Source organism: Primulina eburnea, unplaced genomic scaffold, assembly GCF_022965805.1.
Source record: "Primulina eburnea isolate SZY01 unplaced genomic scaffold, ASM2296580v1 ctg809, whole genome shotgun sequence".
Lineage (NCBI taxonomy): Eukaryota > Viridiplantae > Streptophyta > Magnoliopsida > Lamiales > Gesneriaceae > Primulina > Primulina eburnea.
Window position 1 is genome coordinate 1 of NW_027331579.1, and position 62328 is coordinate 62328.

At 35.8% G+C, this 62328-nt stretch overlaps 8 protein-coding genes and 1 long non-coding RNA gene across 12 annotated transcripts; 6 read left to right on the forward strand and 3 right to left on the reverse strand.

Moving 5' to 3' along the window:
* Nucleotides 1-4169: 4169 nt before the first annotated feature.
* Nucleotides 4170-7145, reverse strand: LOC140822373 (uncharacterized). The gene has a single exon (XM_073183125.1). It carries the CDS (start codon nucleotides 7143-7145, stop codon nucleotides 4170-4172), a length of 2976 nt encoding a protein of 991 aa, XP_073039226.1.
* Nucleotides 7146-8651: 1506 nt separating this feature from the next.
* On the forward strand, nucleotides 8652-10046 carry LOC140822375 (mitochondrial uncoupling protein 5-like). The gene has a single exon (XM_073183131.1). The coding sequence runs from the start codon at nucleotides 8941-8943 to the stop codon at nucleotides 9904-9906; it is 966 nt and encodes a 321-aa protein (XP_073039232.1). The 5' UTR covers nucleotides 8652-8940; the 3' UTR covers nucleotides 9907-10046.
* A 3476-nt stretch (nucleotides 10047-13522) lies between these two features.
* On the forward strand, nucleotides 13523-18648 carry LOC140822374 (uncharacterized). Of its 4 annotated transcripts, none has more exons than XM_073183128.1 (9): nucleotides 13523-13778; nucleotides 14756-14952; nucleotides 15749-15801; nucleotides 16094-16181; nucleotides 16295-17052; nucleotides 17207-17647; nucleotides 17741-17797; nucleotides 18001-18247; nucleotides 18280-18648. In XM_073183128.1, the coding sequence occupies exons 2-8, from the start codon at nucleotides 14787-14789 to the stop codon at nucleotides 18199-18201; spliced, it is 1764 nt and encodes a 587-aa protein (XP_073039229.1). In that variant the 5' UTR covers nucleotides 13523-13778; nucleotides 14756-14786; the 3' UTR covers nucleotides 18202-18247; nucleotides 18280-18648. The 4 variants fall into 4 exon arrangements, with proteins under 4 accessions (XP_073039229.1, XP_073039230.1, XP_073039228.1 ...); XM_073183129.1 differs by having other exon boundaries at nucleotides 13523-13752; nucleotides 14784-14952; XM_073183127.1 differs by having other exon boundaries at nucleotides 13524-13778; nucleotides 14784-14952; nucleotides 18280-18647.
* A 1385-nt stretch (nucleotides 18649-20033) lies between these two features.
* LOC140822372 (auxin-induced protein 15A-like) lies at nucleotides 20034-22887 on the forward strand. Its single transcript, XM_073183124.1, has one exon. The coding sequence runs from the start codon at nucleotides 20627-20629 to the stop codon at nucleotides 20984-20986; it is 360 nt and encodes a 119-aa protein (XP_073039225.1). The 5' UTR covers nucleotides 20034-20626; the 3' UTR covers nucleotides 20987-22887.
* On the reverse strand, nucleotides 22671-24494 carry LOC140822370 (uncharacterized). Its single transcript, XM_073183123.1, has one exon. It carries the CDS (start codon nucleotides 24387-24389, stop codon nucleotides 23016-23018), a length of 1374 nt encoding a protein of 457 aa, XP_073039224.1. The 5' UTR covers nucleotides 24390-24494; the 3' UTR covers nucleotides 22671-23015.
* Nucleotides 24495-25996: 1502 nt separating this feature from the next.
* Nucleotides 25997-28476, forward strand: LOC140822376 (29 kDa ribonucleoprotein A, chloroplastic-like). The gene is made up of 5 exons (XM_073183132.1): nucleotides 25997-26437; nucleotides 26930-27031; nucleotides 27221-27523; nucleotides 27891-27996; nucleotides 28159-28476. The coding sequence occupies exons 1-4, from the start codon at nucleotides 26090-26092 to the stop codon at nucleotides 27951-27953; spliced, it is 816 nt and encodes a 271-aa protein (XP_073039233.1). The 5' UTR covers nucleotides 25997-26089; the 3' UTR covers nucleotides 27954-27996; nucleotides 28159-28476.
* Nucleotides 28477-31019: 2543 nt separating this feature from the next.
* Nucleotides 31020-31967, reverse strand: LOC140822380 (uncharacterized). Its single transcript, XR_012115957.1, has 2 exons — nucleotides 31874-31967; nucleotides 31020-31518 (listed from the first exon to the last, which is right to left on the reverse strand). It is a non-coding gene; the product is annotated as an uncharacterized lncRNA (long non-coding RNA).
* Nucleotides 31968-43855: 11888 nt separating this feature from the next.
* LOC140822378 (cytokinin riboside 5'-monophosphate phosphoribohydrolase LOG3-like) lies at nucleotides 43856-46765 on the forward strand. Its single transcript, XM_073183134.1, has 7 exons — nucleotides 43856-44210; nucleotides 44900-44997; nucleotides 45181-45211; nucleotides 45803-45902; nucleotides 46127-46197; nucleotides 46269-46412; nucleotides 46495-46765. The coding sequence occupies exons 1-7, from the start codon at nucleotides 44091-44093 to the stop codon at nucleotides 46570-46572; spliced, it is 642 nt and encodes a 213-aa protein (XP_073039235.1). The 5' UTR covers nucleotides 43856-44090; the 3' UTR covers nucleotides 46573-46765.
* A 4644-nt stretch (nucleotides 46766-51409) lies between these two features.
* Nucleotides 51410-53955, forward strand: LOC140822377 (histone-lysine N-methyltransferase, H3 lysine-9 specific SUVH5-like). Its single transcript, XM_073183133.1, has one exon. The coding sequence runs from the start codon at nucleotides 52068-52070 to the stop codon at nucleotides 53835-53837; it is 1770 nt and encodes a 589-aa protein (XP_073039234.1). The 5' UTR covers nucleotides 51410-52067; the 3' UTR covers nucleotides 53838-53955.
* The last annotated feature ends 8373 nt before the right edge of the window (nucleotides 53956-62328 follow it).

Genomic DNA, 62328 nt, shown 5'->3' on the forward strand with positions numbered 1-62328 from the left:
TTGGTAATAATTAAAACAGCGATGAGATCGGCTCGGCCTTGGGAGCTCGGCCAGCCACTTAACCGTAATAACTTGGTAATAATTAAAACAGCGATGAGATCGGCTCGGCCTTGGGAGCTCGGCCAGCCACTTAACCCTACTTTTGGAACGTAAAATTCATGCCGAGCCGAGGTGAGCTATGAGGCTCCTGAACTGACTGAGGGTGAAAACCCTTATCATACTTGGCGTGACCAAGATGAGGTGAGCTCTGGGCTCCTGATCTGACTGAGGGTGAAAACCCTTCTCATACTTGGCGTGACCAAGATGAGGTGAGCTCTGGGCTCCTGATCTGACTGAGGGTGAAAACCCTTCTCATACTTGGCGTGACCAAGATGAGGTGAGCTCTGGGCTCCTGACTGGCTGAGGGTGAAAACCCTTCTCATACTTGGCGTGACCAAGATGAGTGAGCTCTGGGCTCCTGATCTGACTGAGGGTGAAAACCCTTCTCATACTTGGCGTGACCAAGATGAAGTGAGCTCGGGCTCCTGATCTGACTGAGGGTGAAAACCCTTCTCATACTTGGCGTGACCAAGATGAGGTGAGCTCTGGGCTCCTGCACTGGCTGAGGGTGAAAACCCTTCTCATACTTGGCGTGACCAAGATGAGGTGAGCTCTGGGCTCCTGATCTGGCTGAGGGTGAAAACCCTTCTCATACTTGGCGTGACCAAGATGAGGTGAGCTCTGGGCTCCTGATCTGACTGAGGGTGAAAACCCTTCTCATACTTGGCGTGACCAAGATGAGGTGAGCTCTGGGCTCCTGATCTGACTGAGGGTGAAAACCCTTCTCATACTTGGCGTGACCAAGATGAGGTGAGCTCGGGGCTCCTGATCTGACTGAGGGTGAAAACCCTTCTCATACTTGGCGTGACCAAGATGAGGTGAGCTCTGGGCTCCTGCACTGGCTGAGGGTGAAACCCTTCTCATACTTGGCGTGACCAAGATGAGGTGAGCTCTGGGCTCCTGATCTTGACTGAGGATGAAAACCCTTCTCATACTTGGCGTGACCAAGATGAGGTGAGCTCGGGGCTCCTGATCTGACTGAGGGTGAAAACCCTTCTCATACTTGGCGTGACCAATGATGAGGTGAGCTCTGGGCTCCTGCACTGGCTGAGGGTGAAAACCCTTCTCATACTTGGCGTGACCAAGATGAGGTGAGCTCTGGGCTCCTGCACTGGCTGAGGGTGAAAACCCTTCTCATACTTGGCGGTGACCAAGATGAGGTGAGCTCGGGGCTCCTGATCTGGCTAAGGGTGAAAACCCTTCTCATACTTGGCGTGACCAAGATGAGGTGAGCTCGGGGCTCCTGATCTGACTGAGGGTGAAAACCCTTCTCATACTTGGCGTGACCAAGATGAGGTGAGCTCGGGGCTCCTGATCTGACTGAGGGTGAAAACCCTTCTCATACTTGGCGTGACCAAGATGAGGTGAGCTCTGGGCTCCTGATCTGACTGAGGGTGAAAAAACCCTTCTCATACTTGGCGTGACCAAGATGAGGTGAGCTCTGGGCTCCTGATCTGACTGAGGGTGAAAACCCTTCTCATACTTGGCGTGACCAGATGAGGTGAGCTCTGGGCTCCTGATCTGACTGAGGGTGAAAACCCTTCTCATACTTGGCGTGACCAAGATGAGGTGAGCTCGGGGCTCCTGATCTGACTGAGGGTGAAAACCCTTCTCTGCAATAATAATAATTTCTACAAAAATGCATAATTTTATTAATGTATCTGAATAAAGCATCAAAACTTGACGTCCTTGTATTTGAAAGTAAATGACATAAAAAGAACTAAAGCTTCTATCAATATCTAAGCATAATATTTGCGGAGGTGATAAGCATTCCATGGCCTCTTCAATTTCTTCCCTGTCCAGTCCTCTAAGTAGTAGGCACCTGAGCTGAGCTTTTCCACCACTTTGAACGGCCCTTCCCATTTTGGATCGAGCTTTCCGACCTTCTCTTCCTGAACCTTCTTAAAGACCAAGTCTCCCACCTGGAAGCTCCTCTGAATGACCTTTTTGTTGTAAGACTGGGCTATGCGTCTCTTGTAAGCTTCCATTCTTATGGCAGCGGCTTCTCTTTTTCTTCCACGAAATCCAAGTCTGCTGCTCGTCTCTCATTGTTTTGCTCATCATAGAATGTGACGCGAGGTGTCTCTTCTCCGATCTCCGCCGGAAGCACGGCTTCATTTCCATAAACTAGGCTGAAAGGCGTCTCCCCCGTGCCTATTTTTGGGGTGGTCCTGTATGACCAAAGCACGCTGGGGAGTTCCTCCACCCAATTAGCTTTCGCGCTCCCGAGTCTGGTCTTCAGGCTCTGCACTAAGGATCTGTTGGTGACCTCCACTTGGCCATTGCATTGAGGGTAGGCCACGGAGGTGAAGTGCTGCTGTATCTTCATCTCTTTACACCAGGCTTGGATCCGGCTTCCTTGAAATTGCCTTCCGTTGTCGGATATCAACTTCCTCGGGACCCCAAACCTGCAGACGATGTTCTTCCAGAGAAATTTGAGTACCTCATTTTCAGTTATCTTAGCCAAAGCCTCAGCCTCTACCCACTTTGAGAAGTAATCTATGGCCACGAGCAAGAATTTTTTCTGGGCTGGGGCCGGGGGAAAAGGTCCCACGATGTCGATCCCCCATTGGTCAAACGGGCAGGCTGCCACAATACTCTTCATTAGGGCAGCTGGTTGATGTTGGAGCTTACCATGACGTTGGCAGCTGTCGCATGAGATGACGATGGCTAGAGCATCTTTTAACATAGTGGGCCAGAAATATCCGGCCAAGAGTGCCTTTCGTGCTAGAAAGTAAGATCCCAAGTGATTCCCGCAACAGCCTCCATGAATCTCTCTTAGTACATAGTTAGATTGCTTGGGACCCAAACACTTCAGAAGAGGCCGAGAGGCTGACCTCTTGTAAAGAGTTCCGTTGATCATTACAAACCGAAGGCTTCTTCGCTTCATCCTGTAAGCCTTCTTTGGATCTTCGGGGAGCACCCCATCTTTCATGTAATCTAATAACTCGGCGCGCCAGTCATTGTCTTCATGCTCAGGAGAGGGGTAGTGCACAGAAGGGCTTAGCTCTACTTGGACCACCACCTCTCTTGATTTCCAGCTGTGGAGCGAGCTGGCCATTTTAGCAAGGGCGTCGGCTCCCTCATTCTCCTCTCGGGGGATCTGCTTAAAAACCAGTTCTGTAAAGAGTTCTTTAGCTGCTTCCACCGCTTTTACGTATTCTATCAATCTTTCATTCTTGATGTCGTATGATCCATTCATTTGGTGGGCCACCAGCTGAGAATCAGAGAAGATGTGGACTCGAGCTGCTCCGACCTGCCGTGCTGCTCTTAGACCCGCTAAGACCGCTTCGTATTCTGCCTCATTGTTGGATGCCCTAAAGTCTAGCCTCACGGCTAACTTTAGTTCATCCCCTTTTGGAGAGATTAATAACACACCAACTCCGCTGCCTTCATTGGTGGATGAACCATCCACATAGACCTTCCAAAGATCTTCCATCTCCACATGCAAAGTCTCGGCCAAAAAATCGGCCAAGGCCTGCGCTTTGATTGCGGTTCGAGGCCCATATTGAATGTCATATTCCCCTAGTTCAGTGGTCCACTTTACCAACCTTCCTGAGATATCAGCATGCGTCATTATTTTCCCGAGAGGGCTGTTGGTGAGGACCATAATGGGGTGAGATAGAAAGTAAGGCCTTAGTCTTCGAGCTGTTGTGACCAAGGCCAGAGCGAGCTTCTCCACAACTGTATATCTGAGCTCCGCTCCCTTGAGGGCGTGAGAGATGTAATATACGGGGCTTTGTTCCGTGCCTTTCTGCCTGACCAAGACTGAACTAACAGCCATCTCAGTGGCCGAGAGGTAGACATACAATGGTTCTCCTGGGGCTGGTTTGGCTAATATGGGGAGCTCCGCCAAATGCTTCTTCAGATCCTCGAATGCCCTCACGCATTCTTCATCCCATTCGAATTTTTTAGCTTTCCTGAGGACTCGGAAGAAGGGTAAACTACGATGTGCCGCTCTTGAAATGAATCGTGACAAAGCGGCGATTCTCCCGGCGAGCTTCTGGACCTCCTGGAGATTCCCAGGAGGTGTCATAGATTGAATAGCTTTTACTTTCTCAGGATTGGCCTCAATTCCCCTTTCCTGTTACCATGTACCCAAGGAATTTCCCACTTTTGACCCCAAAAGTGCATTTTTGGGGGTTCAGCTTTAGCCTGTAAGATCTCAAAGTGGCAAAGGTTTCACGGAGATCCTTTATGAGATCAGCCGAGTTCTTCGACTTTACAAGAATATCATCCACATACACTTCCACATTTCTTCCGGCCTGGGCTGAGAAAATCTTGTCCATGAGCCTTTGATAGGTGGCTCCCGCATTTTTTAATCCGAAAGGCATCACTACATAACAAAACGTCCCTTCGGAAGTGATGAAACTCACTTTGTCCTGGTCTTCTTCTGCTAAGGGGATCTGATGGTATCCTTGATAAGCATCCATCAAACATAAGTACTGATGACCTGCGGTGGAATCAACCAGTTGGTCTATCCTCGGCAAGGGGTAACAATCTTTTGGACAAGCCTTATTAAGATCTCTGAAGTCGACGCACATTCTCCATGTTCCCGAGCTCTTGGGGACCAGGACAACATTTGATAGCCATGTTGGGAAAAAGATCTCCCTAATGTGTCCTGCCTTAAGAAGCTCGTCTACCTGTTCTTTTATTACCTTGTCTTTCTCGGGACCAAAATGCCTCTTCTTCTGTTTGACTGGCCGGGCTTCAGGGAGAGTGTTGAGGTGGTGTTTCATTATCCCGGGGCTGATCCCCCGAAGCTCTTGTGGAGACCAAGCAAATACATCAATGTTAGTTTTTAAACAAGCCAGTAGATCATGCTTGGTTTCGGGATCAAGATCAGCCGCCACCCTGACACTCCGTTGGACCCCTATTTCCACCGTTTCTGGCTCCTCTTCTGAGGTGAGCTGAACCTCTCTTCTGGAGGTCATATTTGGTTGGGCCACAATCATCCCTACCTCGGTCCGGGATCTTTTGACTTCTTGCCTTACCTCATCCACATAACATCGTCGAGAGGATTTCTGATCCCCCCCGACTACTCCTACTTCATTCCCCACAGGATATTTCAGCTTTTGATGATAGGTAGAGCTTACAGCTCGGAAGTCGGCCAGGGCAGGTCGGCCAAGTATTCCGTTGTAGGAAGAGGGGGCATCCACCACAGTAAAACATGTCATTTTTGTGATGCGGTGAGGTCCCGCCCCTAGGGATAAGGGGAGCATGATTTGCCCTACAGTTTGGACCGCATGTCCTGTGAAGCCAAATAAAGGCGTAGAGATATGATCAAACTCGAAACCTTCCACTTTCAATTGGTCCAGGGTTCTTTTGAAAATAACGTTAACTGAGCTTCCGGTGTCAACAAAGATTCTTGCGACGTCATAGTTGGCGATAGTAAGAGTGACTAATAAGGCGTCGTTATGAGGTGCCACAACACCTTTCATATCATCCGGCCCGAAGCCAATGACGGGGTCATCTTTGGGGGCAAGGTCTAACCCCAAACTTTCCAATCTCCGACCATGAGCTTTACGAGCCCTGCCCGAATCTCCGTCGGTGGCGCCGCCCGTTATCATGTGGATTATACCTCTGGTCGGATCATTAGCAATCTGCTGGACCTGAGGGCCTTGATGTCGCGGGGGGTCATCTCGACCCCCGCGGTTGGGTCGGTTCTCCCGGGGTTGTGGCCTCTGATTAACCCCAGGAGGTCCCCGATCCCTTCGATCATCTCGATAACTTCCTTCTGATCGAGCTAGGAGGTTCTTCATGTGAGGGTCTCTTTGCATGATTCTTTGGACCTCTTCCCCCAATTTCTGGCAATCATTGGTGACGTGACCGTACTCTTGATGGAACTCACAAAACTTATCTGAGGGCGGTAAACGCGGCCCTTTCTCGGCTTGTTTCGGTCGCTCCAGCTTTCTTCTTTCTTCACAAATGGCCATGGCTCTTTCCAAGCTCATTGCCAACGGGGCATAAGGGAAAGGTCCAGGACCTCGGCTCCGTTCCTCTGTTCTTTCTGCAGGCCTCTTCCTACTTGGTTCCACTTTCTCTTTCCCCTTATTTTTATCATCGGGTCGGATATCCACTCGCCTTTGCCTTTGTGCATCCTCAAGATTCACGTATTTCTCAGCTCGGCTCAGGAGCTCATCATAACTTTGAGGGGGTTTCTTGACCAAGGAATTGAAAAATTGTCCCCCTCGGAGCCCTTGCGTGAAAGCATTTACCAAGGTTTCTGTTGCTGCAGCTGGGACCTCCAAGGCCGCACTGTTGAATCGTCTAATGAAGTCCCTCAGCGAATCTGTATCTCCTTGTTTCAAATTGAATAGGCCCAATGAGGTTTTCAAGTATTTCTTACTTGTAGCATACTGGTTTATGAATAGGGTGCTGAATTCTCGAAAGCTGGTAATGGAATGTGGCGGGAGCAAATCGAACCACCTCTGGGCGGGTCCCACTAGGGTGGTAAGGAAGACCCGGTATTTGACCCCATCTGAGTATCGGTGAAGCAAAGCAGAATTATTGAACCTTCCAAGGTGTTCTTCGGGGTCAGAACTTCCATCATAATCCTTGACGGTTGGTTGGCGGAAATTAACGGGGAGGTCTTCATTCAGTATCTCGAGGGAGAGTGGGCTTTCTCTGTCCAATACGGGAGGTCGGCCCCCCATTCGCCTGCCAAGCCTCCTGACTTCCTCCCAAATGGCTTCCATATGCTCAGGAAGAGGGGGAGGAGGAGGAGGAGGAGGAGGAGGAGGAGGTTGTTGTGGCGGTGGTGATGGAGTACGATTTCGACGGAGGGCCTCATTCACAGACCTATTAATCAACTGGGCCAATTGGTCTAGACTAAGATCAGCCACACCTCTGCCTTGGCCACCTCCGGGACCTCGGTTACCATCTGCATGGCCCTGATTGCCACCTCCGGGACCTCTGTTACCATTTGCATGGCCCTGATTGTCACCTCCGGGACCTCTGTTACCATTTGCATGGCCCTGATTGCCACCTCCGGGACCTCTGTTACCACGCGCAGGGCCTGTTCTTATACCTGTTCGTCCCCACATGTCTACGTCTTCTCAGTATATTCCCACAGACGGCGCCAATTGTTAACACTGAAATCGGTGATGCTAACTGGGAGTTCAGATCCCCGCTTGGAGAGCTCGGGTCAAACCTGGGGGCGCTGGCTGGGAGGTCGGATCTTCACCTTGGGAGCTCGGATCAGGCACCTCGAAATCCAGAAACACAAACAAGAGTGTTAGAAGGGGGCCGGAAGGTTGTTCCGGCGTAGCCCCTCCGACGCTCAAGTCAGAGAACGGAAAACTTGAGAGAATAATGTGTGTGCCGAGAGAATGTGAAAAAGTATGAATGAATAAAATAATGAACGGAACCTGGTATTTATAGGAGAACAATAGAGTCCTACTTTGGCAGATTAGGATCCTCAGAATCTTCGGAAGATTTGATTAGATCTTGCCCAGATTTGGTTTAGATATCGTGCCAGATTTGATTAGATCTTTGATGGGCTTTACCTTTCTGGGCTTTGATCTCTGTGGGCTACGCGCTTAATATCTGAGTAAGAGCTCTCGCAGGTATGGGCCCACGAGACGCTAGGACCTCCTGGGACCTCGGCTCGGGAGCTCGGCCGAGGGTTTTCGATCGTCCCGATAATAGCTTCTTGGAGGTCAGCTCGGGAGGTCGGCCAGGGAGGTCGTCCAGGGAGGTCGGCTGACCTCTCCAATGGCTGGAACTTCTGATATGGGAGGTCGGCCAGAGATGACCTCCCGGACAGCCTCAAGCTTTCTTCTGAATGCATGTTGGGCTTTGCTTGATATGGGCTATCGAGAGCGGGCCGAGCCCATCCTCCCACCGGGGGTATCACAGGGAATTCTTGTCGATTTGATGATTGTTGGGGAGAGAGCTTCTGCCTTGTTTTCCTTCCTTTTCGACTTGTATTTTTTTTTCGCGCTGGTTGTTCAACTACCTGCCCCCACTCTAACATATACACTATTAAAATTTACAGATGTAGATTAATAAACTTCGGTGATATAGCAATTTTAATTTTTTGAATACCCAAGATACCCTTTTTAGAATATTTATTTACTTGATTGATGATAATCCAGAAAATAACACACACTAAATATAAATAAAATAAAAAATAATTTAAATATCCTATATGCAACTGGTTCAAAACTGATCATAATCTACAGAATAATTATAGACTAAAGTAACCAAAAGAACCCATACTAAAAAGTATTCCTAACTAAAACTATAAAGAATCACCTTTAAAATTTCATAAATTTAACATAAAATCTCAATAATTTGTATATTAGTTGACATTACAAAAATTATATTATAAAAAAGATTATGTACCCTAAAAAAAATCGTATTCCATATATATTCTGTGTACGCTTGTAATTATTGCTAATACAAATAATATAATTATTAGTTAGAATACAAAAAGTGTGGAAAATTTCAAAGAGCGAGCGCGTATACTCTGTAGGATTCGGCGAATGCGTGTGAACTGTTAACCCTAATTTCGTTCCCTTTTCCTAGTTCCTCGTATAAATACCCCTCCACCCCCCTCTGTAATTCCATCTCCATTCCAACTCATATGTCTCAAAGGCCCAACGTCCCACACTTTTCTTCCATAGCCTTTGGTCTCCATTCCCATCTCCTGGTTTCCAGTGAGATGAACTCTACTTCCAACTGGTCTTCTTGATTTCTTTGTTTCCACCATTTTTTTCATTCTTTCTTGAGATTAAGGTATCGAATCTTTCTTTTGTTTTCCTCAGTTTTCTAATCGAAGAGATTCCATTCTGCCTGTTTACGTATTTTTCTTGAGGAAAGGAAAGATCTTTGACGATGGGTGTAAAGGGATTTGTTGAGGGAGGTATTGCCTCCATTGTTGCAGGCTGCACCACTCACCCACTTGATTTGATCAAGGTCCGTATGCAGCTTCAGGGGGAGTCCTCTGCGGCCGCAGCCGTTCAGAATCTCCGCCCAGCATTTGCCTTCCACGGCACCACCGCCGCGGCTCACCATATCCATCTACCCCCGCCTCCGCCGCCGCCAAGCGTCGGGCCGGTTGCCGTGGGACTCCGGATCGTACAGCAAGATGGAGCAGCAGCGCTTTTCTCTGGTGTGTCCGCCACTCTTCTACGGCAGACCCTCTACTCGACCACCAGAATGGGTCTCTACGACGTGCTCAAGAAGAAATGGACCGACCCCAACACCAACAACCTGCCTCTGGCTAGCAAAGTCGCCGCGGGGCTCATATCCGGCGCCGTAGGTGCCGCGGTAGGAAACCCCGCCGACGTTGCCATGGTCCGGATGCAGGCCGATGGCCGCCTCCCGGCGGCTCAGAGGCGGAACTACAAGAGCGTGGTGGACGCCATCTCGCAGATGAGTAAAAACGAAGGCGTGGTCAGCCTGTGGCGCGGCTCGTCCCTCACGGTGAACAGGGCCATGCTCGTGACAGCCTCGCAGCTGGCATCTTACGACCAATTCAAGGAAACGATCTTGGAGAAAGATCTGATGAAAGACGGCCTCGGAACACACGTGACGGCCAGCTTCGCTGCCGGGTTCGTCGCGTCTGTGGTGTCCAACCCGGTGGACGTGATCAAGACTCGCGTGATGAATATGAAAGTGGAAGCAGGAATGGCGCCTCCGTACACCGGAGCTTTTGACTGCGCGATGAAGACCGTAAGAACAGAGGGAGCCATGGCCCTTTACAAAGGCTTCATCCCCACGATTTCTCGGCAGGGACCCTTCACTATTGTTCTCTTTGTCACTCTTGAACAGGTCCGCAAGCTGCTCAAGGATTTCTGAAACCAACGATGATGACGACGAAAAAATAAACAAACAAAACAATAAATCTTTATATTTGATTTGGTTTTTTATGTATTATTCAAATCTACCAATACGGATTATTAATGAAGTTCAACTTAATTGATTTGTTCCAATGAATATGGAATGTTTGTGCTCTTGCGTGACGTTTTAGATTTTTGGTTGTTTTTGACAAATCCCTATCGTTAGAACTTCAAATATTGTTTTTTTTTAAAAAAAAGAACTCAACGTACGTGGATCTGCTCCGAAGAAAATTTTATGCACAGTAAATTAATAAAGATAAAATGACTGGTCCATCGGGTGATGTTATGTGAGAATAGGTGGAATTAAAGGAAAAGTACAGCCATCGACAAATAGTTTGGTATATTTTTCATTTCGGTTATTTAAATAATTATACTTTGGTTTTTAATGCCATGAGTTGGCTTAGATGAAATACATCATTATCAATTTTTAATATTATGACAGATTGATATTTGTGTCTAAGTCTTTATAACATAGAGATAAAATATGTTTGATTTTGAAAAAATAGAAAGTATTTAGATTAATAATATTTTTTTAGGGGTTTGTGATTTTTAATCTTTTCACAAAAGATCGATGCAATTAGCCCTATTCGAACTCAAATTTAAAAATTTTTAGTGTTTGTTTCTTGTGAGACGATCTCATTAATCTTTATCTCTGAGACGAGTCAATCCTATCGATATTCACAATAAAAAATAATATTCTTAGTATAAAAAGTAATACTTTTCGTTGATGACTCAAACAAAAGATCGGTCTCACAAAATACGACCCGTGAGATCGTCTCACACAAATTTTTTATTTTTTTAATAAGGGATGAAAGTCAACCTTTTTAAAAAAAAAAAAACAACAACCGATTGTAATTGTAATAACGTAAAATTGTAGCAAATTAAATAAGCGAGACAAAGTATGCCACCTATCTACATACTGCTTTGACTAATTATCCCGAATTATGATCGAGCCATGACTAAAGCCACGGATTTAAATACTCCCACGTATCATCAATGACTGTTTATTCCATATTCGCTGTTACTTGAAGGTGCTCGATATCAAATTGATGCTTCGTGGGCATCAATAACAAAACTTTTGTACTATTCTATCAAAAAATGCATCGTCTTAAACAAAACATACTAGTATTCTTCGACACATTATTACATATAAAATTATATTTTTGTAATTGGAAAATGGAATCAATTAATTTTTTTTTTGTATATTAAAAATTTTTATTTTTCCCTTTTGAGGACCCAAATTAAGAATTTTCAATAACATGCATTTAGCAATTCATTCGCAGTTTTGATTTAATAAATTTGAGAGTAGACATATGCAAAGTCAAAATATCTCATAATATATTATTTCACATAAAAGAAATTCATATATCAAATATTGTACAGCCAAAATTTTACATATAAAGATAGCTTTCAGTTGTCGGAGCCGTGGAATATGTAAAAGAGTGTCTTTTGTGAGACAGTCTCACGAATCTTTATTAGTGAGACAAGTCAACCTTACCGATACTCGTGAGACCGTCTTACACAAATTTTTACTTATATAAAATACACCACAACAAAATATATGGTAAAATAATATCTCGATAAATAGGTATTGGAGCATTGTCAGTTATCTTTAAGGGTTTAAAATATGCACGCGATTAGGATATACAAAAGTAATATTCCCGCAACCGCAAAATGAACGAAAGATTTGATTACGAAATTTGTTTGAGAATTGTAGAACAATTTGTTGATTACGTATATAGCTTATTATTAATGAAAAAGAATACGCACAATTTATTGTTTTTAAATATTAATAAATTCTTACAGTGGTTTCACAACTGGTATTCATAAAAAAATATGGTTTGTACTTTTCCTCTTGCTGATGATGAATGAGATCGGTCGAGCTAAAAAGGCGCGTGGTGCTCAGACGCACCTGAAATCAGGGACAGGGGCAAATGTAGTTCATGGGCGGAAGTGAATTCTCGCCCAATATGATTATGGGCCGAAATGTTTTTATACAAATAACCCAATGCCAAAATTTTATACAAATCATATCTCTTTTTACATTTATTTTGAATTGGACATTTTTTAGTGTTTTTTTTTTGTGTCGAAAGCGAATTATAATTATTTTTTGTAATTTTAATTTTTTTTCTTTTTAAGTTTTAAACCCTGGCGTCACTTTTTATTTGATTATTATTTCCACGTATGACCTCAAAAAAATGTTTTTTTAATGTCCAAATTGATTTAGGGAGAGAGAAAACAAATAACAAAAAGAGAGAAATCTTGGCAAATTCGAAGTTAGACACGTGGGAAGACTTAGTTTAAGTTACGTATGCCATCTATCTATATAGTGGTGACGTCTATGAGTTAAAATGCAATTTTAATGCAAGAAAGATGGGTTGGACTAGTGAATCCGTCTATTTTTTTAAAATATAAAATAAAATATTTAAAAAGTAATTAATTATTAAAATTATTTTTAATTTATATTAATAATAATCAAATTTTATCCGATTAATAATTAATAAAAAATATAAAATATATATTTACATAGAAAAAAATTATTTAAAAATTAAAATATTATAAAATAAAATTATGGATAAATATTTATTTTTCATATATATATGTAAAATATATATATACTTTTGGGGTGTATCTGGCTAAATTTGAGACCCACCCCAAATTCGTCTCTAAACTTGTTGTATTGAGTTGAGTTTAATTATAAATCCGACTTATTATCATCCATAACTCAAAATATAGTTTTAATTTCATTCAATTCGTCATCAAATACTTTATATAGGTATATTAGAAATGTATCCACACAATATTTACTTGATTTGCATTTCAGCAAGGATTTAGAGCTCTCATTTTATATTTTCTGAACTATGCGCATGTTATGAACCCGTGCAAATGATCGTTTTACATAGAATCTCTATTATACATCTTCCCCTCTAGTGTGAAATTATCATGGGATGTTCGTTTCTGAGAATCTCCAATATCGTCTACACAAAGATTTGTGAATAACTTTATTCTATTTTATTGATTCTGACGTCTCATTTATACAAGAGAATTCAAATAAATAACCGATAAAAAGATACCCCGCTACAATCATTGAAATTGTTTATCTTTTATTCAACAATAAAAAAAATAATGTCTGCGATGCACCGCATAAATGACCAATCCCCCCATTAACCAAATTTAAGTATGAGACCGTCTCACTGATCTATTTTTGTGAGACTAGTCATCTCGATTTATATTTAAAACGAAAAATAATAATTTTAACATAAAATGATCTGACATTAATTTTTGTGATTTAAATATTGACATAATAGATGAATAATCAACTATTATAACTTGAATTTTGTCGATTAAAACTAGACCAGATTAGTGGTTGAACCATTAAATCCGAGACATGGAGAGTAATTTGGTTATAATATTCTTCAATGATTGTATAATTCGAGTCAAACTCTAAAATCTAATTTTTTTGAACTAAACGGTGGCATAAAAAAGGAGTTGGAATTTTACGTTGACTAAGGGGGATTTAGATAATTAATTAGTTATATAAACATGATTAAAACATCATTAAAACCCTGACCTTGCCAAATACGAGGAGGACTAGGAGTGTGCTTGCAGTGTCAAAGATTCGCGAAATATAACTGCGCGACGCCACGGCGGACGTGAAAAGCACATTCAATTGCAACTTTGTGAAAACCCCTTTCGATTCCGCCCAATAAATGTAGACTCTGGAGGTACTGTCTCACTCTCCCATGAATCTCCTCCTTGTTCCTTTTTCTCTCACGCACTCAGATTCACACAGTGAACCGAAGAGGTAATCAGGGGAATTGAAGGCTCCAGGTTAGTTGTTTCTCATTATGATGCGATTATATTGGCTTTTCTTTTAATAGTGCGAGAATGTGGCTGTGTATTTGCTTCAACCTGTACTTTTTTTTTGTTTATCTCTGCTGAATTTGTCGATTAGGGTGGGATTTACTCTTCTTTTTTTTTTTTGTCATAGTGCGATTGTAGTTTCTTTTATTTTATCAGTGCGAGAATGCGGCTGTGTATTTGCTTCAATCTGTACTTTTTTTTAAATGTTTATCGTTTATCTCTGCTGAATTTGTCGATTAGGGCTGGGATTACTGTTTTATTTTTGTGGGTTTCTTTTTGAGTTTATGGGGGCGGAAGGGTGGGGAATTTGGTATCGATGTGCTGGGCATTTAGTGCAGGAGAATTAGTGTGTTCTTGATAGTCCTTTTGATGGTTGCATTTGAAAATTTAGTACTTTTTCTTCGTGATTGATTAACGATTTTGTGCATTTTTTATATAGTTTCTTTAAAGAAGAAATTTAATTCATTATTTCATTACCTGCAAAATTGTCGCAAGTGATGTTTAGGTTTGAAACATTGCCTGCTTAATTGTTCCATGGTGGGTATGGGCGGATCATTTGTTTTAGTTTGGGGAATATGGAATCCGGCTTATGTATTTTGAGTTGCAATGTATGCAATTTTTTGGACACAATTTAATAAAAAACGGATCTTGTTTTGAAAATTAAAATGATAGAGGCAATAACTATGGCTTAAGTGGCAACTTGCTTTTTGTTCTTGTGTAAATTCATGGAATGCCTTGGATGCAACGGATATCAGCGCCTTTGGTATATTTGCATATTTTTGGAATCATTACTTTGACTCAAATGCTCGTGAAACGTTGCTTGACAAGTTTAAGATACAAGATTTGAGGTATTTCATTCGTTTGATCTTTGGGTTGCTGTACATGCAACACATTATCATCACTGTCAAATTATCTTATGGTAGAATATTGTCTTATGTGAGTAGACTTGAATAGAAAGACTAATATTATCAGGACATGGAGAATGGACCTCTGACTCTTGGATCGGAAGATGGGACAATTGATGTTGAGCGTATGCTTGTAGAACCTGAAGATGGACATATATCAATGGATAGGGTCAATTGTTTTCGTGAGAAGATCCCGAAGAATGACATGGACATGGACGATTTTTCCTGCAGTTTTGGTATAGCCGAAATATAGCAGTGTTGACTACCTTTATCTCTCCTTAGATTGACTAATGAATTATTATCTGAATAATTTATCTCTGTTATTGACTTTATGGTGGTTTGAATCGGAAAGATGGTGATAAAGCATTTGTATAGTGTAGTCATGGGAACAAGAGCCATTAAAAAGACATTTCATCGGTGAATCAATACACTAAAATATTTTTGGTATGTGGAATGGGATGATAGAAGGATTTGGATGCGTAATATGAATGATAAAAAATTAATATAAAAGGTAATTTATATGGTGTGGTGATTATTGGGTAGTTGTTATGTAGGTCGAGTATAATTTGAGCAATCGGCAATCATCTTATCAACCACACCAAACAATATTTAAGGATTTTATCCAGGAATCAATACGCGACAGCTTTGCCTAATAATTTAAGCATTCTTGCGATACACTATGTTTATACTATGGGCAAATTGAAGCTCAATGATATCTGCTTTTCAGTAGATATTATTTTCAGGAAGAGATAGCAACTTGTTTAATTGATCTTAAGTTTCAATTTTCATTGACTAGGTTGTAAATTATTTTTATCTGTGGATAACAAAATCTTACTCTCATTTTTTGTCTTTCATCTAAAGACTAAAATTAAAGTCGCCATGTCATATTTATGTGTCACATTTAAATAAATCTTCGTTGTTCTCCTGATTGGATGTGTTTGACATGCATGGCATACATTTTCAGTGACGCTTCTGTGTCCTGTCTATTTTGAGTTTTTTATGTTAACTGCCATTATTTATCACTTGATGCAGGTGGTGCGGATTCTAGCCTCGTACGGGAAGAGAGACACGTTCCAAGGGTCGAAGTATGTCTGATTCGTTTTACAAACTGCTGAGCATTGCATTTGTAATGTCTGACTGATTATTTTTTAAATCTTGACATCTTGTTTATTTTTTCTATCTTTTGCTGTGCTTCTCATAATCAATATTTGTTAGAATTATGTTTATATGATACACTTGTTACGAAAATCCTGAAATATTATTGTCAAGCTTTGTGCTTTCCACGTAAATGTGAAATTGAAGTTTGGATGGATCTTGCATTTTTCAGTACAAAGACGAGGCAGTTAGACTAATCTCAATGATGTATATCTGCTGTAGGTTCTTGATGGAATTCCTAGTGAAGTTCAAGTGGGATATTTTCAATTGAAAAATGAGTTCAGCAGCATGGGAGAAGAGTACCTTCTAGGTTTGCGTTTTTTGCCTTAATTTTCAATAATTTTCTTATGAGTTTGTATGGATACAAAGTGGCTTACACTGCCCCACCCGATGACCTGAGTACTATTTTCTCTATGCCTGTAGGCATTGACTTTGTCGAAAGTATTACAAATTTGGATTATGGTTCAAGCGAATGCTTGCTTACTTCAGTTTCGGACTGTCCAATTTTGGCATCTAGCGTTGATACTGATGCTCCCTGGAAATCAGATCAATTTAGAATTATGGAAGTACATGAATGTCAGAATGACCAACTTAATATCTGTAGCTCTAAACTAAGTGACATTCCCAGATGCCATGAGCTCGAGACATTGGATGATAATAAATCCTTGAAATCACCTGCATTATGTTCTTTAGAAAATATTGGCAATTTTTGTGATTTTTCAAGCTGCTCTTTCCAAGAAGTTTTATCTGATGAGATGGATGGAAGCCTGTCACCTTCGGGGGAAATGTATAGCTGTTTGAAGGTTGAGAAAAATGATGAAATTTGGCCAGCAGGTCCAGATGTTGAGACCAATAAATTGGAAGGGGAAGATGCGTCAGCAGTAATAAAAACTCAAGCTAGATGCACGGAAACTCTTCCAATTCCGAAGAGATCGCGCAAGCCCACACAGAGGTATATTGATGAATTAGCAGATCCCATATTGAGATGTTCTAAAAGAAGACATGAAATTTCTTCTTCGACCGGTAAGGGGAAGTGTCTGGGAGTCCAGGATAATAAGAAATGTCATACAGGATCTAAAGCAATGAAATTTTCAGCTGAGGAAACTTCTGTGATAGCTATTCAAGTACCCTTTGGCTCGATAGTGCAAAAAGAATGTCCAAAGAGCCCCGAACACGTTACGGTAACTGTTGTCTTGTAACTTATGCGTTACTTGTCCTGCTTTCCTTTTTATCCATATGCGTTTGGACTAATGCTCATCGTTTAGCTGTTTCAAATATTTTTTGAAATGTTCCAGTACAAAGTCAAAATATTGAAGTGGTGCTTCGTGTGAGCAGGTGCGTGGTTCGGATTGTGGATATTCAATAGCCAAGTTTAAAGAATCCCATGTTACTCCCCAGAATAAAAAGAAACTGGACGAAGTTATCGCAACCATTCATTTAAAGAAGAGGAATGATTCTGTCATGGTAACAAGTCAGAAGAAAAGGAATGGCTTTGTCAAAGAAAGTCCTCCGAAGAAAAGGGTTGGCAGTGTCACATCAGGAAGTCAAAAGAGGGATGACTCTCTTACAGCTGTGCATCGAAAGAAAAAGGATGACTGCTTCACTTCAGAGATCAAGGAAGAGGCCAGTGGTCGGAGGAAGCATCACAGATTATGGACTATTTCAGAGGTTAGAAAATTAATCGATGGTGTCTCTCAATTTGGAGTTGGCAGCTGGAGTCGTATAAAAAAGCTCTTCTTTTCCACATCTTCCCATCGAACCTCTGTAGATCTCAAGGTCAATACTCTTCTTCTGAGTGCAGCTTTAGAACATTCTGTCTATTTTTAGTTTTCGTTATTGGATATTATGTATCGCTCGTGGATTACACAGGATAAATGGCGAAATCTTTTGAAAGCAAGCGGGATTCATGAACAAAGCGAGCGAGAGGTTAGTGATCCATATTTTTCTGGTTTTTCTTTTCAAATGTATTTTCCATATTTCCCAACAGTGTCATAATGTCTCGTTTTAGACTTTAACTGATTTATTTGCAAACTAGTGATGACTGGTAGAGTACTCTTTCCTATTTTTGCTCTACATTATTTGTTGTCTGATCATATTCAGTTTCATTTTCGATGTCCAAATTGATTTAGGGAGAGAAGAAACGAAACATGGCCTGGCGCCCTTTGCCAAAACCAATCCTGCACCGAGTTTGTGAACTGGCCGTGATGTATCCTTATCCAAAAGGTCAAAAATCCAAGATTTTACATATTCACAGTGATTCTCCAGCTAAAAGTACAGATATAACCCTGAGTAACTACAGAAGAATCCTGCGAAGTATTAATGGTAACTGAATCCTTCTCTTAGAATTAGTAGGCAAGTTGTATACATTTTTCATCTCCCACCACCCCCCCCCCCCCCCCCCCCCCCCCCCCCCCTACAATTCTGCCTGTCCATGCTGGACAGTTTGGCAGGAGTTAGTTCAGGGTTTTTCCAAATTTTGGACTGAATCTTGAACACGATGTCAGCATGGTTTTGGTAATGAATCTCTCATTTGATGCAACGGTTGGTGATATATCCTACCATAAGATCATGTGCACACAGGATCCAGCGACTTTCATAATTCAATGTTGAGTGATGCACTCGTTGTACATAAGCATGGATCAATTAGTTTTTAGATGATTGCGTTAGATACGCTAGGCGTCTTGATTGTTGTTAAATACTGTCTTCCTTGGCCTTCCATTATTATTTCACTATGATCAAATGTGTTGAAGCATTGCTGTCACGATGATCACCTCCTTCAAACCCGTACTTTATTAAAGTCCGATGTCGATGGAAAATGGATCGTTCTCAGAATTTTTACGTGGAGGTAGGAAGAATGACAGAAATTAAACGCTCGTGAATCTTTCATTTTTTTCATTCGAAGTATTGATGTGACGATGATTATTTTCGGGGTCTTTTTAATTTTTTTTTAAAGCTCGGTTAACCAATTTTTTTAAAACAATATTATATTTTATATAAGCCAAAATGATATTTTTTAGTTGTGGGACGGACGCTTTTTACCCTTCATATTCTTCTTGGTTTTTTATTTTATTTTATGGATATTCTTATTGGTTTTAGCGTTATTTTAACCGAATTAACGATTTTGAATCAGTTGGTTTTTGTCCGATTCGCACAAAAATCAATTCGATTTTGGTTTTATAAAAAAAAATCATCAGGATTCGAATTGACCAAACACTCAGGCCCGATTAAACGTTACAAACTCAAGTGTGATTAATTGATACGAAGTTTAAAATAATAAAAACGTATTTTTTACTACTAATATAATCTTTTTATGTCAAACTATAAAAACTCTAGTGTAATAATCGGAAGTTAGAAGTAATTTTTTTCTCTCACTCTAATCTTATTAATCAAACTAATAACCATGAAATTACATCAACTTACTAAATTTAAGATTAAAAATATAAAATTTCAAATTCGAAGCATAAAATTTCAAATTAGAAGTACAAGTGCATTTTCAAAATTAGATACCCCATGTAGGAGCAATATTCATCTAACTTGTCGTTTCACATTTGTATTGTCTGAAACAAACTCATTTATCGTATTTATTTGTGCAAAAATATTAAAGTATTGTGATATTAATCTTGGAAATAAAATTCTCATGCTTGACTTATATCATCTGACACCAATATTTCAAATTTGAGACAATTCAATCATACCGACTTGCACTCGACCATGGGTCTCACCGTATTTCCTACACTCTTGACCAAATCCTTGTATTTTAAACATATTTCACGCTTAATCCCACTCAATCTCCCGGTTTAAAACATTCAAAATAGTACCAAAACCAAACAGAAGAAGGAATTATATCGTTTTGACATATTTTTGTGTGGGGTTTTTGATTATGTGACGTGATTTTCTGAATCTTCGTCCCAATAATATATTTATCAAAAGGCAGTTAAACCATCCAACCCACAATCCTATCCCTTGAACGGGAAATGAATTCAAAATATTTGGTGGGCATTAAAGATTCGAACTGTTTAATTAAAAATTAACTATATAGCATAAATTAATCTCTTTCAAGTATGGGCCAGGCCGACACAAGATGCACGTAATAAAATTGTCACATATCTTGAATGTGGGATTAAATACATCCAACCACCGTACAGCCTGCTGTACACACAATATGTACTGATCAAGATTCAAGAATCAAGATGATAACTTGCCCGCTAATACAGGTAACAGTTTCAAAATCACAAGTTTTCAATATAAACAGGGCCAAGAAGAATGATCAATCCAAAATAAGCCCATAACATGCCCTAATATGCGCGAAATATTCGTCCTGGTAAAGTTGGTTGAAATACGAAAAGAGTAAATTGAACATTTAGATCACCATCCCCTTTCAAACACGAGGAAGATTTTGTTTACAATATCTCTACAAGTAATGTTGCCAAGATTTTCCAAGTTGGCAGTGCACTTTGCCCAAGAAGCCTATCTTTCCCATCCCTTTTTCATATCTTATCTACCCCTTTCTTAACTCCTTTGAGAACTTCAAAAGATTACAGTTAGAGATAGGATATTTGATGTCAATATTTATTTATAGGAGAAAATGTTATTATAAATCATGCAACGTGAGTTCTGCAAATTTTTTATCGACGTGAAGTTCTAATATTAGAAGATAAAAAGGTTGAGCACAGCAACCCTGCATTCATCTACAATTGCACTAACAAAACACCATCAGATAGAAAGTAAGGAAGGCACAAAGAGAGCATCAATATCATGAAAGGGAAATTTCTAAAATCGTGTACGAGAAAGTGGCGGGTAATGGGACAAAGAATCATACCTTGTGTGGCCTGCGATTCGTGCTGCAAATTGTCATGGTGGCCTTTACAGCCAGTGGAGAAGATCGTTCCTGATGATGTACCGAAGGGTCACTTGGTAGTGTATGTTGGAGAATATAAGAAGAGGTTTGTTATCAAGATTACCTTACTGAAGCATCCGCTCTTCCAGGCATTGCTAGATCAAGCTCGAGAAGTGTATGCATTTACTGCTGATTCAAGACTATGCATACCCTGTGATGAAAATCTATTTCTCAGTGTTGTTCAATGTGCCAAATCACCAATCGACGACTTCCGCTGATACGTAATCTACTGTCTACAAGTCCGGCAAAATTATATCATCCATTGTCATCTATTTATTGGTTAAAGAGGACAGTAAGTTCAAACATAACCTGTTGTACTCTGGTGGTACACATATCACCACCCTGCCATCCAAATAGACTCTTTCAGGAACCATAAAAGCTAAAAGATTGAACTCAACTAATTTGCATACCAGCACTCATCGATACGCAACACAATATGCATAAGACAAACATATCAGAACTATCATGCACTATAGATTTATATTTAAATTTTTGAACATGTGGAAATATTTGCTCATCTAACTTCTCATGAAAATTCATAAGCATTTCGAAGCTTGACAGATCAACTGAACCACAAACCGCAGTACCTCTGAACTTTCTGTATTCTTGCAAGGCACCATGAGTACATCGGCATATATTGAGACCTGCACTTGATCCCGTAATATCAGAGTGATAGGAAGCTGTCAAATTATAAACGTTTCACAATTTTCACAGAATCACAAATGCAGGTAAATATAATTCCAACAAGAATGCCATAAGAAGAGCATACTGCAACTAAGATTGTACTCAAACATCATTCAAGCTGACCAAGAATCCAATTTCTGGTATCAGATATTTTTTTTAAAAAGCTAAAAGAAGTCCGCATTTAGGTAACATAGCCAGTTTGTAATCTTGTTGCATCTTCCAGTTTTAGGCACATGTATTGCTAACACTCCAAAGAAACAGCGGAAATAATTTCATATCCAGTAATGAGGAATAAAAAGAGAAGAGGCCATGAAAATCCCAAAAAGAAACTATTGAGGGTCTGGTTTAAATATTGTCTGTTTGTGACTACTACAAAACAAATAAAAAAATTTAAAACATACTAGCATCAAGATTTTGAATTTTTAAAGATTTTGAAATTTTGCTGCTTTTTCACTTAAAAATTGAAATATCTCAGAAACTGTAGCTCAGGTATTTCTTGTCTCACTGTATTTGGTTGTGCAAATACTTAAGTTTCTGAATATTTTTTATCTATCGATTTTTCCAAACTTAACCAAGTAACCCACTGACTAAATATGATAAACCAATGAGATTTGGGATCTAATTAGCCGATAAATTAAGGGATACAAATGTGTACTGACGTCTGTGGCTGCCAAACACAGTGAACAAATTATGATAGCACATTCATATGCATCTAACATAGACAAAGAAAAACTTGGTAGCCCATAAAAATTTAAAAATATAAAACAACAGATGCCTATAAACATTCATATGCATCTAACATAGACAGAAAAACTTGGTAGCCCATAAAAATTTAAAAATATAAAGCAACATATGCCTATAAACTACGAACCAGTGTTCTATTACCATGAACACTATGGACAAAAGGAACTGAGTGTGCTTTTACTTCAGCTCTCCAAAATCAACCACTTGCAATCCAAAAAAATAAGCACCACAAATAATAACAAAAATTTCGTCAAAAAACTGGTTGAGTAAATAAGAGAAACATGTTATGGCCGAAAAGTTGTAAACCGTCAAATCACAGAAAAAACAACCCCCATCATATAATGAACAACTGATTCACGTGCCAAAAAAAAATTACTGGTAGCAACCGAAGTAGCAAGAAAACAATAAAACAATCTTGGTTCATATGCGGTGAAGTCCATTTGATGTGAAGGTAATGAAGCTGCTCACACCACCTTACTCAAGGAAACTCGAGTAGAACGACAATTATATCACCTTGCCAACAACTATCATTACATATCTTTAAGGGCATAAAATACTCATGTTACAAAGCTGTACAATCATCATCAAAATTACTTGAAACAATCTCTTGCCTCATTTCAGAGTATATAGAATTCATACAAATGGTGACATCAACAAACAATTGAAGGACTAGTTCACATTTCCAGCATATTTAACAACAAAAGCACCAAAAGGCCGACAGTACTAAAGCACCTCAACTGAGCCAGTTACCACCACTACCATTAGTATAACAACCCATGGCATGGAAAAGATTTTCGTATTTATGAATTTCCTTCGGGATCATCTAGCAACCTCAAGCAGACCATCCAATTCTCTTCGCCCAAATGTCCGTCCAGCTGAAGAATCATCTTTATGCCTTGCTGCAAAGTAAAAAACAAGCCAAGCCATCGTGAAATATACCTCCATCGATGATTGAAAAAACAACATGAAAACATCCCCACACATCCTTCTCAACAACCATCTCCCAATTGATCCACAAATTATTGCCTCTAACCATCTAATCACAAAAGCGGGATAAAACAATGCCATCAACATACTACACCCTTCTTTCACAATCTCTCTTCCACCCATCCTTGAATCAACTATGGCAACCCAAGTATCCACTGCAAAGATGAAGCCAAACATCAAGTCACTCAAGAACCAGGTTACAATAAACCCAGCACTCTCCCACTCGTGTCCTATTACCCATGGTGCAACGTTGGCAAATGGCATAAACTTCATTCTCAAGAAAACCTTAAAGAAGACGTATTGATCCTCTATCTCCCCAAAAAAATATATTCCCATCAACTGAGCCATTGCGTCCCTCACAGCCCATTTCATGAGAATAAACCCTGAAAGCCTCTTGAGCCCAATATTTGACCCATACCAAAACGTGCGAAAAATTGATCGGGAATTCCCCAGCAAATGATCCACTACTTTCAGGAAGATAATTCCATTCACCCAAGTATATGTAACTATAAATGCCAAAACGACATACACATAAGCAGCCGATAATACCCCAGCTAAAAAGAAAAGGGAAGTAGCATCACGGCGCCCCAGTTCAAAACCCTTAATCAAGAAATCCAGATCGACAACTGCATTACCATCATCTAGTCCGCTACCCTCAAATTTCCTCTCTTCTTCTTCCAAAAAAGTAACGTTCTTCCTGAATTCGGGCTTAAAACTGACACCTCCAGGCCTAACAATTTTGGGATAGGAGATTCCGTGATCAATGTTCGAGTTAGAGAATCCGTAATCGGGCTCGAAGTCAGAAAGAATCACAAGAGTCGCATTAGGCAGGAACTTGTTAGAGGAAGGATGGAAAAGGGAGCGGTCAAAATCAGAATCACCCGAGAAGAAATCATCGTCCAGAGTCCCAACGCGCGAGAGGTGGAGAAAGGCGCCGCGGCGACGGTGGTGGCGGTGATGGGTCCGGGCGGGTGCCGATAAATCGAGACGGGAAAGCAGCGATTTCAACGACGGGTCATTGTCGATAAGGGAGGACAGATAGCGAGAAGCGCTGTGAACGTTTGAGCGGAAGGTGAGGAGGAGGGAGGAGAGAAAGAGGAAAGCGATGAGATTGGAGTAGAACAACGACGTCGTTTGCTTCAGGATTTGGGTTGCGGTGGTGTGGCGGATGACGAGCTGCGGAGGCGGCGAATTGCGGTGGTTCATGGCCGGCGAATCGAGAACCTTCCCAATGATGAGGGATTAAGGGGATTGGGGGAAACTGTGTGGAGCTGTGGGATCTTGGAAATGGTAAATCAATTTTTTATTCACAGAAGTGGAAAAGTCACTCATACCATATGCTAATTTAATTCATTATATATTCTTTTTCATCAAATAAGAAAATAAAAAGTTATGGTAAATATATTTACATAAGAGTGACTCGAGTCCGAGTTTCTCCTATTCCAATTTTTTTTTTATTTGTTTTTTTGAAGATATGCTAAATGGAGAAATTGGGGCAGAAGTATTTTGTTCAGTTTCCATATTTTTCTCAAAAATCAGACAAGAATTTGGCCAAGTTGAATTGTGAGAGCACTCGGAAGTGAAGCAGTTGGATTTGCCAAGTTCAACAAGAATTTTGACTAGGATTTGATCATGTAATTACATGAGATATATTCTCGAAAATAAAAAAGACACAAAGATAATGTTAGATTAGTTTAGAAAATACCTTGAACAGATGTGCTAAAGAGATTATTCATGAAACTACCATCAAACCAGATCTTGAAATTTATGATCATAATATCTACCAGCAGCATATTGCCTTTTAATTTTTTTGATTGATAATGCCTTCTAAGTTAGCATTAGCAACATAAATTTCATGTTCGCGTAGATGTATTTTCTAGAGCTTTCAAACACTGCTGAAGTTGGAAAAACTCAATCCCACCCACCAACAACGACATGTTAAAGAGACAAACTCGCCATAAATTAAAAAAATTTACAAAAAACGTAGATTTTAAAAATCAAACATTAATTAATTATTGTAAAGTTTCAAATTCATCGACCTATGAAGATAGATAATATAAATATTTCAATAATCATCAGTCACCTATAAATCATTATATATATAGAATTTCATAAATTATAAAAAGTAATATATATTTCGAAAATAATCAATTATATATAAACAATTGAAATAATATAATTAAAAAAAATTTGATGGGCCGATCCACTCTGACACGGGATCCAAACGAGGTGGTCCGTTTAAGTCTCGTTTGATGGTATTAGCCCAAGTCTACAAAAACAGTGTGTTTATGCGCCTATAAGGAAGAAAGCATGAACAATTCCAAATGGATCCGAAGCATCGGCATGGCTGTTTGGTTATCCAACCAATGAAACCATATTTTTGTTAAGATTGGAACTTGGACTTAACTCAATCCCAAAAACTAGCTCAAAAGAGGAGGATTGTCCAAACCCATATATACAACTCCCAGATTATTGATCCAATTAACAGTTTTCTTGAAATAGATTAATCAGTTCAAGTATACAAAATTAAATCGAGTCGAACAATATGATATTGAACTCAAATCGACTTGTATACACGTCTAGACTCACATCTAAAAGTTTCTCTTCTATTTTTTCAGATTTTTTCCCTCAAAATGGTTAATTTGTTTGCTTATCGAGATTGTTGCTTTTTAAATTGGTTCGGTGTTTCGGTTTCAGAGAAACGATATTTGGTTTTTTTTTTTTTTTTTTTTTTTAATAAAATTGGCACTTATAAACAAACACGCCCTTAAAGACCTTATCTACACAATATTATTTAAGTTCAATATTTACTACACATCATCTTCGATCCGTGTCTCTGTCCAAAACCCAATATCTTGTTGAAGAGCAGAAAACCTCGAGAACTTCCCTTCAAACCGCACAGCTGAATGGCAATGGCTGCATCCCTCCACCTCCTCTCCGTCGCCCCACAGCCCCTTTCCCTCCACCGATCTTCGTCCGCCCCCGTCGCTCCTCTCTTCCCTCCCTCTTGTCTGAAACCTCTGCCGAAACTCATGTTTCCTCCTTCAGTCGAAGATTACACCCACCCCACTTCCAGCTTTATCCGAAAAGTTATGGTTTCATCTGACTTGGATGAAGGGTTGGAGACGGGAGACGAAGAGGACTCGAGTTTCTCGCCGGAACTGAAGCTTTATGTGGGGAATTTACCTTTCAATGTCGACAGTGCTGCTCTCGCTGAGTTGTTTGGAAGAGCCGGGAATGTGGAGATGGTCGAGGTAACTTTTATTTTACAGTATGGAATAGATTTCATGGTAGTTTAGCCACCACAAGCACTTTTAGTAGAGCTTTTGAATTTTTTTTTTTAAAACGCAGAAGCAGTTTTATGTTTTAAAATAATGAAAAAAGAATTTATTATCTTGCGAGAGCATGAAAACCCTGGAAGCCACAGTTTTTTAGCCTACTGAATATTTAAAAAAACTTTTACTTGAAAAAAAAAAGAAACCTTATGTAAAAGAGGTAACGAACAATTCTTCATCCAAATGCACTACAAGGTTTTAAGCTCTAGCTATCTCGTTCGAGTGTGTGTTGAGACGAATTTTGGTTCTCCTAAGTTGTTTTGTAGCGTCTTTATTTCATATACAGATGTTTTGGCTGAGTGGACAGATATGAGGAAGTATGATTGAAGCAAGTAGGCAATATTTGAAATGTTTTTCCAAGTGAATTAATCCATTTAATTTTTCTGTGTCTCCGTGTTATCAACTCTGTAGGTTATCTATGATAAGCTTTCAGGAAGAAGTAGGGGTTTTGGCTTTGTGACTATGTCTACTACCGATGAAGTTGAAATTGCAGCTCAACAATTCAATGGATACGTAAGCTTCCATATTCGTTCTCATAATTACATGGTTTTGGGTAGTCCAACGAGTACTATCCAAAGAAACCAGTTGCTTGAATCATTGTGTTACTTAATTTTGAGTTTGAGGTGTATTGCTACTTCTCAATGCTTCTGCCTCTTGAGTGTCTTTTTGGTTACCATTTCATAGTTTTTGGATTTCATGCAGGAATTTCAGGGGAGAGTGTTGAGGGTAAATTCAGGGCCAGCACCTTCGAAGAGGGATATTTCATCATTCGGAGGCAGATCCAGGGTAGGGTCGAGTTCCGATAGCACCAACCGTGTTTATGTGGGTAATCTTGCCTGGGGTGTGGACAATCTTGCACTCGAGACCTTGTTCAGCGAGCAAGGAAAAGTTCAGGAAGCAAGGGTGGTTTATGACCGAGAAAGTGGTAGGTCGAAGGGGTTCGGGTTTGTAACTTACAATTCACCTGATGAGGTCAACAATGCCATTGAATCATTGGATGGAATTGTAAGTACACACACACACACACACACACACACACATATATATATCACGTGGAATCATGGTTTGTTGCTGCTACTTTTGTTGGTTGATTTCGATTCCTGGAGGTTCGAGCATTCTGGAGTCCCTGATTACCTTGATTGATTTTTACAGTTATCATATGTTCATGGTACTTTTTAACACCATAAGTAATGAATCGATCCTCATGATTGATCAGCTTAAAGTATGAATCATGAAAACCATTACTGGATTCATGTCTTTCTCCAAAATTAGACAGATAAACTTGGGTATAAAATAAAATTAATCACATAGTTTTTCTGCACTTGTATTTCTGTAATTTGGAGTCTTATTTGTGCTTTCATTCTTAATGCAGGACCTTAATGGCAGGTCTATTCGAGTTAGCCCTGCCGAGTCCCGTCCAAGGGGTCAATATTAATAACTCAATATTTCAAGATCCTCCAGCAATGAAACATTTCCTGGTATATACCTATCTAACTCGAAAAACTTTCGAAGTTTACATCTACTTTTCATTCATGTGTGTTCTGCGAATGATATTTTGTAAAACGTGATCCTTGTTACGTTTTGTGTCTATGATCCTCCATTAAGTGTGATTTTCAAACTGTATTCTGTCTCTGCATCAGATCATATGTTGAGTTGCAGCTGCATTAGTTCTTGAACCACTGCTCGAAACGAAGCGAAACGAAACGAGAGCTCTCCCATTCTGCCTCAGTACAAGTTGCAGCTACGAATTCTCACTCCTGCATTTACTTTGATTGGGAGCTTTTGGTGTATCCTCTGAGAATGGGAACTTTCTTATAGGATTAACATTTTTGGATCGTAGAAACTTACGTTTAGTGGATGAAGAGTTACTTGCGTACATGTTTGAAATTATGTTCTGGGTCCCCCGAATCGTTGCAAAAAACGGGGACAATTTCTAATTATAAAATATATATTTGTCATCCCCTACATCTTTAAATTATTTATTTATTCTTGTCATCACGTGGTTGACTTAAAACAATTATCTTCAAATCATAAAATATATGACGATTCGATTCTTCCTAAAATCAATAGGCGTTTTAAACAAGCGATCCTCACGAGTCATGATAAGTTTTTTTTGAATGAAACACATTCGTCGGGAAGCGTGTATTTGATTACTACTTCGTTCAAACAAAGAGTATGTATTTTGTGAGACAGTCATACGAATTTTTATTTATGAAACGGGTCAATTCTATCGATATTCACAATAAAAGTAATACTCTTAGCACAAAAAGTAATATTTTTTCATAGATGATCCAAACAAGATATCCGTCTCACAAAATACGATTTATAAGACCGTCCCACACAAGTTTTTACCACAACCGAAATAGGTAAAAGTTGTCATTACATCATTTGAATGTCGATTCCAACTAAAGAGCTTTACGACTTAAAGAATGCACGACACTATTGGCAGATTTTCACGTATGTTGTAATTTAAATATTAACATATTAATATTTTTTTAACATAACATAATATATAATATATGCAATATGATGAATGTCAATATAACCTGTAATTTAAAAAAAATCTTAATCAATGATAATATGATTAATGTTAGATAAATAATACATACAGAAATTTGCTTCCAAACTATTGATGAGAATGTATTATTTAAATTAATCCAACAACATACATCAAAGCAAACACAAGGCGTAGTTTGGTACATGGGATAAGGGAAGGATTGATAAATAATCTTCTTTATCCCATGTTTGGTACATTTTTAAAAAGCTCATGACAATATCATGGGCCCTTGATAAATAATTTTTTAGAAGGATAAAATATCCCTTCTATTAGGTGTGATAAGTTTTATTTCAAGATAAAATACACTACAAATGACTTAATTACCCTTAAAATATAAATGTTTTTTTTTATAAATCTATACTGATAGAAATTAAAATCAAATAAATATTTTTATTTATTTTTACATATTATATAATATGATAATTATATAAATGAATTCGAGATAATTATATAAATAATTTTTATAAACCTTAATAAAATTATTAGTATCACCCGATTAACATTAAAAATTGATATTTGACTTGACTCACAAAATCAAGGGATCAATTATCATATTATATAATATATAAAATTAGGTAAAATAAATAAATCATGTAAGCAATATCGGCGTATGAACAAATAAAAAATATGAACTCAAGCAACAACTTTGAAATTATAAAATTTATTATGATAAGGTTAATTTTGTCATTATAATCTAATATATAAATTTAATCACTCTTATTAAAATCATACCAAACATTAAATATAATATCTTACATCTTATTTATCCTTAATTTATCCTTATATTATATATCACATGTACCAAACTATACCTTAAAGTTATCTGCAGAATCCAGCTCATTGTGAATCTTGATTTCAGTTGAGAATACATTCTCAATCATTTGAATACTCACTACATTGATGAAATCTTTTAAAACAATCTCATTTTTTAATGAAAAATACGAAACCTGAAAAATTCGCATGCAAACACATTAAGTAGCCCATGATTATTGGTATATAATTACATATGAACTCAATAAGTTCATGAAATTAACACCGTTGTTTTCACTACATAAAGTTCTTCTCATATTACGGAAAACCCAAAAATAGAATGAACAACAGAAGATAAAAAATCAAAAAATTGAACAATGTGACCAAAAATATTCTTTACAAAACCCTATACAAGGACATGTTTAACAAGATCAAGATGGGTGCCACGTCATGGATGAAGCTAGAACTTATTTGGAAGAGGGAATATATTTTTTTTCAAATATTCAATCCCTTAAAAAATAAAAATAGAAATATATTTTTTCACATTTACTCACAAATAATATTGTAATAATACGTACCATCAAAAAAAAATATTGTAATAATACGTATTATATTCCACATATATTAAAAATTTGATTTAAAAAAGATTTATTTGTTACAATGAATTTTTTTTAATAATTATAAACTATTGGTTGGAAATAAATTACATAACAATTAGAAAAAAACTAGAATGCCAACAAGTTTTCAATACGTCATTTATATAAAATTCAAAAGAACAACACTATTTCTAGAAATAAGAATCGAGTTTTATATAACCTCATAATTAGGTGCGAATCTTATGTAAAGCCAAGCATAATATAATTTTTTTTAAATTATGTTATTTACATATAAATTTTTTATTTTGTAATTATTTTTTTTTAGATAAATATATTTATCCCCAAAAAGGTATGATTTAATTTTTGTAAAACATATCTGAACTTAATTCAACTTCAATAATTTAAATACGAAAAATAATATTTGGACTGATCCGATTTGATTAAGTCCATATACGGACAATGTTTATTCTTTTGCTTATTATGAGGCAATACAAATATAAAAAATTATAAATATTAGTGATTGTGTATTAATATTGATACGTTTAATTTCCAATTAACAACTTCATATATCTTGGCAAGTCTCGACTGATCTATCTCGTGAACAAGGACTGCGATCTTTATTCATTCAAACATTTTATTTTATTTTACAACACAGTAATAATATTCATCCAACATCGATAAGGCTTTTTTAATTCATTAATCAATCAACCTTAAACGATGATGGGAAACAGCTTGCAACATAAAGTATTACAAGACAAGAACTCAAATTAAACAAGCAAAGTACACAGCAGGAAGATCATCTATCTTAACTGATCATTATTGAAAACAAATGAAAACTAAGCTTGGAGACATACGAGACTTGAATCGAACCAGTCTTGGATATATCACGTGACGAGTTTAAAAAATTACGCATGTGGCGAACAGGGAGGTCGATTTTTGAAACATGCAGTGGCCCGAACAACAATCGGCATCAATATCACAACGAGTGGTTAGAGCACTTGGGCTAAGAGGATCAATGCAACTTTGAAGGAGTTTCCTCGATGGAGTAGTAGTCGCCATCGCCATTGATGAAGTGCTCATTCTTACGAATCCCGAATCTGCAAATATACGTATTTAATATTCAATTATTTCAAAATGTTAGTCCTTTTTCTTTCGGGAGTACTGGTGTGGAACATCATCGATGTGTTGTTGACATGATGCTGGCGGAACATTGCAAAATGACTAGGATCGCAAGAAAAACAAAAGTACAAGCAAATATATCAACAATATGTGTAATAAATAAATAGCGCCGATGACATGGATTTATATATGTTTGTGTATATATATATATATATATAATGATCATTCTGATTGCACTCCATATTTTAATTAATGAAGTCGTAACTAAATACCAAATTGAGCATTATTGTGATTAAAAATAAGAAAAAATAGTGTTAAAGATAATAAGATTACTTGGCGTAGAAACCAAAAGGAGACACAAGAAAGCTAGCTTGAGTAATGCCTTCTCCATTGATGTGTTTTGTTTGAATTTAAAGTGTGTTTTGATTGAATTTAAAGTCGAGGAGATATCCTTTTATAGTAGGAAATTGCCATACTTTTAGGGAATATATGCATTATTAAATAAATTATTGAGTAGCTCATATTAATTAAAAAATATAGGAAGTAGAGTATCATGATTAAATATTTATCACATGGGAATCGCTTGTAATATTTCTTAATTTTTATACGTACATAAACTAAAATTAATATCAGTCAAGATTTGCGTGATATTTGTTAAATAAGACAACGTACTCAATTAACGTGCTAACAGATAGATGATCAGTCAAAGATATGACAAGTCATCTGTTCCAAGTTCAAACAAACCAAAACCATAAATCTTGCATTGTTAAGATGGTCGTTAAATACAAAGGACAAAAATATTTATTGTCTCTACAATTTAGGACAATACAAAAACTTCTACGAGACCGTCCCACGTGTCAATTTTGTGAGATAAATCTCCAACTTAATCCAGCCGATGAAAAAAATATTACTTTTAATTAACTGCAATTATAGACCGTGTCGTTCATCTAGATCTGTGAGACCATTTCATATGAGACATACTCAATCTAGGACAAAGTACACCAGATCTTTCCAGAAAACGATATGGAGTCTCGAGTAGATCAAATATGAACGTTGATAAAAGCTGACATAAAAGAGATTGATATGCTTGAAGGGAAAAAAAGACAGAAGAAAAGATGCTGATCAAGAACACACAAAAAAAAAAAAAAAACATATATGTGTTATTAAGAATGCACTAATGTTCTCAGATGACCATAGATGTTCATTCTCTCATGTAGAGAAACATTAATCCTCATGCTTACACTACACAAGTAATCATTTTAAAACAAGGAATACTTCGTGCATTCGAGCACAACTTGATTGTCGTGCAACAACTTGTTGTTTCACACTCTTATCAAACTTTCATATCAGTTTGATAAGAACAATTGTAGAAATTAGAGTTGATCAACCGTGTTATCGTTTGGTTGATCAATAATAGGTCAGTTAGGACTTGTCGTCTTTAATGACTGAGTATGTTTGTAGTCTCAATTAAGAGTAAGTCATCTCAGTTGAAATGAATTTATGCAACATGATTTTATAAATATAAGTCTTCCATTGGAAATTTTCTGAAGATAAAAGAATGAGAAACGTAGAGGAATTCGGTCCTCGAACATTCAGAAACAAATATATGTTCATTTATTTGTTTTACACAATCAATTCTGGAGTGAGTCTTATGTGAGACCGTCTCACGGATCTTAATCCGTGAGACGGGTCAACCCTACCCATATTCACAATAAAAAGTAATACTCTTAGCATAAAAAGTAATACTTTTTATATGGGTGACCCAAATAAGAGATCCGTCTCACAGATACGACCCGTGAGACCGTCTCACACAAGTTTTTGCCTCAATTCTGACACACACAGCTTCTTCATTTCTTTCAATTATAGGTATTATCACAATTTATTTTAAAATTATTTGATTTTCCAGTTTAGATCAAAAAATAATTTTATCAATTATCATTTAATAACTCAATCATGAAATTTTTTTTAATAGTCTCAAACTTATCTTAACATTAGTATTTAGACAACCTGTTATTCATTTACTATAACTATATGAATTGTTATTTTAGTGCCTATTAATTGTGGTAAGTAGAATCAAAATGAATCAAACTAAATATATATTTTATAACGAGGACTACATTATATTAAGTAGTCAAAGTATTATGTTAATATTTAAATCCCAACGAGAATCGCTTGTTATTTGTTATGATTATATTATATTATTTAGAGGAAAACAGATTTTCTTATATATTTCTAACCGGATCCATCATCCATGTGTATTATGTACATCATTTCCTTGCCTCTAACTAAACGAATTATTATTTAATGACCGTTGATTGTTGGAAGAATTAAATAAATTCAAATTAATCTATACTTTTTTAATTTGCATATGATGAGAGGAAATATTTTTTAATTCAACCACATAATAATAGAAATTAGATAATTTAAAGATAATGGATACATACCATACAAATATTTTTGGATATAATGATAAAAATTAATGTTATTTTTGAAATAATTTAAATAAAAACTAATTATAGACACATATTTTTAAGGGAGAGCTCAAAAATAAATAAAAAAATTGTTTTGGAATTTTTTCATCCAAGAACATTTTAATTATTGAAAAATCATATTTTTTTTTTACTGTTTCTTAAATTAACGTGCAAGATAGTGTATGTGACGTGAGTGTATCCCCTACATCTTTAAATTATTTATTTATTTTTATTTATTATTATCATCATCATCATCATGTTGTTAACTTTAGATGATTCGATTCGATTCTTCCCAAAATCAATAAGTATTTTGGACAAGCGATCCTCATGAGTCATGGTAATTTAAATATGAACATAATAATTTTTTATTATAACATAAGAGATAAAGATTGAGAAAACCACACCAGATATCTTAGATGTGCCCCTCCCGAGGACATCGCCTCATCTGAGGAGGAAAGAATAACATTCACTGCCAGGACGCCCATGCATGTGCAGGAGAAAACAATATATATAAGAAATGTAGTCCAGATTTTTAACTCAAATTAAATATTGTTGGATCTAGCTAATAAGTTTCGGTGATAACAAAACAATGATTAATTTAAGAACATTAAGTAAAATTAATAAAACCCATATCTATTGTAAGCAAAATGTGACATAGGAAAGTAAGGATAAAATGTCTTGCATCAGTGAAGTATCAGCCCTGCCGAAGATTAGCTGAAGGCTAAAGCATAAAGGAACCTCGATAAATAAATATTGGAAGAAAGCATAAAGCAACCTTGTCAAAATCTTATTTGAAAACGGAAAGGTCGATACTACCAATGGGGACAGTGCCCAACATGATCTGGGCCGTTGATTTTAAAGAATTTGGTGGACCCTACATATGAATTGGTGGATCCCGGATATGTGTGGTTAAAACTAGACTTTTGATCTTCTCATGTGGCAGAGCTCATGAGCTAGGTATGATAAAATATTTCTTTTGAAAACTGCACGATACTTGTCAAAAATCTTAACCGTGTAACAGGTACTGATGTTATGCGGTTTGTAACAGATATTCAGAAGTCGTTTGAATTATTTATTTCTAACAAAGTCGCAGAGCTCAACCAAGAGCATTAAATGTACAAGTACTATATTTTTCAAAATAATTAATCGTCAAAAAATGAAAATATTAATATAGTTTTTTCACATTTCCTCAAAAATGATATTAATAATAATATTTATTATATTCGACTTATATTAAAAAATATAGTTAAAAATCTTAAATTGTTACGATGATTTTTTTTTAATAATTATAAACTGTTGGTTTCCATAACAATTAGAAAAAGAGTGTGTCTCATGTGAGACCGTCTCACGGATATCAATATGTGAGACATGTCAACCCTATCTATATTCACAATAAAAAGTAATACTCTTAGCATAAAAAATTATACTTTTCTATAGATAACTCAAATAAGAGATCCGTCTCACAAATTCGACCCGTAAGACCGTCTCATACAAGTTTTTGCAGAAAAAACTAGAATGCTAAAAGATTTTTATATGTCATCTATGACAAATTCCGAAGAAGCAACTCTTATTTTCAACATTATATCTGGAAGTAAGAATTGATCTTTATATAACCTCATAATTAGGTGCAAATCTGTCGTGAGGGGAAGCCTAATAGAAATTTTTTAAATTATATAATTTACATATAAATTTTTTTATTCTGTAATTAAAATTTTAAAAATCATAAATATTTATATCCCCCAAAAAATGTTAATTATTTAATTTTTTAAACAAAAAACTTTTGTATGACAGTCTCACGATTTAATTTTGTGATAAATATCTCATATTTGGGTAACTAATGAAAAAAATATTATTTTTGTACCAAAAGTATTATACAAAGAAGGTCTCACGATTTAATTTTGTGAGACATATCTCCTATTTGAGTTACCTATTAAAAAAATATTAATTTTTATACAAAAAGTATTACTTATTATCGTAAATATATACATGATTGACACGTCTTACAGTTAAATATCTGTAGATCGTTTCACAAGAGACATGTTATTTTTTAAAACATATATGAAGTTAATTCAACTTCAATAAATGCGAAAAATAATATTTGGGTTGATTCGATTTGGTTATGTCCATATATGAAGAGTGTTTATTCTTTTACTTTTTATCATAAATATATATATGATTGACCCGTCTTACAATTAAAGATTCGTGAGATCGTTTACAATAGACCTGTTATTTTTTAAAACATATATGAAATTAATTCAATTTCAATAATTTAAATGCGAAAAATAATATTGGGGCTGTTTCGATTTGGTTATGTCCAAATAGTCAGAGGATGAGAATAAGAAAAAAAAATTGAGATGAGAAAAGATTCTAGACAAAAATTTGTGTGAGACGGTCTCACGGATCGTATTTGTGAGACGGATCTCTTATTTGAGTCACCCATGAAAAAATATTACTTTTTATGCTAAGAGTATTATTTTTTATTGTGAATATGAGTAGGGTTGACCCGTCTTATGGATTATTACCCGTGAGACTATCTCACATGAGACTCACTCAAGATTCTGAGTGAAATGTAAGAAAATATTAAACCTTTGACCAATGTAGAAGTGAATTAGACCTATATGTTTTTACCCTCAGGTTTACTAATAGCTAAAATAAGGTATTGTCGTAAATTTGTAATCCAATTTGAATCAGATTCAGCCTATTCTTGCCGGGAAATCTTGGGATTTTAATCATATTAGCTGATTACCAGTTTGGTAGAAATTATATGGTGCAAAGAAGGTTCAATCTCAACTCAACCAAATCAATATATGTTTCCACGATCTTCAAATCCCCCTTTTTACGTACTCTACACGCGGGTATTCATTTCCCCGAAATTGTGGATACAGGGCATTCTTTAAGCAGTCGAAAGAATGAAATTCTGGTGAGACTAACCCAAAAAATGTCACATCTTTCGCTCAAAGGAGAGGTTGATCATGCGAGAAAGATTTTTGATGAAATGAGGGTGAGGGATTTAGTTTCATGGAATGTGATGATCAGGTGCTATGCTGAGAATGGAATGGTTGAAAATGCGAGAGAGTTGTTCGATGCAATGCCTGAGAGGAGTTCATTTTCGTGGAACACAATGATCACGGCTTGTATGCTAGCAGAGAGAATTTACATGGCGTTGAAGCTATTTGTGGTAATGCCTGACAAAGATGTGGTGAGCTGGACGGCTGTGATTACTGGATTGTGCCGTTCTTCACTTGTCGATGATGCCTGGCGATTGTTTAAACAAATGCCTGATGCCCATTCCGTTTCTTGGTCTTGTATCGTGTCAGGTTTTCAGCAAAATGGCTTCGCGAATGAGAGCTTGATGGTGTTCAAAGAAATGTTGTTGGTAGGAATTCACCCAACTCCTCATTTGTTCTCAAGTGCGCTATCCGCTTGTGCCGATCTGGCAATGGTTTCAATGAGTGAGCAAATATACTGTCAGCTTCTCAGACGAGGCTTTCATGGCAACACAAATGTCGGGAACTCAGCTATTTCTATGTTTGTCAAAGTCGGAAGCATTCACCATGCAAGGGCTGTTTTTCTTGACTTAGACAAACCTGATCTTGTGTCGTGGAATGCTATGATCACTGGTTTTTCCCAGCATGGGTATGGGATTGAAGCAATGATGGCTTTCCATCAGATGCAAAAAGCTCAGTTTTATCCTGATAGTATTACCTATATGGGAGTTTTACACGGTTGTAGCCATTGCGGGTTTGTGGAGGAAGGGAGGCAGTATTTTCTCTCAATGAAAATGGATTCTGGGATTTTTCCGGGACCCGAACATTTTTCCACTATGGTAGACATGTACGCACGTGCTGGAAAACTTAAAGAAGCATATACAGTTATCATGGAGCTTCCTTTTGAGCCAACATCAATCTTTTGGAGGGCATTATTAAATGGATGTAGGATTTGGGGTGATTTTAAGTTGGGTGTCTTTGCAGCTGAGCAAATATTGAAACTTGAACGCTTCAATTCGAGTGCATGTTCAATGGTTATTAATATTATGGCTTTGGCTGGAAAATGGAAGGAGGTCGCAACAATGCGGCAACTTATGAAGGAAACAGAGGTTAAAAAGGAGTTGGGCTGTAGTTGGATTAATATGAGGGGGATAAATCATTTATTTACTACAGGGGACAAAGCACATCCAAAGGGAGATCAGATTTTCAAGATTGTTGAGTTATTGGCATATGATGGAGCTAGAGAACATTCGGAAACAAGGGGGTTTTTGGATATCGAAATATGTTAATGTTGTATATTCTTGTTAGTTGACATTACATCATAACCTTTTCCTAGAAATCTTTCTGAAAAGACGATCTTTGGCAATCTCAGAATTGATTTTGAGGAACTTTCATGTCATAAGAATGGAAGGAGAAATCCACTATAAGATAGTTAGACTCGACAGGGAACCAATTATGCATACCTGAAAAGTGATAACAAACAAAAACAGAGCAAATGAGAGAGCACACTTTTTTTTTCTGATATATGATGCATAAAAAATGTTAAATACATAAAAGAATGGAGAAAATGGGGGATCGTTCTTGGTCGTCCCTCTGTGGCTCGACACAAAAATAGGCTATTCTTTTGTCTTTAAACTCGAACAATGAACAACAATGAAGCAGAAGGAATCAAGAAGATGCCAAGCTTATAATTCTTGAGCAACTTCAATAGCAAGATCCTATGTAATGTTCTCTCCTGCATGGAAAGGTGCGCATATATTCCATCAGCACAAAATTTTATTTCATTTCAAGTTGTTTCTTTTGTTTTTTATTACGCTACCATCGTGTTTCTCTATTTCTTCAATACAGGACATTTTTTTAGTACAATGTGGGGGAGGGAGATCAAACATACATCTACGAGTTACATGGATGAGACCACTACCACTGGACTACAAAGCCCGGTCTCTCAAGACATGACATTATCCATCTCAAACATAGTTTGAAAATAAGCCTAAGTTACGAGGATGCCACCTTTTTGTTTCAGGGAAGATGACTATCCATTTACATGAAAAGAACTACATTTTGCATCATATTTGGAATATACAAGATTAGTAGATTGTGATTAGTACTTAGCACGCATTGGACTATGTGGTCTGGCTTTATTCGCCACATGGTTTATTTAGTCGAGCTCAGATTTGGCTCCATGAACATCGATCTGATGCTGCGATTTTTTAATCGAATTCGAATATGCCTTCTATGTGTGCTTGAATTCCAAAAGCCAAAGCAATTTATAACAACTATAGTCGTCATTATAATCTCCCAAGATGAAGCCACTAAGGCTAACTCCAACCGGGGGCTATTCTCTGAGCCAAGTTGTAGCACAACTCTGGCACAGTACTGTAGTACCGCCGATGCTTTCGTTCACATATAATTTTTCCCGGTTTTTGTTTTATTGTAATTATTATTTAGGGATATAATTTGAGATTCATTTTGATATTCATTATATTATTTTGTAAAATTTAATTTTGAATAATAGTTACTTTTATTATAAAGCTATTGTCTAATTGTTAAACTAATACTAAATTATTATTATATTAAATGTGTTATAAAAATTAATTGAAATAAATTTTAAAATAAATTAAATTAATTATTTGTGTTAATTAATTGTTTTAATTGAATCAATGACATAAAAAAAAATTAAGCACTAATTTAATGTATTATTGAAGAATATGAATATTCAAAAAAAATTATATTTGATGAAAACCTGCATTAAAATTTTAGAGTAGGTCTCATGTGAGACCGTCTCACGGATCATAATCTGTGAGACGGGTCAGCCCTATCCATATTCACAATAAAAAATAATACTTTTAGCATAAAAAGTAATACTTTTGCATGGGTGACCCAAATAAGAGATCCGTCTCACAGATACGACCCGTGAGACCGTCTCACACAAGTTTTTGCCAAAATTTTATAAATTAGTTGGAGTATAGCAATTTCACCCTTCTCTCACACAAGTTTTTGCCAAAATTTTATAAATTAGTTGGAGTATAGCAATTTCACCCTTCCAAGTTAGCTAGACCTTTTTGCACCCACTTACCATGCAAGTTTGATTGTGATTTCCGTCATCCCGGAAACCCTTAACCAGGAATTCCAAGCATTGATCCGATTATGGAAATGCCCGATAAAGTTTATTTATTGAATGAAAGTTTGAATTTAATATGTAGTGCCACCTAAATGATTCTTTTTGACAACTTTATTTCTTCTCTTCTTTTGACTTGTTGCCACAAAGGGGGAGACGTACATTTACTATTCCACAGTTCACTGTTTGTCCCATTGATCTGGAAAAAAGAAATATGAAAATAACCAATGAATGAGGGAGAAATATCTCTTCTACTGTTCACTGCAATCACTGTTCCTTTTGACCACCAAATAAAAAAGAACGTCAAAGATTATATAAATCTTTCTCAAGTAGAAAATATTAAGTGTCTTGAATTCGATCTCGAAGCTAAATTTTGCTCTCACCAATCAATTTTATGATACTAATATTTTGTTGATTTAATCTACAAATAAAAATATTATTTTCATAATAAATATGAAAAAAACCTACACAAGTAGACGAAGAGACAAAGCGGGAATCCCCGAAATCTATGTTTATATATATATATATATATATATATATTATAAAAGAGTGTGTGATTTTGATTTTGATTGAAAATAGAAGAATCTTGGTGACGAGGCTCTTTCGGTGGCTGTGGTCGACAAAAAAGTGGCCCACTGGTCTGGTGAATGACTCGACGTGAGCGTAAAAGTATATTTGCCATTGTCATAACTGTATTAACTGCCAGAACCAAATCCCACTTGGATTAGATGCCATCGATAATTAAGATTGGTGGACCCATCGAATCTTACGAGGTTTTGTTCTGATTAGGATCATTTATATACTCTTGTCGAGGTTTAAAAAAAAAACCTTTGGTGTGAAATTCGTAGAATACCTACCCTAAGAAATGATACGTTCTATTTGGTTCCAAATTTGTAGAATCCCTCCAACTATAACAAAAGCTAGTTGTATAAGCACCTATTGTATTTGTGTACACTTGTCTTAAGTATTTTTATTATCATATCGACCGGTTGTTTTACACATGTTTACATGACGTAATGGTTAAGATAAAATATATCTTCAACGAGAGAATAAATAAAAATCACATTCTCTAACACATTTTATTCGTAATATTTCCCAAAAAATTACTTTCCAAGCAACAAAAAGAATAAAATCAAACATAGACGTTTAGGGGTTCGATTGACGTTTAATAAAAGTTGAAGGGTTAAGAATGAATATGTGTAGAAATTCTGATTTCAAAAACAGAGGCTGCCATAGTCCCCTAACCTCCGCCCATTTTAGACGACATTCCTGCACAATGTAATAATAAGGTCGAAAAACCACACTACTTTTTCCATTTCTGAGTCCATTTGTCCCTACCAATTATTCAATTAAATTCCAAGACATTATGCTTTCAAAGAATGGAAATTTTCAAAAATATGTATTTTCTTTTTTTTTTTTTTGAAAAAAAAACAGTGGAATCATCATAGAATTCGAATAGATATTTACTTCAAGATATGACGAGTGCATAAGTCGTTGACTCTGGAGGGAATCATTTTTACTAATTTAATTTGAAAAATTAAGTTTTCTCACTTGAAAAGATTAATTCGAATTGCATGTCACATATGTTCATGACAGTGGGCAAACGAGGCGAGTTTAACACGAGGCTGGGTATTAACTCAGTCCATTGTCATCCCTAGATATAGTCACAAAACACGATATTTAATATCGCTTTATATTTTAATATATTTGAGTCACACTTTGCTAATAATTTGCATATATTTTAAGACATAGTTTGTAAAGACCACAAAAATTTGAAAAGAAGGCATTAAAATTTTGAATTTTTCAGATTTGATGTCCAAGTTTTCGAATTATGGAATAATTTTTTTTAATCATGAAATGAATTTTGCACCTGATTATCCGCTGATTATGAAATGATTGAAGAGTCCAGAATAACATGATTTCGTGCAAAATTAAAAGGAGCGCAGCACCTATAAATAAGCCATTCAAAAATCACAACACAATTTTCGAGATTTGCAAGCACAACACGCACATATTGTCGAGCAATGTAGATGAAGATAGTAGGCAAAGCAGAGTTTTCTCTAAGATCGAGTTTCAAACAACAATTTGTTTTTGAAAATTCTCTAAGTGGTCTTATATTTTCCATTTAAATATATGTGTTAAATCAATCGAGCATGCATTCTCCTTATATGTTTTGTATAAGAATTTCATTGAAGCACTGTTATGATTCATGTTTGATATGAAGAATAATTCTAGAATATGTTATGATATAAGTCCTACATTGTAGGCCAGTATAAAACCATTATAAGGTGCCAACACCGTAAATATAAAATCATTATATGTCATCACCCTCTTAGATGGGTAAAAATTAGAGACTTTTCAGTAAGCCATGAAAACAAGATAAAATATCAGTGCTATATGATTATGTTTTGTATAAAAATATGTGGTCATGGTATGTTATTTTTTGAAAATCATATGTATTTATTATATGTTGTGTTTGATCGACTCTCACTTGCTTAATATTTCCCAAAAGCTCAACTCTTATTGTTCTACATCAGATAAAAACGAATATCAGCTAGACAAAGAAGAACAAACTATATTTTGGGATTGGTAAAGATGATTATTTAAAAGTTTATGCACTGATTTTATTTTTGTTATTTTGATTTCATTAAAATTATAAAACACTTCAATTCTATTCCGTTTTTAGAATTCTCGTTGTAAAGATAAGTTAATTATGAATCATTTATAAGATAATTTGGTTTGGATTATTTTATACTATGATGTTTCTTCTTGTAGTTTTTTTTTTTAAAAAATTTTAATTGTCAAACAACGTTGACGTCGTCAATACGTCCCTTCAGGATAAGTGCAGGATTCTTTCATTAATGAGCTCATAATTATTTATCTTCGTCAAACCAAAATTTATTCGAAGGTGAAGACAAGAAAAGAAAAGATCTGGTAAAAAAAATCAAAACATATCTGATATTGTGCCACCTTTCTATGGCACAAAGGCTTCAACTTAACAGCATTATGTCTTGTAATTATGTAAGCCAAACCTTTTCCTGTTGTCTTTTACGTAATCCCCCATCAACAGAGAACCGTTGTTTGACCCGAATCTAAATGGATTTCATCAAAGATTTTGACCCAAACTTAGCTGTCGAAGGTGGTTTGTCTTTTTCCTTCAATCTCCAACTTTACTTTCTCGTTGAAATTTCAAATTTTGGCATCTTACATTAAAAAAGAAATGTTTGTTCATTTCCATTTAAAATTTTTAAGCATGTATATTATCGCAACTTATGTCCAAGAAAAAGTAAGGCTGAAGTTGCTATGAATTTGTGTGTGTATACATAAATGTTACTTATTTTTAAAATGACTTATTAAAAAAACTGTTAATTGATTATAATATCACTTATTTAAAATGACTTTTTATTATTATTAATTATAATTTATAATATCACAAATCTCTTCTGGTGATGAAAATAACCTTCTACTATGAGCCAACCAGTCAATAGTTACATGAGAACTCAAAAACCATAAGAAGCGAGACTATTAGCTATTTGATTGATACCACTATCGACGAATATAATCTGTGACAATATTCTAGTGGTTTAAACTTTGAAATATGAAAATAAAATCGGATGATGATTTATATATTTTTTGTGGTTTCTATCAAATTTTACCAATAAAATAATCGTATAGAGATTCAGAAGCACATGGTTCGAGAAAACTAGTGAGTATAAAAGAAAGACCATCCAATCCCAATGCTGCTGGAGAGGAAGCGCAGGAGTCGCCACCCATAACCATTTCCGGTCTCTGTCTCCATAGACGCAAATTATCATCAACTTTTTTAGCAATGAAATATACGCTAAACCCACTTATTGGGTGGATGTTATGTGTATTTCTGTAATCAAGATTCTTCTTTTATTCTAAGTTGTTACGCATATTAGTAGCAAGGGAAAAAAGGGACAGAATTTTATAGAAACCAAGAACCGAGAGAAATGGAGAGAGAGAACGAAGGAAAAGCATCGAAATTCAAGAGAGTTTGTGTCTTTTGTGGGAGTAGTCAAGGCAAGAAAACCAGCTATCGAGAATCCGCCATTGAGCTTGGCAAAGTTTTGGTATTACGCGTATTTCCATTTCTCTAATGTTGAGTGAGTTTATTCAACCATTTTTTGATTTAAGAAGGAATGGTTTCTAAAAAAATTAAAGGTCGAGTCTTTGGCAAGGAATTGTCCCGATGTTGCTTAAGATTGAAGGACATTTATATCTCTGCTTTTGAATGATTTCATGGGGTTTTGCATTTTGTGGTTCTTTTGTTTTGATACGTTGCTTATTGGTTTGATTCTTGTTTTGCCCTTTAATATTCTGGAATATTTTCAAGCTGTACATTTTGCGTGCAGATTTGGTGTTCGTCATCACTTCAAATTTTTTTTTTTTTGAATTTCATTGGTATTCTTTTAAAACACTTGGTAGTTTGCCTATTGAATATAAGAAATCTCTCCATTACGACCAGCTTGGCTACCTCAATGAGTTTTCTGAGCCTGATCCTGGATATGGAAGATTTCATCTTTGTCCATCATTATATTTTCTTGGTATGTATAAAGAATTTAAATCTTCTTAGTCTCTACATTAGCTTAATGTAGACTATGATTAAATCTTCTTAAGTGAAATTCAACTGTTCACTGGGAGATTGTGATAACTTTCACATGGTTAACTGACAAATATTAATGGTTAACCCCTGTGCAGACTTACACAAAAGTCTTCATTCTTGGAACTTTGGGCTAATCTGTTTTGACTGTATGTCAAGGTTTCTAGGAACATTGATTTGGTCTATGGAGGGGGCAGCATAGGCCTAATGGGATTGGTGTCACAAGCTGTTCATGATGGTGGTCGCCACGTAATCGGGTGACCTTTCTTTTTCCTTTTTCTTGTATTGTAATCATATTTATTGACTATTTGTCTTAAACAGATCAAAACGATAAAAGGGATTTCTGAATTATTAATGTAGTTTTAGTCGGTTTCTGTGATTGGTTTTGCTAATCCTTCACTAGAATTGACTTTTTTGTCTTGTTATTGTCTCCTCTGCAGCGTGATTCCCAAAACTCTCATGCCCCGAGAGGTATGTCTGCTAGGATTAAAAAAACTTGGCCCCGTTTCTTATCTAAACTAGCCATTTACCAAAGCTTTTATTAACCTTTGGTTTTACCATTCTATATTTACATCTTATTTGTTATTGTAGTTACTTGTTTTCAAAGTTCTTGATTTCTTTTAAGATTCTGCCTCAGGAAAATGTGACTGTTCTTTGATTTTTTCTATGTTGTTACTGTTCTTGATTTTTGGACCTTGGATCTGACAAAATGGAAGCGTCCTTGTGTCTTGGTTGGTCCTTGACAACCTTATCTTTAAAAGAGTACTTAGATTAGATCATTTAGGTGGCTGCTGTTTTTCACTACAATTCATGCATTTTTAGGACTTCAAATGTTTATCCTTGATTTTTCTTTTTCTGTTCACCCAACCTCGGTCTTGTACTTTTATTCCATTTAAAATGTATCCATGTTTTGTTCGTTCAACCCCTTTCTTGTACTTTTATTCCATTTAAAATGTATCTGTGATATAATTTTTTAATTCTTTTTATTTAATAAAATTGAACTTTATTAGCAACTTTGATGAAAAAAATCATTTCTTGATGGGAACGAGTTCTCTTTTGTAGTTAACTGGTGTAACAGTAGGGGAAGTGAAGGCAGTGGCAGATATGCACCAAAGGAAAGCTGAGATGGCTAGGCATTCAGATGCCTTTATTGCCTTACCAGGTTTAAATCTCCAAGTCAAAGATTCGAATTTTATTTTTATCATATAAATAAATAACGGCATACGAAATTGCTCTGAAAATTATGGAATCTGCCACCTCATTACAGTTAAAATAAACATTTGGATGGGTTTTTCCCTTAACGTTTAGGCTTTCAGGTGGCATTTGACAAATGGATCAGTCTATTATTTATTGATCACAATCTGTGAATTGTGTTGATGCATATAGGTGGTTATGGAACTTTGGAGGAACTACTTGAAGTGATAACGTGGGCTCAGCTGGGAATCCACGATAAACCGGTTCGTCAAAAATTAGACGAAATTAGTTGAGAATAGAGTTTGAATCTGACAGCCGTATGTGCCATTTGCAGGTAGGATTGCTGAATGTGGATGGATACTATAACTCATTGCTGTCATTCGTCGACAAAGCAGTAGAGGAAGGCTTCGTTAGTCCAAATGCTCGTCATATCATTGTGTCTGCACCAACTCCAAAGGAGCTGGTTAGAAGATTGGAGGTAACAATTGTTTTCTGCCGGAAGATTTTTTTATAGAATGTATCTTTGCTGTTATGATTGCTTAAATTTATGTCAATTGCAGGAGTACGTCCCTTGCCATGAAAGAGTTGCTTCAAAAGTGAGTTGGGAGATGGAGCAGCTCGGCTATATTTCGAGGTGAAAGAGCTCAATGGATTTGCAGCAAGAAGAGAGCCGATTCTAAGTCTTCAGATTCTTCCCATGTGGGGTTTAAATTTATCCGGAAATTCGATTGTCTTCCTAGCTATTTTGCCTTGCCCTTCACATTGAGATTAAACATAGTCTACTCTCTAAGTTGTAACTAGATGCTTTATGTAATTTAATTTTCATTTAATGGCAACTACTATATCATAATCCTCCTACATGAACAATAATGTTTTATGTCCAAATAAGTTATAAAACTATAATTTAATACGAAATTTGGGTGTAACCTGCACTATACCTGACTCGAGTTTAATGCAAAACATGAATTATTCAAGGGGACAAAACAAAGTGTAGTACAAGAAAAGAGGTAAACAAGGACCATTTCCATTTGCGTTGCAAATTTGTATCAACTAATTCTCTGTTTGTTTGCTGCTGAGAAATGAACTTTGAGCCACGGACAATATCGATCCCACCAAAGATAAGAAACAAAATAATATATATGTTGCACAGTTCTCCAAACGCAATGCTGATATCATTATATATGTCCCATGCAGTGGAGGAGCTGGGCTAAAATCTTAATATTTCCGAGCTCTGTTTTATTTTTTTACTTGAGCTATCTGGGCCATATATGATTTTTACTTGAGCTAAAATCTCGATGTAAAAGAATTTAAAATAGAAGAGCCCACCTGGGCTCATACATGTAGTTCCGCCCTTAGATAGAGGCGGAGCCATCCTTGGGTTAGGATGGGTTCCAGCCCCACCTATTTTGTTTGTTTAAAAAAATATTAGTTTTTGTTTTCTTTTTCAGCCTCATGTTTAAAAAATTAACATAGAATAACTCCATAAATCATATTTCATTCTCGTATATTAGTTAGTTTCGCAGATTTTGAACTTTTACAATTTGAGATAAAATTCGGCAACACTAAAATTATGTTGAGTATTTAGTTATGATTATCTGAATTGTGATAATATTGACTTACGATGTATATAAATTTCCGAGTTAAAATCTATTCTTGAATTTTGAGAAAAAATAATCAATTAATTGAAATATTTGAGGATTATTGATAATTATTCTTGTGCTTGTGTTGTGATGTGTTTTGTTAGAATAATAGAGTTTTTTTAATAATTATAAGGTTTGAAAAAAATTCTTTGTTGGAAATTTTTGAGATAATCGAATTTTTCTAGATAGGTAACTCAGAGAATGAAGAAAAACCAATAAAATTATTTTTTAACCAAAAGATCACACATCAACAAATAAAGAACATACATAGATTACAATATAGGGTGAGTAAGATATCGATTTCAACCAAAATAACCGATCGAACTGAATTAGTTTGAAAAAGCGATTCGGCTTATCCAGAAGATCGGTTTTAGTTTTCTACACTGTCGTTTGTTCGGTTCAATTTAATTTTTTAATATAAAACTTTTATTAACCAAAAATGCCGAACTTCTATAAAAAAAAAATTTAATATGATTAAATTTTATAATATTATTATAAAGATATAAATATTACAAAATTTATTATAAAAATTTATTAGGACAATATATTTATAAATAAAAATATATATTTTAAATAAAATTAAGATTTTTTTTTGATTCAATATTTTTATTACATTTTTAATTAAAATTTGATTTTTTTTTAAAAAAAGATAAAATAGTTTGATTGATTATGTTACAATTTTTTGGTTTGATTCGATTTTTCGGAAAAAAAAGTTCGAATAATTCGATTTCAGAAAATCGGTTTCGTATTAATCTAATAATCACACCCTTATCACTATCTAACACGGAGGCAGTGTCAACATCATGTTTTTTTGATATATATACATATATATATATATATATATATATATATATATGACTATAGGGGTGTATATATTAATACATATTTGTCAAACTTAAGATACTATTTTTTTAAAGAAAGATACTATTTAATTTATATTTATTTTTTTCTTCCAAACGTTGATGTGAGATTTGAATCTTGAAAAGATATTGTACAATATATATTTAAGGTAAACGAGAAATTTGAGGACACGTAACTTTTGACGAATGGAAAAGTTTCCTACGCACGATAGAATTTGAATTGGAATGGGAATCTAAATTTATGGGAAATATTTGCCTATAAATAGTCCCAATATCATGGGTTTCTTTGAACCATAATATTAGTATTGAGAGATTGAATCCTTCGTTAGAAGAAGGTCAGAATTACTAATTCTAATTTTTTATAAAATTTAGTGCTAAAAATTTTGAAGTTTGCTGTTATTGATTATTATTTTGAATATCTTCTGCAAGTAATATTATATTATCATAATTTGAGTTTCTTTTTGCTAAACTTCTTGCAATAGATCTATTGACTTGCAAAGCCTTTTTGTTTGTGTATTCATATTTATTTTGCATATATATAATGTATATTAGATAAGGATGATTGGATCTTTGTATTTATTTTTCCGTCAATAGATTTTAGAAAAAAAACTTGTATGAGACCGTCTCATTGGTCGTATTTTGTGAGACGAATATCTTATTTGAGTCATCCATGAAAAATTAATACTTTTTATGCTAAGAGTATTACTTTTTAATTTTTATTGTGAATATTGGTAGGGTTGACTCGTCTCACATATAAAGATTCGTGAGACTGTCTCACAAGATACCTACTCTAAATTTTAAACTTCAAAGTTTTTCAAGTTTCTTCATGTTAATTATTAGACAAAAACTTGTGTGAGACGGTCTCACGGGTCGTATTTTGTGACACTGATCTCTTAATTGGGTCATCCATGAAAAAATATTATTTTTTATGCTAAGAGTATTACTTTTTTATTGTGAATATCGGTTGGTTTGACCAATCTCACAGATGAAGATTCGTGAAACCGTGTCACAAAAAACCTACTCTAATGGTTATTAATTTTGGAATATTGTTAGTGCTCGATTTATATATTTATGAAATAGAGTTGGAAAAAGACATGCTTGATTTCGATATGAAACCCCGCCAATCATAGTTTTTTCTGGCTTATAAATTATTTTACTCGAATATTTTACTATTTTACTCGAACAGCATGTGATATTAGTAGTTTGAACTTGACTCCATTGGTGAACTTAATATTCTCCTGGGTACATCACAAAAAACATGATGTTTTGTTTATTGTACAATTTTAAGTTTTTTTAATTGTATCATCATCATCGATTCTAGTTTTTATAAAGCGGTAATCCAAGTCAAGTGTTCAATTTCCATGATTTGCAAGTTGTTGCAAATATCAGGGGGAAATTGTCGATGACAACCATGCATCAATGGAGGATTTCAAAGGTATTTGGATTGTTCTATCCAACTTGACTTTCATATCAATTATAGAATCGACATCTTGTCGTTATAATAAAAACTACTGATAATGATTGTATACGTAGAATCGACTTCTAGTCGTTATAATAAAAACTATTGATAATGATTGTACACGTAAAATATTTTTTAGTCACATGATCATAAAACATTAAGTTTGCTGATTTGACATGGGATTATCAGGAAGTATAGGTTTATCGTCCAAGACATTGGATCCAATTCAGACATTGATACACAATATCTCCCAAATTACTTTCCAGCACAACACCTCCTTAATTAGTTCCCAGCAAATTAGTCTCTTGTTGTGATTTAAGGTATGCGTTATCATGATCAATTTCTTACTCCCCGTGCCTCCCTTTTTAACCATTTTATGTTGCACTTTTTTACAAGTTCATAATTGTTTTATTTATATTAAAAATATTGTTTTATTTATATTAAAATTATTTTTTAAAAAAACTAATTAAGGCCCATACCATGATGACCCTTAAAACTCCGCTATCTTCCCCAACCATGTTCAAAATCTCTTTATTTGGGTAAAAAAAATTTAGATAGATGAAATGAAGCTCTTGAAAGTAAATATTTTAGAATAAGTTGTTAAAAACAGAACATTCACTATGAAACTTTGATCTTGAATTTAGACAAATGGCTTGGCTCAATTGAGATTGGAGGTCGAAAAGTTTCAGAGTGTGAAATTTTTTGCTAATTTTTTTTATCTATTATCTAAAAGGATGTGGATATTATAGAGTATATAGATTATATAATTGAAGCTTGAAAACGTGGATATATATGGTTAAGATAAATATTGGTTTAAGACTTCACATATGAGAAAATCGTTTAATTTAAATATATGATATTCATGTAACCGTCTTCGCAAGTAGCGATATGTAATATGATGATGATCTATAAAATCTTACATGAATATGTATCGATTGTTTTTGAGTTATATTGCATATATTTTATTTTTTTTACATGTATAATTTCTTACATCATGTACATTTAAAGTGTACTATTTCGTCGGTTCGGTTAACGATGGAATCAAATTTTATAAAACTGATAACTCTTTATTTTAAAACCAAACCAAACAAAACAAAAACCGATTAAAAATCGGCTGTCCATAACAAAAATATATTATGAATGTTACAAATATTATTTACACCTATATATAAAATTAAATCGGTTAATTTTTTTTTGTTAAATGCAAAAACCAAAATTGTTCAATTTAACCGATAATTTTGAAAATTAAAACCAAATTTCCCAATGAACCGAACTAAATTTCCAAATTAATTCAGTGTAATGGTCATTAATTCGGTTAAACTGAATCGACCCTCAACCTTCTGTAAAATTATGTCGAAGAGTCGCTTCAAATTTTACATGCATCATCTGTGACTGTAAAACGGTGCAGAGTCTGACATCGCTTTGGGTTTGTGAATAGTTAGGAATTTCAAGTTCCTTCAAGCTAAATGGCAGTGCAGAGTTCTATTCCGAAGAAACGATTACTGGATAATGACGGTTTTAGTAGCGAAGGTTTCCCTTCAAAGTTCAAGCGCAGCCCTAAGCCTTTTGCTGTTCGGAATTTCCCCAGAAACTGTGGCCCCCCGAAGCCTAATACTGGGATCCACTCACCAGTAAAATGCAGTTCGATGGTGGAGACTTCCCCGTCGAAATTTTCAGAGAAATCTAACCCATTAGTTTCTGGGACCAACGGAGGAAGAACTGAGGGGTTTAATAATATGGAGAAGCCGAAGATTTCAGATGGTATCGCTGAAGAAATGGGCGGCGAGAATCAGCAGAAACTTGGTTCTCTTGACCCGGTGTGGGAAAGTGCTTTAGAAAAAGTGGCAAAAGTTCTTGCTTTGGCCCTTGAGTATGTTGCTTTTGTGAATGGTGAGTGTTCGACTCCTAAAAATTTAACAGTGGCCAGAATTTTGTCTAAAGGTTTTGATGGACATAAGTTGGAAGAAAATTTTGGGGAAGGTGGTGCGGATGTGACTTTGAGAAGGGTTCAAGAAAAGGATAACACTGGACTAGAAATGAAGTGGGAGATGTTGGAGATGTTATTTACGGTTTATCTCCTCAAGATGTGAAATTGAAGAGATTTCGTGGCGATTTTGATCGAGAGGGCGGTGATGTGGTAGGATCTCAAAGAACTGAAATTACTGTTTTGGAGGATGATGATTCTTTTTCTGAAAAGAACGGAAGAAATTGTGGCGAAAATTGGCAGGAGTCTGAGTTTTTGGATTCGGATCAGTATGAAGTTGAAAAGGAACAAGAAGATGAATCCATGGAAAACTTTACAACAGATGAAAATCTTGCCTATGTCGAGTTTAAGGATACACGTAATGGTGAGCCTAAAAAACTGTATAACACATCAGGAATTAGGCAATTTGTGTATTGTGAAGCGTGATGGGCCCGAGGGATGTAAGGTGAGGGAAGCATTAATGAAGTTTGAAGAGCATTACGAGGCACTGAAGAAGGAGCAGAAACAGCGGAAAGCAGAGATGGGCGAAGGACAAAAATGTAAATCATATGCACACATTGAAGCAGCGGAGCGTGTCAAGGCCGAGGGAATGTGCATTTCTGTCCAGAACCCTTTTGGGCATATACCAGGCATTGAAATTGGCGACACTTTTCGATTCAGGGCTCAACTTGTTGTTGTTGGCCTACACCGCCAGATGGTGAGTGGAATAGGTTACGTGACCATTGGAGGTGAAAAGTTTGCTACCTGTGTCGTGGATTCAGGCCGTTACGAGAATGAGGCTAAAACAAATGATTCTTTGATATATTCGGGTCAAGGCGGGAATCCAAAGTTTGTCGAGAAAGCTGCTGATCAGAAGCTCACAAGGGGAAATCTTGCTATGGCGAATAGCATGGACATGGGATATCCGGTAAGAGTCATTCGTAAAAGAAAGAGTGGGATGAGATCTTATGGTTTTGCCAATTCTAATGACTCAAAGTATTTATTTGTATATGATGGACTTTATGCGGTAACTAAGTATTGGCAAGAAAGAGATCAAAATGGTAGTTTGGTGTTCAAATTTGAATTAATTAGAATGCCAGACCAACCGAGACCTCGTCAAACTGTTGCTAAGCCTGGAAAATTGTTACCTCGCAAAGAAATTTGTGTTACGAATGATGTATCCCAAGGACTGGAGACTCTTAAGATTCGGGCTATGAATGGAATAGACGATCTTAGGCCCCCACCTTTCTCATACATAAACAATATTATTTATCCGAATTGGTATAGGCGCGTGGAACCTATTGGTTGCAACTGCCTAAATGGTTGTTCGGATTCCCGTCAATGTTCATGTGTTGTAAGGAATGGAGGAGAGATTCCATTCAATGAAAAGGGTTCAATTGTTAGATCAAGAACCATAGTTTATGAGTGTGGCCCGAATTGCAAATGCCCGCCTTCATGTATGAATAGAGTCAGCCAACGTCCCCCTAGAATCCAGTTGGAGATTTTTAAGACCAAAGAAAGAGGGTGGGGAGTAAGAACACGAGACTACGTGACATCCGGTAGTTTCATATGCGAATATATCGGAGAGTTGCTACGAGACAAGGAAGCCGAACAAAGAATTGGCCATGACGAATACCTCTTTGATATTGGCGATGGTTATGACGAAGATGGAGAATCCAAAGGCCTTGATGGTTCAAGAAACATCGATGCATTTGCTATCGATGCTTGTAAGTTTGGGAACGTCAGTAGATTTATTAACCATAGTTGTTCTCCTAACATGTATGCTCAAGATGTTCTTTATGATCACCATGACAAGAAAATGCCACACGTAATGTTTTTTGCAACCAGGAACATCCCTGCTCTACGCGAGCTTACATATAATTACAATTATATGATAGATCGAGTTTGCGATGCAAACGGAGATATTAAAAAGAAGCATTGCTTTTGTGGTTCACGCAATTGCAATGGGAGAATGTATTAGGAAAAGGTTGCTTGGGAGTTGGGTCTATGTCTCTGTTTTTCTTAGAGAAATATTTGTCTTCATCGTACTAATATTTCTAGTTACTCGGCTATTTATGTGATGCTTTCTTGCTGCTGTATACAAGAATATGGGTGTTTCCGTTTTGCTTTGTTTATGTTAGGAATACCATCTCTTACTATTTATTAAGGTTGAGTAGGTTAGAGTAACTTTTTTGGTCTGTTTTTTAAAATACCTAAAATATCCTTCACCCACACTCTCTACATTACTAATTATATATATTAATAAAGTGTTAAAAAATAAAAACAAGTCACATGTAGTTTAGTGGATAAAGCCTATGTTTCTTAATCATGAGGTTGTAGGTTCAATTTTTGCTTGGGTCTTTTTTATTCTTTTTTAATTTATTTTTTAGTTCATATATCAAAATTATAATGTAGCCACTCATTATTTCTTATAAATATATTTTGATCCTCATTTAAATATAATTCAAATAAATTATAAAACATATCGTACAAACATGCAACGTGTGCGTCGTTGTACTAGTGTTTAGAATTGACCTGTGGTGATGGGAGTTCTGTCCCACATTTAGTAATGCTTAACTTTAATATAATACATATATATATATATATATATATATATACATGTGTCTTTATATACATATATTACCTAATATATAATAATGTTATGATCAAGATATACCGGATATAAAAAAATGATTATGAGTATTAGAAAAAAGATTTTTTTTTTTCCTTTATCAAATACCTTCGTGATCCGGCTTATGTGCATGGTCATAAAATGGGGAGTAGGTCTCTTGTGAGACGGTCTCACGAATTTTTATCTGTGAGACGAGTCAACTCTACCGATATCCACAATAAAAAGTAATACTCTTAGCATAAATTGTAGAGTAGGTCTCATGTGAGACCGTCTCACGGATCTCAATCTGTGAAACGGGTCAACCCTACCCATATTTACAATAAAAAGTAATACTTTTAACATAAAAAATAATACTTTTTCATAGATTACCCAAATAAAGATCCGTCTCACAAAATATGACCGTGAGACCGTCTCATATAAGTTTTTGCTTAAAATGTAATATTTTTTCATTGATGACCCAAAAAAGAGATCTGTCTTACAAAATACGACCTGTGAGACTGTCCCACACAAATTTTTGTCGAAATGGATCAGGTTCATAATAAAAAAAATCACGGAATATTCGGATTTAAACGGAGTGAGTCTAATCATTGCGGTTTTCTCCTAACCGGGGGATTGAGTTATCTGGTTTTAAAGTTTTGGATAACCGATAACGAACCAACTCGTAAGCAGCTTCGCAGACTAAAGTAGCGTTTGTGTGAATTTCTAAGAAGCGCTCCTTAGATTTTAAAACTATGAAAATATTTTTGAATGTCTCTGAATGTCAGCTTCACTTTTTATAACTTTTATCTAAAAGTTATAAGAGTGAGTCTCATGTGAGACCGTCTCACGGGTCATAATCCGTGAGACGGGTCAAACCAACCCATATTCACAATAAAAAGTAATACTCTTAGCATAAAAAGTAATACTTTTTCATGGATGATCCAAATAAGAGACCCGTCTCACAAATATGACCCGTGAGACCGTCTCACACAAGTTTTTGCCAAGTTATAAATAAGAGTGTGATGTTTTTTCTTATTTATTTTTTGGTAAGAGTGTAAAATACAAGTTGACGTTTATATATTACATTTATTTTTAAATAATATTTTGTATTTTTATATAATTTGTATTTCCAAATTTTTTTATACATATTTGATGTATTTTATATAAATTTTATCATTTTTTATATTTATATTATTAATCTTATATATTTTTTCAAGAATTCATGTTATAAAAAATAATTTAATTTTGATACAATATTCATAATGTAATAATAATTATATAAACATATTGTTGATCATGGTGTGAGTATCAAATTTTAGATAATTAAAATAGATCAATTTTATATTATTTAAGGATATGATTATCATTGACATTTGTTGATGACATATTACATGTAATATCAGTTGTTGATATGTGGGGACCCGGGCTCTAACTCAATTCTTTTGGGATTTAATTGGATCTTTGTTCGAAAATGTGGGTCAAAAATTTGCTTTTAACTTTAATTCAAATGTATTAACGAAAGCATCACATGTCTCAATAGAAATTAAACAACGTAATGTACATACAAGTCTGTGCGTACAAACATACACTAGTGTTCAATAACAACTACAAACATAAGTGCTACAAGTCCAGTAGGAAACACTAGGAATCTTCCACGCCCGAGATCTCCACGCTATCAACTCTCTCTTCCTCGTCGTGACCCTGATCCTGCCCCACCTGTTGCCATGCACACATACATACACGACAACAGCCGGATAACTCCGGTGAGAACATATCCCAGTATAAAACATGGATGCATGCAATGTCATAAATCATGTACAAAAGCATAGCATATATCAATTAACATGAATAAAATCTAAACATGTAGAAGAATACAAATCTGTACTCAACATTTAAATCTTGACTCGACTCGTTTCTAATCTAGGGATCCCGGTGTGAATAAGACGGTCTGTCACCTACCCAACCACTCGGGGCAACGGTACGTCTTATTCCTAGACTTCGGTCAACTCTGTATCGAGGGTCTACACATATAGCAAATCTGCTTCTATGCGTCGATACACCGAAACGTCTAGTTTTGGCAATCTGCCAATATCTCCCTATCTCAGGACTCGAATATAAATCAATAAACAAGACATTACATAATCAATGTAATAACAATCTAGTATGTGATTTAGGGAAACTCGTATCAAATCTGAATCGAGTTGTGCAATCCCGTGACCACATGAATTATACCTTTCTTGTCGAATCGTCGATCGAAGTCTCAAAGTCGGAATGTCAACTCTGCCAAGATTAATCTGAAATGGGATAATGAATGGGCTGTATATATCAAAACACAACTCAACCATCTTGTACAACTCAAGAATCACATTTGGTATCAAATCGACGGCATAACGACGTATTTCTTCGATACCGATAATACAATCTCACCACAACAATATCATAATCAATCCCAACAACTCATAATCTCATCTAAACATCAATCCACCAGCTAGAATCTATAAAATCTTCACATAATACATGCTAGGATTTCGAACAAAAGCATACGATATCCGAAAATCAATCCGATAGTAAATATAACAAGCTCAAGATATCAAGAACACATATTCTAACTCAAATCTGAATTTCCCCAACAAGTATATTTCGAAATATGCTGAAAATATAAGAAACTTACGTCCTTTGATAGCTCTTGACAAGGTGAGTTCAAAACCGAAGTCGAATCTAAAATCGGTTGGCTAAATCTTGCAAAACTTCAATTCTAATATGAAGGAAACCTCTCGCCTTCTTTGAAAATAGCTCTCGGTGCTTTCACTGAAATGGGGAAGAACTGAATCAGCACAAATCATATATATACCATGCCATGTGTCAGCTCAAGAGGAAAGGGTGGCATTTCTGCATGCAGCACCGCGGGTGCAGTGACTTAAGAGCGCGGGTGCGCTGTGCTTTTCGGCAACATTTTATTTCCTGAAATTCTATGACCGCGGGTGCGGTCATTACAGGACCGCGGGTGCGGTGTCTGTTCGCACAAAACTCATTTTTCTATCTTTACACCGCGGGTGCGGTGATGTTAGTACCGCAGGTGCGGTCTTGTCTCGGCCATGCTTGCTCAAATTCACATTTTCATGTCATGCATAATCCTCTTCAACTCTCACATCGATGGCACGGATAATTCTCGAGCCTTACATGATATGTATATTTCAATTGTATTCTTGTATGACGTTATGGACTCACATTATGAAGAGCTTCACGAAAACGTATTTAAGGTTGTTCTAAATTAAGGATATATAGTAGTTGTTAGAATATCCAAACATAATATATTAATTCATTGTCCCTGGTAAGTTCGATTTTGGGTGTGGGGGCAGTGCTCACACCCAGAATCAATGGCTGAGATTCAATATCATGGAGAAATTTTTTTTTTTTTTTTAAAAAAAATTGGGCCAAAAAAAACTCTGGCACTTGGATGTACCCCTGCAAGCACTGCCTGCAGGTGTAGGAAGGGAGTGCCTACAAGAGTAGGAAAGAATAATCCATTTATGACTGAGGAGGGGCATATATCAACTTACCCAAAAGGAAATATTTGTTTACCTTTTAGAAATCCCTAGAAAGTAGCACTTACATCAAAATATAATTCCATTTTAGTTTTTTATTAGTTCGGATCAACTAATATATATTGCCCACGTGTCGGATGGAGTTGCATCGTTCATTTGAAATTTGAAATTTGATATATCCAATTAGGGGAAGAAAAAAACAGCGAGAGCAACACACTTTAATGTTGTGGAAAGAGTCATTATTGTTCTCTTTGTGATACATAAGAATCGAACATGTGATTTTAGCTCAATATTAATTGTGATTTTTAAGATCAAAGTATAATCAGTGATAAAAGTACAACTGTAGTATTCCGTACTATAGATAATTAATACATTTAACACTAATTGCATGAGCTTTCTTAACCAAGGATCTTAAGAAATATACTCTTCTAAACACATATGTATTATAAATATTATCATCAAATGTCTTGTCCCTTAAATCTCATATATGACAAAAACTTGTGTGAGACAGTCTCACATGTCGTATTTTGTGAGACAGATGAGCAATCCATGAAAGAGTGTTATTTTTATGCTAAGAGTATTACTTTTATTGTGAATATCGGTAGGATTGACTAATCTCACAAATAAAGATTCATGAGACCGTCTCACAAGTAACCTAGTCCTCATCTATATATTCCGTACATTCAACTAACCGTGAGGAATGACCTTACTCTTAAATAACAAAAAAAACATTTAAAATAATAAATAATTTTTAACAAAACTCATAATGAATGGGTGAAAATTACTTCAGATAATAATGATAAATTGATAATCGCAATTTTTGAAAAAAAAATTCTTCCTCAAATATGTGCTTAGAGTTTGCTTCTGGTCGGGCTCTTAGTTTAAGAATGAATAGATAAAAGAAGCAAGTGATAAACAATTAGAAGTTGACATTATATAATTTATAGAATATTTCAATGGAAATAAGTAAATAACTATTAGGAATAACATTAATGTTATAATCTTGTATTTAACACACACACAAACTTCTAATGGTGAACGATTTTAGATTTTATTAGATTTGATTTTGATTTTATTTCACGGACGGTGCCGTATATCGTATCGAAAATTTTCGGTATGAAAAAAATTCATACCGATACCATACTGACACCGAAATTTTGTCGGTATACTGAAAATATTTTCGGTATACCGAACTTAAATTTAAAAAAAATAATAATAAAAAATATTTTTGATATTTCGGTATATACCGAAATACCGAAAAAAATATTCGGTACCGATACCGATACTGAAAATTTTGGTACGGTTTTCGTTACACCGATTTTTTCGGTAACTTCGGTATTTTTTCGGTACGATATTTCGGTATTTCGATATTTCAGTATTGTCAAAAACTTATGTGAGACGGTCTCACGGGTATTATTTATGAGACAGATCTCTTATTTGGGTCACCCATAAAAAATATTACTTTTTATGCTACGAATATTACTTTTTATTGTGAATATGAGTATTATTGACCTGTCTCACAGATTATGATCCGTGAGACGGTCTCACATGAGACTCACTCTTCAGTATTTTTTCCCACCGCTAGTTTTACCTGAGGACCTCAAAACTTAAATCTAGAACAATTTTAGTTTATATTTGTTCGATGGACACCATTCGTTTTCAAATTTGTTTCATTTGAAATCTTTTAAAACGTGGATTGTTTTGCCGGTGACACATTTTTTTTAATGAAAGGTCATGTGGTCTTTCATACTCGGAAAACTTTAATATTTTTATTTCTTAATATTTAATCATAACACTTTATTCTTATTATTAGCCATAAAATTAACAGTACTAATGACGACTTGGATGCATTTTTTTTTTAAATTAGGGATCAAAAATATTTTAGTTCATATAAAATATAAAAACTAAAAGTATATTTTTCCTTCACGACATATTTCATCATAATTTGAGGATCAATTCTGATTGAATTTCGAATTAATGCAAGACTGAGTCCGTCGTAGGTAGAAAGTTAATTAATTATTATGAGAACCTATTATCTCCTCTTTTTGGTTCACATTAAAAATTCTTACCAATTTTTTTTGCATCTATATTTTCTTTTTTTCTTTTTTAATTTATTATTTGTGGCTTACTTGGATGGTTTCATGAACCCAGCCTAATTTTTAGAAGATTGATTGCGACGAGTCTGAGTTAAAAATTCTAGAACATATGAACATGGACAATTGTCAATATTTTACATTCCCCAAACAACAATATAACCAGTTGTATCTTTCTTTCTTTTTTCTCATCTACAACCAGTTGTACTAAAATAATTTCAGGGAGATGTTTGCAACAAATGTGTCTTAAACCGAGATTCTGTCCTGAATTTGCGATCTTGATGAATTTAGCATAATTCTATGTCAATTAATTGTCATATTCGTGCCTTTGCAAAGTCAAATTCCAAATAGTAAACTGCAAACTAAATGAAATCAATAGCGTGTAAAACGGATATTCTTGAGTTTTTTAATGATGGCTACAATCATTGATAATACTAATAATAAACTATTAAGCCATATTACCAATAATTAATATTAGGCTGTTCAAGTTTTAATCTGTCTTGATGTTCTGGTAATCTTAGTTCTAGAGGGAAATTTAAAACATGTCAGTTGGCATGTTTTTGTTTTTGATTTATAAGTCGTCAAAGTTTGGTTTTAATCCAACTACGTTAGGTCTTACATGGTGTTGGACATTCTTACATGGTGTTGGACATAGCAATATGTCAACAACATCCGATGCCACGTCATCAATTGGCACGTCCACCTAAAAGTGAAAAAAATATAAAATATTGGGCTATGATCAAATTTTGATTATTTATTTTTAATCATGATAGAATTTGTGTTCCTGAAGTAGGAACGAAAGTCCCAAGCCTAGACATAAATGCCCAAATATATAGCACTTTTGTAAGAAGGAAAAATGGAACTAAGAAAGTTATTCCTAAAAGGAAAATGGAATCAGTGTTTCCCTCCAAGTCGTACAAAAAATAATCAATTGACTTGCCAAAGTAAACTCCCGTCTTTTAAATCTATAAAATACTTGGGTGGTCTACTGACTCATGGATATGAAAATGGCAGACAGACGAAATATTATATTCATAAACAAGCATTTAATTTAATTATCAACTATATATACAAACCATCTTCATTAGCTCTCCCCTCAACTTAGTAAAATGAAGAAAGAACCATGCAGCCATATTATCTTTTTTCATCTACTCTTCTTCTTTTTTGTGTGCTTAATGGCGAAAACGGCCTTGCCACAGGCGTCCCCGATCGGCATAAAAGTGGGCGTAATATTGGACATGGATGATTATATTGGAGTCATGGGGTTGAATTGTGTTACAATGGCACTTGAGGGCTTTTATGCTAAAACAGACATTACAAGACAAGGCTTGTTCTCAACGTTAGGAACTCCAAGGGAGATGTAATTGGGGCAGCTGCAGCAGGTACTTAACAATTAACCCTTTTCACATACATACATACCATGATCAGATGAACAATAAGTGCTAAAATTTATTGATCTATAAGAAAAATGAATGATTTTATACACAATTCTCATATTGGAGGCATGCTTAACGGTCGTGTTGAGCCACCAAAGCAGGTTTTGTTACCTTTGATTGCGTGTAAACACAAGGGTTAATTCGTTTTGTAAGTTGGATTGTTTTTACTTTCGGTCACGTAGGTCTGTAAAAGTTTAATTTTAGTACAAATTAGCCTTTGTTTTCACTTTTAGTCTTTTTGTTGTTGTTGTAAAACTGACGTGCACATCAAGAAAATCTGACATCACATTTGGTTGAAATATGAATCTTAGTGATAAAAATCGATACCCTCTGCTCTGAATGTGGTCTTCTCTTTCAAAATCCTTGGGCTTACGTTCCACAGTTTCCTTGTTTACTCTGATGATATTCCCATATTCTTCGGAGAAGTTAAGTCCCGTGTGCTGAAATAGAACTTAATGTTCAAAAAGTTAGCTTGTGCTTATGTAATGAAATATAAAACTGAAGTGCCAAAGAAATTATACTCGATTACCAAATTTACCATTGTCTAAAAACAAAATTTCCTTGGTGGCGAAATGCAGCTCTAGACCTACTGAAGAATGTTGAAGTGCAAGCCATCATAGGCCCCATGTACTCCACGCAGGCAAGCTTCTTAATTGCTCTTGGACAAAGCTCAAGTTCCCTCATCACATTTTCAGCAACAAGCCCTTCTCTTTCGTCGACACGAAGTCCATATTTCATACGTGCAACACTCGACGACTCTTCACAAGTGCAGGCCATAGGTGCACTC

Bases quoted from the DNA above. Each gene is read 5' to 3' on its own strand.
- LOC140822373 (XM_073183125.1), bottom strand. From the start codon at position 7,145: ATGTGGGGACGAACAGGTATAAGAACAGGCCCTGCGCGTGGTAACAGA.
- LOC140822375 (XM_073183131.1), top strand. From the start codon at position 8,941: ATGGGTGTAAAGGGATTTGTTGAGGGAGGTATTGCCTCCATTGTTGCA.
- LOC140822374 (XM_073183128.1), top strand. From the start codon at position 14,787: ATGGAGAATGGACCTCTGACTCTTGGATCGGAAGATGGGACAATTGAT. The intron at 14,953-15,748 runs GTATAGCCGAAA...CACTTGATGCAG, and splicing joins CGATTTTTCCTGCAGTTTTG to GTGGTGCGGATTCTAGCCTC. The intron at 17,798-18,000 runs GTTAGTGATCCA...AAATTGATTTAG, and splicing joins ATGAACAAAGCGAGCGAGAG to GGAGAGAAGAAACGAAACAT.
- LOC140822372 (XM_073183124.1), top strand. From the start codon at position 20,627: ATGAAAGGGAAATTTCTAAAATCGTGTACGAGAAAGTGGCGGGTAATG.
- LOC140822370 (XM_073183123.1), bottom strand. From the start codon at position 24,389: ATGAACCACCGCAATTCGCCGCCTCCGCAGCTCGTCATCCGCCACACC.
- LOC140822376 (XM_073183132.1), top strand. From the start codon at position 26,090: ATGGCAATGGCTGCATCCCTCCACCTCCTCTCCGTCGCCCCACAGCCC. The intron at 26,438-26,929 runs GTAACTTTTATT...TCAACTCTGTAG, and splicing joins GGAATGTGGAGATGGTCGAG to GTTATCTATGATAAGCTTTC. The intron at 27,032-27,220 runs GTAAGCTTCCAT...GATTTCATGCAG, and splicing joins CTCAACAATTCAATGGATAC to GAATTTCAGGGGAGAGTGTT.
- LOC140822378 (XM_073183134.1), top strand. From the start codon at position 44,091: ATGGAGAGAGAGAACGAAGGAAAAGCATCGAAATTCAAGAGAGTTTGT. The intron at 44,211-44,899 runs GTATTACGCGTA...CTGTATGTCAAG, and splicing joins TTGAGCTTGGCAAAGTTTTG to GTTTCTAGGAACATTGATTT. The intron at 45,212-45,802 runs GTATGTCTGCTA...TCTCTTTTGTAG, and splicing joins AAACTCTCATGCCCCGAGAG to TTAACTGGTGTAACAGTAGG.
- LOC140822377 (XM_073183133.1), top strand. From the start codon at position 52,068: ATGATGATTCTTTTTCTGAAAAGAACGGAAGAAATTGTGGCGAAAATT.